The 65,316-nt window shown below is 32.5% G+C and overlaps 8 protein-coding genes across 11 annotated transcripts; 3 read left to right on the forward strand and 5 right to left on the reverse strand.

Moving 5' to 3' along the window:
• Positions 1 to 1,518: 1,518 nt before the first annotated feature.
• Positions 1,519 to 4,242, reverse strand: LOC7471172 (probable glucan endo-1,3-beta-glucosidase A6). Of its 2 annotated transcripts, none has more exons than XM_002303034.4 (3): positions 3,991 to 4,242; positions 2,586 to 3,887; positions 1,519 to 1,834 (listed from the first exon to the last, which is right to left on the reverse strand). In XM_002303034.4, exons 1-3 carry the CDS (start codon positions 4,046 to 4,048, stop codon positions 1,797 to 1,799), a joined length of 1,398 nt encoding a protein of 465 aa, XP_002303070.4. In that variant the 5' UTR covers positions 4,049 to 4,242; the 3' UTR covers positions 1,519 to 1,796. The 2 variants fall into 2 exon arrangements, with proteins under 2 accessions (XP_002303070.4, XP_024450335.2); XM_024594567.2 differs by having other exon boundaries at positions 3,986 to 4,242.
• A 2,455-nt stretch (positions 4,243 to 6,697) lies between these two features.
• On the reverse strand, positions 6,698 to 9,659 carry LOC18096554 (probable glucan endo-1,3-beta-glucosidase A6). The gene is made up of 3 exons (XM_006386823.3): positions 9,215 to 9,659; positions 7,821 to 9,122; positions 6,698 to 7,109 (listed from the first exon to the last, which is right to left on the reverse strand). The coding sequence occupies exons 1-3, from the start codon at positions 9,270 to 9,272 to the stop codon at positions 7,072 to 7,074; spliced, it is 1,398 nt and encodes a 465-aa protein (XP_006386885.1). The 5' UTR covers positions 9,273 to 9,659; the 3' UTR covers positions 6,698 to 7,071.
• Positions 9,660 to 18,937: 9,278 nt separating this feature from the next.
• LOC112326494 (uncharacterized) lies at positions 18,938 to 23,818 on the reverse strand. Of its 2 annotated transcripts, none has more exons than XM_024594503.2 (4): positions 23,650 to 23,818; positions 22,750 to 22,809; positions 22,356 to 22,492; positions 18,938 to 19,987 (listed from the first exon to the last, which is right to left on the reverse strand). In XM_024594503.2, the coding sequence occupies exons 2-4, from the start codon at positions 22,790 to 22,792 to the stop codon at positions 19,181 to 19,183; spliced, it is 987 nt and encodes a 328-aa protein (XP_024450271.2). In that variant the 5' UTR covers positions 22,793 to 22,809; positions 23,650 to 23,818; the 3' UTR covers positions 18,938 to 19,180. The 2 variants fall into 2 exon arrangements, with proteins under 2 accessions (XP_024450271.2, XP_024450272.2); XM_024594504.2 differs by having other exon boundaries at positions 23,701 to 23,768.
• A 709-nt stretch (positions 23,819 to 24,527) lies between these two features.
• On the forward strand, positions 24,528 to 26,409 carry LOC7471174 (pentatricopeptide repeat-containing protein At3g25210, mitochondrial). Its single transcript, XM_052450188.1, has 2 exons — positions 24,528 to 26,254; positions 26,353 to 26,409. The coding sequence occupies exon 1, from the start codon at positions 24,632 to 24,634 to the stop codon at positions 25,793 to 25,795; it is 1,164 nt and encodes a 387-aa protein (XP_052306148.1). The 5' UTR covers positions 24,528 to 24,631; the 3' UTR covers positions 25,796 to 26,254; positions 26,353 to 26,409.
• Positions 26,410 to 27,421: 1,012 nt separating this feature from the next.
• On the forward strand, positions 27,422 to 29,979 carry LOC7459501 (FK506-binding protein 2). Its single transcript, XM_002301772.4, has 6 exons — positions 27,422 to 27,581; positions 27,682 to 27,731; positions 27,925 to 27,987; positions 29,161 to 29,251; positions 29,362 to 29,466; positions 29,729 to 29,979. Exons 1-6 carry the CDS (start codon positions 27,518 to 27,520, stop codon positions 29,815 to 29,817), a joined length of 462 nt encoding a protein of 153 aa, XP_002301808.3. The 5' UTR covers positions 27,422 to 27,517; the 3' UTR covers positions 29,818 to 29,979.
• A 4,050-nt stretch (positions 29,980 to 34,029) lies between these two features.
• Positions 34,030 to 38,464, forward strand: LOC7459502 (peptidyl-prolyl cis-trans isomerase FKBP62). 2 transcript variants are annotated; one of them, XM_002301773.4, is made up of 12 exons: positions 34,030 to 34,441; positions 34,521 to 34,607; positions 35,767 to 36,027; positions 36,122 to 36,196; positions 36,285 to 36,365; positions 36,457 to 36,651; positions 36,744 to 36,833; positions 36,917 to 37,215; positions 37,318 to 37,464; positions 37,556 to 37,683; positions 37,792 to 37,912; positions 38,154 to 38,464. In XM_002301773.4, exons 1-12 carry the CDS (start codon positions 34,249 to 34,251, stop codon positions 38,202 to 38,204), a joined length of 1,728 nt encoding a protein of 575 aa, XP_002301809.1. In that variant the 5' UTR covers positions 34,030 to 34,248; the 3' UTR covers positions 38,205 to 38,464. The 2 variants fall into 2 exon arrangements, with proteins under 2 accessions (XP_002301809.1, XP_024451585.1); XM_024595817.2 differs by having other exon boundaries at positions 34,058 to 34,441; positions 37,792 to 37,891.
• Positions 38,465 to 39,142: 678 nt separating this feature from the next.
• Positions 39,143 to 42,784, reverse strand: LOC7459503 (probable xyloglucan glycosyltransferase 6). The gene is made up of 5 exons (XM_002303036.4): positions 41,875 to 42,784; positions 41,134 to 41,442; positions 40,605 to 40,895; positions 40,403 to 40,516; positions 39,143 to 40,297 (listed from the first exon to the last, which is right to left on the reverse strand). The coding sequence occupies exons 1-5, from the start codon at positions 42,556 to 42,558 to the stop codon at positions 39,659 to 39,661; spliced, it is 2,037 nt and encodes a 678-aa protein (XP_002303072.1). The 5' UTR covers positions 42,559 to 42,784; the 3' UTR covers positions 39,143 to 39,658.
• Positions 42,785 to 57,758: 14,974 nt separating this feature from the next.
• On the reverse strand, positions 57,759 to 60,857 carry LOC7471175 (transcription factor bHLH62). The gene is made up of 8 exons (XM_002303037.4): positions 59,566 to 60,857; positions 59,235 to 59,453; positions 59,070 to 59,135; positions 58,912 to 58,980; positions 58,739 to 58,810; positions 58,422 to 58,649; positions 58,205 to 58,301; positions 57,759 to 58,106 (listed from the first exon to the last, which is right to left on the reverse strand). The coding sequence occupies exons 1-8, from the start codon at positions 60,466 to 60,468 to the stop codon at positions 58,069 to 58,071; spliced, it is 1,692 nt and encodes a 563-aa protein (XP_002303073.3). The 5' UTR covers positions 60,469 to 60,857; the 3' UTR covers positions 57,759 to 58,068.
• Positions 60,858 to 65,316: the final 4,459 nt, after the last annotated feature.

Consider the following 65,316-nt stretch of genomic DNA (forward strand, 5'->3'; position numbering starts at 1 on the left):
TTAATGATTAATCTCTTTAAACTGAGTTGTTTTTGTCATTAAATATTTTCTTGATTTTGATAAATTGAAATATATACGAAATTCTAAAAACCAATTGTTGTTTTATTGTTAATTTATTTATTTTTTGTCATGATTTTTTATTTCCTTACTTTAACTGAAGCAGACAACCTCTATATATCGGACCCTATCTATGAACTTCAAATGACAAATCGCTACACCAAGGATTAATTTTTTTAAAAAAATTAAATCGACTATAATTATCTTAGTATCCCATTGAATTTATAAATTTAAATTCAATATAACTAACTATTGCTATTGATAATTATTATAATTATTAATTGAAAAAAATTCTATTGAAATTTAATTTGACTACAACTAACCATTTTCATTGATAATTATTATAATTATTAATTGAGCTACTTAATCCTATTGAAAATTTAAATCAACTACAACCAATAATTTTCATTTATAAATAACATGAAATTTATTTTTCTTTGAAAAGGACCGATATTATTTTAAATTTAAATTAAATTAAACTTTTTAATAGGTTATGTTTTTCAAGACAACATAACCTATTAACCTATTGAAACAACACAATTAAGAAAACCTATTGAAATTAAATTGAATAGAACCAATCTTCTAAAAACATATACTATAATTTAAATTGACTACAGAAATATATTTTAATAGGTGTTGAGAACAACATAACCTTTCGAAACAACATAGCTAACGAAACCTATTGAGATTTAAATTGACTACAATTAATCTTCTAATAAATCCTACTATAATTTAAATTGACTACAACAAGTTATTTTAATTAATTGACAACTGTCATGGTAATTATTAATTAAACTACTGAAATAAAAAAAATGTATTTAAATTTAAATTCACTTTTAAAGGCGCTGATGTTGAGTTATTGTGAAAGCTACGTTACAGAATAGGGCCAGCTCGCCCACATCAATAAAATATCCCAAGACCATCGAACCTGTGTTTTTTATACACACATTTTAGAATATTGATTTGCTAGAGTTATCTGCGAGCAAATTCACCCTTCCACTGCAGTTACTGGACCGACCCAATTGATGTGAGGAGGTTTACGGGTCAATTTACACATACCTCGACTAATTTCATAGATTCTAAAATTAATAACCGTGTAAGTCTCCAGTAGCCATGAGATTTGTGAAATTCAAACGGTAACCTCTTGCTTTGGATCAAGTGTTTTTTTAAAACCAACTTGAAATTTACTTGTTTGGATCTAATTGATTTATTTAGTGTGTTATTTTGTGATCTTTTTAATTTGGTTAATATTCAATTTGATTTAAAAAAAATTAAAATGATATTGTTGTCATCATTTTTTATTGACCTAGGTTATATCGTTTAACCTGTAATCAAATATTAGGCCAAGTCAGGTCTAATTATTTTGGTGGCATGACTTGTATTTATAAATCAAATAAAAAGGTTTAGGTTATCTATGCAATCATGCACCTTTTCAAATAAAAAAAATAAAAAAAATTAGAGTTGATCAAGTTCGAACTTACTTGTATAAAATGCTCTAATTACATAGCAAAACGACATCGAAATATAATAAAGGAAAGTGATTTAGGTGCCCACTCTAATCATGGTTGAATTGGGAATTGTCTCTAGATAAGAACAGGAAATACCTAGAAAAAATGATGATCTTATTTCAATAGTGAGAGCAATGAAATGCTTGGTTCTTTTAATTCCAACATATCCTGGGCAGGGAGTCAGTTCCTGCAAATTCCTCGTTACCTTTACAGAAGAGGGACAGACAACGCTCAAAGAGTTACACTTGGGAACTTGCACTGTCCAAAACCTGAAATGGAATTACAAATTCAGTACTCCCAAATATATTTTTCATTCATTCAAATTTCAATTTTAGTTGTGTTTTCCTCATTCATTCAAACCACGTCAGCAAACAGATCCTTAACACTTTTTTTTGTTCAAATAGTATATAAACCTTGACCCAATAACAATAATAATTATTAAGGCTTTGTTTAATGATTATTTTTTTTAAGTGTTTTTTATATAAAAATATATTAAAATAATATTTTATATTTTTAAAAAATATTTTTGATATCGATAAATTAAAATAAAAAATATTAAAAAATTATTAATTTAAAAATAAATTAAAAATATAAATATTTTTTAAATACACTTTTAAAATAAATAAAAAAACACAACCTAAAAAAGCGTGTTTGACAGTGTGGTAGTGGTTGCTTTTCAAATAGCTTTTCGTGCCGAAATATATGCTAATGATGTTTTTTTATTTTTTAAAAATTATTTTTGACATCAGCACATCAAAATAATCCAAAAAATACAAACTACACTCAATTTTAACAAAATAAATAAATTAAAATTTGATCAAACACAGGTTCAACAGCAGAGCCAAACATAAAAATGCAGAAGCGGTGGCTTAGATAACCGGTGGTGTATATCTACAAGGACACTGGGTCCCACGTACCTCAAATCTGACGATGGCAGTGAGGCATCGATAGCATCACATCTAATAAAAACAAGGGAAAAGCAAAACACAAAAAAGAACAACAGACAACTCGGTAACTTACTTGGGTCCTTAACCGTCGTTGTAGCCAGCCCGTTGAAAGAGCAGACCCCACCAATCTTCTTAAACTCGGCCCAATACGAACTAAACGCATAACTCGCGTGCCAAAACAATGAAACCGGTTTATAACACCCTTTCCCGGGTTGGATCTCGTCACAGGTTTTGTTCCCCTGTGAACAGGCCCATGCTAAGGCATCTTTCACTGCGCTCCTATTGGCTTCCTTAGCCACAATACACCATAGCTTCCCTTTATAAGGCTCATTGTTGGTTGGCAACGGCAACGGCTTTTTATACCCCGAAAGCGGTGTCTTCCCACTCAAATCAATCTCGAACACTTCTGTCCCATTCGGATAATACAACCCAAATTGTCGCTCCGTTCCCGGACCTGGTTTTTGGTTCTCGTTGTACAACGAAAAGATGAAAGCGGGTATGACCACACCGGGCTGGGCTGGGGTGCCGATTGCGGGTATTGTGGTTAGCTTTTTTACAACGTTGCGATTGTACGTGGCAGAGTTGTAAATATTGGCTCCTAATTGTTCAAAATCTCCACCATTTGGCCAGCCCGTTTCTGCTATAAAAACCCGAATACCCGGATACCCGAGGCGTTTCATTGCAAAAACGACAGCGTCAAACATTTGGTCAAAGAGGTTTGTGTAGGTCAAGTTTGTACCCGGGTCCGTATAGGTTACATTCTGGGCATTAAAAAGAGCGTAGTCTAAACTGATGTTATGTGCGTTTTCGGACCAAGCGAAAAAAGGGTAGAAGTCAATGAAAAAAAACGACTTCGTCCGGTTCAAGAATTGCAGCATCGGTTTAATGACCGTACCCGAAATGTCTGGACGAAACGTGCCGTTTGACGGTGGAAACGAAGATTCAAGAACGTTGATTGCTGATGGAGTGCCCACTTTGATTTTGCGGATGTTGTGTCTTGTTAAGGAAATCTTGATTCGACGCATGGCAGGTACGAGGTTGAACCATGTACCCGTGTCAGGATTGGTGAGGATTTCGTTTCCGACGAGGAGATATCGGATTTTGACATCGGAGTAGTAAGGGACAACATTGGTTTTAACCCACTGGTCTGAGAAATATTGGCTCTTGGAGATGTTGGGTATGAGTGCGTTAGGGACCATAATGGAGACCTGGATGTCGGTGTTTTTGAGAGATTTGAGAATGTCTGGATTGGCATCGTAGATTTTGACTCGCTTGGCTTTGAGAGATTTGATAAGCTCCACTGACCTTGAAGGAGAAGGGAGATTGTTTCCTAGCTGGCCGTAGTTTATGCCCACCTCGCTGGAAATCACTGCACCTGCAAGGGTGTCAACAATTTGGGTTAATTAGGAAGGGAGAGTCAAAAACACAAGGCTCCCCCATATTGTTGAGCTCTTTGTTTTCTAAGAGGCTAACCTTACCGGAAATGGAAATCAAGAGAGCGAAAATGAAGACATGAATGGCTGCTACCGGCCCCATTATTGCTCTGTCGCCTGAGGAGAAAACTTCTTCCGGTGGGGATGGAGCAGAGAAAGAAAGGGCGAGTCAGAGTCTATGGGCTTAGAAGGGATGGAAAGGAGGGCATTAAAGGCTGACCAATAGAGTAACTTGTTGGTAAAGCGTCATAGGTGGAGTGCTTTGAACGTAGTTATAAGATACGGTCGGGGCTAATCCAGTCCGAGTCGAGAGTTGTCCGAGTCCTCAGCGAATCAATCAGTTTTATTTTTTATTTTTTATTTTTTTGTGAAGACGATATTGTTTTGTTTTTGTTTTAATAAAACAATATCTTTTCACCTTTTTTTTCTTTATTTTGGCAAAAAAAATCCAATTCAAAATGTAAGCAAATTACTAAATTAACCATCCATGCCAAACCAGAATTTATAACTATCATTTTGGAATTCATGGTTTTTACTTTTTATTTATCTTTTTGCCATGATTTTTTAAAGCTTATTTTCAAGTTTCAAACTCATCCTTGAACGTTAAAAAATTATGCAGTCAAATCCTTAATTTATAATTACTAATTAGAACTTGAATAAAATTACTTATTTAGTTATCTTGACAATTCAATTCATGCCGGGCCGGGGACTTTGACCCTTGATTTCATTGGCATTCTCAATCATATCATCTCATAGGTGTTTCGATCGGTGATAAAAAAAATTTAAAGTGTTTTTTTATTTAAAATATATTAAAATAATTTTTTTATTTTTTAAAATTTATTTTTACCAATAACATATCAAAATAATCCAAAAACATGTGAAAAATTAATTTGTAACATATTAAATATAATTAATTTTTGTATCGAATTAAATAGAATTAAAAAAATATATACTTTTAGCTAAACGAACTGAAAATTAGAATTAAAAAAATTAAAATTTTAGCTAAAAATAAAACTGAAAAACTAAACCTTAATTTAGCTGAAATGTTCAAAACTAAAAAACCGAATTCTCACCCCTTATTTTACTAAACCAAGTAAAGAATAAAACTTTGTGCTTTAGCTCATCCCAATTAAATTAAATCATCGGTCACTTGAATTTCTGTTTGTTTTAATGTTTTAAAATAATATATTTTTTAATATTTTTATATCATTTTAATACAGTGATATTAAAAATAACTTTTAAAAATAAAAAAAAATATTATTTTAATATATTTCTAAAAACACACCTTTAAAAACATCCATCATAATTTCAGACACATTCTAAACCCCCCCTTTGAGTCTTCTTGACTTCATTAAAGAATGGTTTTTTCGAGTCAGTGGCGGAGCCAGAGTTTTTTAAATGAGAGGGCAAATTATTAACAAATACTATATTATATAGACATGCATTATAAATCAATTCAAAACATATATATTAATTCATATCAAGTAAAATTAATTTAAAAATATTTTTAAAATAAAAAAACTTACATTATAATTGTTCTCTTTGAGTTTTCATATTTTGAAACCGCTTCATAATAACTTCATTATCAATCTTATCGAAAATATCTTTAATATGAATACTTGTCTGGTGATATGTTAATTTAATATGATTGACTCTTCATCCTCAAGGGATTTACGCTTGAAATATTTGTCTAGTGACATGTTAATTTAATATGAACCTGCTGAATTTTTTTTATCATCATTAGTGTCTACGTAATAATTAACACAATTACACAATAGTTCACTGTTAAACAAAATTCAGTTGAGTTACACAATAATTCTAAATCTTCCATGTGAAATTAATAGCAAAATACACGTCAATTCATCAAAATCAAAACCTATTTCAATTCATATCTATATGCATATAATAAGTATATTGATTAAATTATACTTAATCATTTCTAGACATTTAATTAAAGAACAGTGCCTAGTGTATGTGTAAGAGGAACAATACTTGAAAAACATACTTTCTACTTGATAGTTTACTTACAAACAAATCATGTGAAAATATTAAATTTCAATAAATTACTCTGTCAATGCAAAAGATGTCAAGAATAATAGTTTTGCATGAATATTAATTTATTTCTCTATAACAAGAAAAGAAACATTTAATTGATTAAATTAATATATTTAAATATTTATTTTGAATATATTCATAACAAAACCCTTAAAGTATCATAAACTCTAATATTTTAAATAACTAATTATAAAAAAATAAAACTAAAATTAGATAATGAAACAAATAGAAAAGATAAAGAAAATTTACCTAAAAGCATAAAGCAAAAGGTAAAAAAAATTAATAAATGAGAAATTTGCATATAGGAGACCTTCTTGTTTTGTTAGACAAGGGAAGATAAAAATACAAAAGTGAAAGGGAGAAAAATTGAGTTGTAATTATATATATATATGAGTCAAGTTAGTCAACAATAATAAAAGATTAAAACTTTCGGAGCAACAATTCACGTTTCACACCCACTAATATATTAATATTTTAATAAAAAAAAATAAGGGGGCAATTGCTCCCTTTTTTGACCCATTGTGGCTCCGCCACTGCTTCGAGTGCTAAACACATGAAAAGAATCTAGCACGAGGGAACGAGGCTGCCTGTGCAACATACCACCCACCACTGGAGGAAAATGCGAAGACAAAAGGTGCTGCTGACATGCATGACGTGTCAGATTCCAGGGCCAGAATAGACCCTCTCAAGAGAGCCGTTGCCTTCTTAAAGAGAATATTATTATTATTAAAAAACAATGACTAACTAAACAACAAACTAAAATAAAGTATGGACCATCAACATTTTTGGAAACCATCTTAAGAATCTGCCCTAATTAGCACAAATTAATCGACTCTTTAATGAAAAAAAACATAGACCAAGGTGATTTAGGTGCCGCTACATAGAATCATGAAGTGTCCTTAGAGATATGGACAGTAAAGGCCTCAAAAGATTGACGATATTATTTCAATAAATAAAGTAATAATTAAACGGGGCACCAAAATCACAAGCTCTGCAAGATGAGAACACCAAAATCGTCAGTTCATGGCTTCCTGCATCCTTTTGCCCTTTGCCCAGATGGACAGCTCCGCCTCAAAGAGTTGTACCTGGGAACTTGCAATGTCCAAAACCTACAACAAAATCCCAGAGGAAAATAAATTATTCTCTCAATCTAAGCGCATGCGTTGAGCCTGAAAAAATATTGTTTTTTTATGTTCTTCATGCCAAACACAGGTTAAACAACATTGCCTCGTAATATAGAAGAGAGGTAAATATAAAAAGAATCACACATGAATCCGACTAAAAAAAATGATAATAATTCTTTCAAGTATCAGAAATTTATTTCTTAATTCTGTTTTTCTTTTTATTGTTTGTTTTTTGTAATTAAAATGTGTTTTTTTAAATAAAAAAACTAATTTTTTTTCAAATTAATTTTTTTGATATTTTTAAATCTTTTTATAGATTTGATATCAAAAATAAAATTTTAAAAACGACAGATCCCACCATCAAACTAGCCCTAGATATCTACTTGATAGTACCATAAAATTTCTTCTGCAAACACATGATTTTTTTATAATTTCAAAACAAATGCTGCCTGCCAAATTTGAATAACTGATGAAATTCTCCATGTCGAAAATTAAGGGCTATTGCTGACCAAATAGTTTATAATTGAAGTGATCATCATGCCCTAAATTTGAGCAGAGGGGGTGGTCGCTCAAATTGGGCCCACCATCCCACAACTGGTCATATCAACGGTAACGAATCACCAAGCAACAATGATCAATCATAAACGGAACGACCAAAGATAAAATCAACGGATATAAATTAATCAAACTACTTACTTGGATCCTTAGGCGTCATCGTAGCTAACCCGTTGAAGGAGCAGGTCCCACCACTTTTCTTAAACTGGGCCCAATACGAACTAAACGCATAACTCGCATGCCAAAACAACGAATCCGGCTTATAACACTCCTTTCCGGTCTGGATCGCGTCACAAGTTTTATTCCCCTGCGAGCAAGCATATGATAACGCATCTCCCACTGCAGTCTCGTTGACTCCTTTAGCAACCATGCACCATATCTTCCCTTTATATGGCTCGTTATTGGTCGGAGCCGGCAAGGGCTTTGTGTACTCTGATAACGGCGTGTCTCCACTGAGATCAATCTCGTAGATTTTGGTCCCATTTGGGTACAATAATCCGAAATGTCGCTCCGTACCCGGACCCGGTTTCTGGTTCTCGTTATACAGGGCGAAGATGATACTGGGTATGACCCAACCGGGTCGGGCTGGGGTTCCAATTGCGGGTTTTGTTGTGAGTTTTTTTATCACATTGCGATTGAAAGTGGCTGAGTTGTAAATATTTGCTCCGATTTGGTCAATATCTCCATCGTTAGGCCAACCCGTTTCTGCAATAAAAATACGAACGTCCGGATACCCGAGCCGTTTCATCGCAAAAGCGACAGCGTCTAACATCTGGTCTAAGAGGTTGGTGTAGGTTAAGTTTGTACCCGGGTCGGTGTATGTTACGTTCTTGGCTTTGAAAAGAGCGTAGTCTAAATTGATGTTTTGGTGGTTATCGGCCCAGGCGAAATAAGGGTAGACATCGATGAAAAAGAACGATTTGGTCCGGTCCAAGAATCGCAACATCGGTTTAATTATCGGGCCGGAGATATCGGACCGGAACGTGCCATTCGATGGTGGGAATGAAGACTCGAGAACGTTTAAGGCAGACGGGGTGCCGACTTTGATTTTTGTGATCTTGTGGGTTTTTAAGGAAGCTTTGATTCGGCGCATGGCAGGTACAAGGTTGAACCATGTGCCCGTGTCAGGATTTGTGAGGATTTCGTTCCCGACGAGGAGATATCGGATTTTGACATCGGAGTAGTAAGGGACGACATTGGTTTTAACCCAGTGGTCCGAGAGAGATTGGCTTTTGGAGATGTTTTGTATGAGTTCGTTAGGGATCATAATGGAAACTTGGATGTCGGTGTCTTTGAGGGATTTAAGGATGTCTGGATTGGCATCATAGATCTTGACTCGTTTGGCTTTGAGAGATTTGAGTAGCTCCACTGACTCTGAAGGAGATGGGAGATTGTTTCCTAGCTGACCGTAGTTTATGCCCACCTTGTTAGAGATCTCTGCACCTGCAAGTGTGAAGACCAATGGGGTTAGTGTTAGACTTAAAACAACACAAAACCCAGTTCGTCAATCTTGAAGAGAGAAAAGATACACTTACTTGAAATGGAAACTAAGAGAGCGAGACTGAAGATGGGGACAAAACCTAACCCCATCATTGCTCTTTCGCTTCAAGTTATTTTAGCGGTTATGGAGAATGAGCAGAGGAAGGACCTGTAGAGAATGGAGATAACAGAGTGGATCTGAATGGTTCCAAGGAATTGAAGAGAGAAGGGGTTTTAGACTTTTAGGGAGGCGTGCGGGTTAAAAACATGATACGGGAGCTCAACAAGAGCACTGACCAAGGCAATAACTTGTTGTGTTCAAAGCTATAGTGATGTCGGCTTCTTTTGTTGCTGTTGGGAATAATGTGCCAGGTGTGATATCATGGAATATGTCGCTTTTTCTTTTTTTTTTTTTTCTGTCTTTAGCTTTTGTGATAAGGATAGAGAAAGGAAGAAGAGGTCGAGGGAGACGCAGAAAGAATAGAGTGAAATGAGAGAGTGAAAGAAAGGCTAGCATATGTGACAAGACAAGGGAAATAAAGGAGAGATGAGCGGGGCTTCCTGCGACGTCAGGCTTTTGCTTGGTTTCTAGGAAAGAGGGTAGAAACAAGGCTCGTGAGACATGGAACATGATGACTTGGAAAAAGAAATGCCCATGTCAAAAGGTGCAAATTAGCCGTTTGATGCTGTGGCCCAGTGGCTGTCTGGTGGCTCGTATACAGTCTGTGTTTAGTGTTCATCACAAGCTTAGGCGAGAAGCAGCGAAGCAATTGGTTGCATAATGGTTTCTTGGCTTTTAACGTAGTTGTACGATCCGTCTTGACATAGATTTAGAAAAATGTTTGGGCTAAAATGATGTGGTTCTTCTTTCTTTCAATTTTTATTTTGATTTTATTGAGTTCGGATTGTATTTGATAATATTATTTGTCAATTAAATTTTATAGATGAATCAATGTTTTTTTAGACCTTGGATTTAGATAACAATTGTTTTTCAAAATATTTTTTTTATTAAAAATATATAAAAATAATATTTCTTTTTATTTTTAAAATTTATATTTTATATTAGCACATCAAATTATATAAAAAAACTTAAAATTTTTAATATTTTTTTAAAAAATATTTTTCAAACCCAAAAACAAATCAACTAAATTAAAAATCAACTCAAACTAAATTTTGAATCAAGAATTCATTGATTAGCCTATAAAACAAACCTGGTTTTTTCATGATTATCCTCCGTGTCCAAATCCTTGAGAATTTAATGTTTTTTACAGCTTTAGTTTTATAGGGTGTTTAAAAATATAATAATTATTATTTTTTAAAGTGTTTTATACTATCAAAATAATGTATTTTTATATATTTTTAAATTATTTTTTATATTAACATATTAAAATAATCTAAAAATATATATATAAATTTTAATTTTAATTTTTTGAAAAACATAATTTCAGCAATGTTTGGATCCAAACGATACCTTATAATTATACAGCCCTTCTCAGTTATGATGGATGGAGTACCATTATGAGCCTTTACCTACTTCGTCCTTCTTGCGGAAGGGCCTGGTGGCTGTGGCTATTAGATAGAGTAAAACACCTTACTCGTTGGGAAAATTAAATGACTCTGCTGAAGAAATAAATTAAGGGCCAAAATAGACAACAAGCACTTCAAAAAAACAAATAGACAGGGCAGCATCATGCAACGCATGATAATTTTTAAATAGTATATTAAAAATTATTTTTTAAAGTATTTTTTTATTTAAAATTATATTAAAATAATATATTTTTTATCTTTTAAAATTTCTTTTTCATATCAGTATATTAAAATAATTAAAAATTAAAAATATATATATAATTAAATCACAATACCAAATACCATGCAAATATTGTGTGATTTGAAGAAGTATTTGTGAGGAAAAAAAAACATTTTATATGGGAAAATACATCATCATTGAATTGCCCGCACGTTAAAGTTGCTATATTCAACGAAGAGCTGCTGTGATCCATGAAGGGGTCAACTTTTGTCAAGTGTGTTTGTTTTTATAGGTTAATATGTTTTTAAAAGTGTATTTTAAATTGTATTTTAATAAAATATTTTTTAATATATTTTTAATTAAAAAATATTTTTATAAAAATACTTTACACAACATGACCAAATATATTTATTCTATGCTAATTTTGGCTGCACCTACGACCAAAACAATAGAAAGTTGAAAAGCACTTGAGACGTGGTCGGTGTGCCTTTCTTTTGCTTTTCTTAATGAACTCTTTCCTTGGACAAGTAGATAACGATGTAACCCTTGATATGTGGTTTGTGTGCCTGCCTGGCGATTGAATATAGTTATTATTTGTATAATCAGATGAGTATAATTATTATTTGGATAATCTCTCTTCTATATATATATATATATATATATATATATTAAACTTGGTCTAATATTACAGACAATGGTAAATGATAAAAGATTTATTATAATTTAAAATCTTTAAAGATTAAAAATATTATAAATATAGAAAGACTTTCAAAATATTTAATTTTATTTCTTGATTTATTCACTTACTAAAAAGTTATTACAACCATTTATATAGAAAAAATTATAAAAACTTAACAATATTGTACAGGAAAAAATATTCTATTAAACTAGAAAAACTTCATAATAAATAATAGAAAATTAAAAATTAAAATAAATAAAATTAACTAGAAAAAATATCTATTTAAAACAAAAAAACTCTTGCATCAATCTCTCTGATTGGAAGGAACTCGTTCTCGAGTTCAATCTTCAATTATAAATTACTCTCTATCAAAAATATTTTTCTATATGTGAGCCGCCATGTAAATCCCTAAATAAATTCTATAAAACTAATAAAGAAAATATTATGTTCTACGAGTATAATTATTGTTTGGATAATCTCTCTTCTATAATATTTATTTTTCTAAAAAAAATCTTGCATCAATCTCTTTGATTGGAAGGAACTTGTTCTCGAGTTCAATCTCTTAATCTTGCATTTTTTTATGCGTGAGCCACCTTGTAAACCCCTGAATAAATTCCATATAATTAATAAGGGAAATATAATGTTAAGTGAGTAAAGTGGATATTTGAGTTATGAGGATGATGATAGACTTGGGAATTTAGAATAAAATGTTTGTGTGTTAGTTTTTAAAAAATAAGACGTGGAAAATGTTGGAAAATAAAAAAGTTAGAAAAGCAAATAAAAACTAGATGAAAGAAAGAAATAAGGAATGAAATGTCTTGGACTATAGTTTAATGAAATTTGATATGGTATGGTTTAAATTTGACGCTAATATGTGTTAGAACTTGAAAAAAATATACTCAAAAAATAAAAAATATATATGAAGGAGGGTATAAGGGGAGTTGACTAAATTGTCACACACACACATATATGCTTTGACTAACCAAAGGGGGGGGGGGAGCTCTTGAGTAATCTTGTGAAAAAACTTAGGAAAAATCAAATATTTGGGAGAAAAATTGTGAGATTTTGTGTGATTAAACATGTAGACACTTGGATTAAGAGAAATTAATGTGGAAAAATGAGTGTTGTAGAGAGGGAAACCAAGAAGTATGAGGAGGTGCTCGTGATTTGAACTGGGAGATGTTAGAGAATTTGTAATAGGCATAAATTTAACAAGTAAAGTGTGTTCTACAATCACCTGGTTAACTTTGAATTCGTTTTAACCAAGTTTGAGCAAAATCTTTAACTTATCGAGTTAGGGTTCATGGATGCAATTTGAGGGAAATTAAGATTAGTAGTAAATTGTTGAAATAGAGATGAAAATGGTCATAGAAAGTGAGAATTTGATGAAAGAAAGTAAAAAAAATTATGTTAGAAGGTGGTGAGTGGCCGGCCAAAAGAGGAGGGAAATTAGAAGTGTGGCATTGTGTTTAGATGTTGTAAATTTATATTACTAATGTGTGTAATTGTGGTGGTGATGTTTGATTATGAGTTAAATGATTTATTTAAGTGGAATTGATATATAGTAAATAATGCATGGAAATAAAATGAATTGATGATAATATGGTTAAGTATGTACTATTTGGGATTGGAAAGATATTGGTGTGGTATCTCTTTTTTGAAAACCATGAGGAGCACCAAGAGTTGGGGCGACTGCAGTTAGAGGAGATGGACTTGCTGGATGTGCAAGTAGGTATTCATCACCTCGTTTGAATTTAAAAGTTATTAACTGGTATTACTACAACTACTTTGTTTGATTTATGTGTATTGATTGTTGGAAATGTAAAGAAAATAGAAAAATAATGTTATAAATTTAAGGATTGATCATAACTGGAATATAGGGAATCAAGTGAGTTTACCGGATTGATTGACATCCATGTGGGGATAATTGATTGGCGATCAAATAGGTTTGTCAAACTGATTAACATTTGTGAAAGGATAGCCGATTTATTAGCGATCAAATAGATTCATCGGATTAATTGACATTCGTGAGAGGATAACTAGATTATTAACGAACAAATAAAATCACTGGATTGATTGCCACCAATGTGAGGATAGCCAAAATATAAGCCACCACATAGGTTTAATGGAATTATGGTGTCCGTGAGGGAAGCTGGGATTATTGTTGCAGCAATGTAGAATAACAAGAAATATTGAATGTTAGATTAAGAGATATGGGTTAAAAATGATAATTTGATCAAAATATTAAGGAAAATAATGTGGATATACAGTGGCAAATTTATTGTTTATAATAATAATTAAATCTTTATATTATTATTTATGCACTTACATGTTCTTCATAAGCCATACGAGAGCATTAGTACATATTAAAACTATCAAAAACTAAAAACATTATAAAATATAAAAAAACTCTTGAAATATTTAATTTTATTTATCAATGTCTTCACTTGTCAAAAGATCATTACAATCATTTATATAGAAAAATAAACTAGAAAAAAATATTGCATTGAAACAAGAAAAAAACTAGAAAAACATAACAATAAAAATATATAAAATAAAATATAAAGAAATGAAATTAATCAAGAAAAATGCTCCTACATCACATGGTTTATTGACTTAATGACCATAATTGGTCTAGACCATGTTTGTCTTCGGATCATTTAAGAAGGTGGCCTAATAAAATTTAGGTTGTCTTGTTGAATATCTAATAACATCAATTTTATTATTTTTATTTTTTATATAAATAATATTATTTTAAAATAAATTCGAGTTCATCACCTTCACCAGTCAATCCGAATTCCAAATCTTAAATCGAGACTAATCCCAACGGGATTTGATACCTAAACCTCTATATATAAGTATACATTAGTAGCACCTTGCCAAAAACAAACCTTTAATTATCATTTTATTTGTTACAGATGCAACGTTCGGAAACTTCTATTGAGAATCGGACAAAAGTTCCCATTATATAATTGGATGAAGTTGCCAGCCTCCTACGAAGTCAGTCCATTACACAGCTCTCGATGCATAGAGACGAAAGTCCCAAGAACCTCTTGTATAGACGAATGATAGGCGTTTGTGTGTACGATAATTATGGGTTTAATTTTTTTTTTTTAAATATGTTAAAATAATTTTAAAATATAAAAAAATTAAATTTTTAAAAAACACAATTTACGCTTTCAAACACTGCTTATGTGATGGGGGCTAGGATATAAAATTATCGTATGGACCGCTCTGCACCCCAGGTAGCACCCAGACCGATTGTCTCGTGGGATCGCATTCACTGGGTCAACAACCCTTTTTTTCTATTTTTTATGAATTTTATATTTACACAATCTTTTTTTTTTAAATGCTCGGCACTTGCAATATTTCTTGTGTTGTGATGTATTATGTTGTGTTGGTGATCAAAAACTTAGAGGCTGAACAAAATGATTTGTAGCAATCCACAGTGTTTTGAGAGGAAAGATACAGTGCTTTCGCCACATGATTTAACTTTTCTGCTAATAAAAAACAAAAAAAACTACAAAGCTAAATTTTTTACCAACTTAATATTAAAAAAAAACCAACAAAGATAATTTTGGAAGGAAAAAAACCCATGAGAAAAAACGTTGAAGCAATTGACAATGTTTTGTGAGGAAAACTACAGTGTTTTCCCCAATAAAATAAAATAAAAAACCATTTAGAGAAATACTGTAGCAATTCATAGTGTTTTGTGAGAAAAACTACAACGCTTTCCCCATATGATTTAGCTTTATTGTAATTATAATTCTTAACCAACTCAATATAAAAAAAAATCGACAAAGATAATTTTGGAAAAAATCATAAAAAAAATCATATGGGAAAACACTGCAACAATTCACAGTGTTTTAAAGAAAAAAAATTACAAAGTTAAATTCTTAATCAACTCAACATTAAAAAAAACAAATCGAGAGATAATTTTAGAAATAATAATAATAATAATAATAAACACAAAAAAAGAAAAAAAAATCATGTTGGAAACACTATAACAATTCACAGTGTTTTGTAATGAAAGCTATGGTGTTTCCTCACATGATTTAGCCTTATTTGTAATGACCTGTAATTGTAATTCTCAACAATGTTTTGTGAGGAAAGCTAAAGTACTTTCCCCACATGATTAAGCTTTATTCAAAAGTTAAATTCTAACCAACTCAATATTAAAAAAAAATCGACGAAGATAATTTTGAAAAAAAAATATTACAAAAAAAGAAAACACAAAAGAAATTGAAAAAAAACCATGTGAGGAAAAACTGTATCAATCCATAGTGTTTTGTGAGGAAAAACTTGTATTTACTTGTAATTGCAATTCTTAACCAGCTTAATATTAAAAAAAATAAAATTTACAAAGATAATTTTAGGAAAAAACATAACAAAACAGAAAAAAAACCACGAGGAAAAAAATACTGTAGCAATCCACAGTAATTTGCGAGGAAAGTTACAGTGTCTTCCTCACATATTGTAACTGTAATTTTTAATCAACTCAATATTAAAAAATAAAATAAAAAAAGATAATTTCGAAGAAAATAAAAATAAAAAAACAAAAAAAACAATGCGGAGAAACATTGTAGCAATCAACAATGTTTTAAATAAAAAAAATTACAAAACTAAATTCTCAATCGGCTCAATATAAAAAATAAAAAAATCGACAAATATAATTTTGAAAAATAAAAAAACAATAGAAAAACTATGTGGAAAACACTGTAGCAATCTACAATATTTCAAAGGAAAAAAATTACAAAGTACAATTTTTAACCAGCTCAATATTTAAAAAGAAAAATAAACAAAAAAAATTTTGAAAAAAAAAATAAATGAAAAAAAAGGAAAAAGAGGAAAGTTGAAAAAAAAAAGGGAAAGTAATTTTGGAAAAAAAATAAAAAAAAAGAAATAAAAAAAAAGATAAAGAGGGAAAGTTGGAACAAAAAAAATATGAAAAAGTGCAAAAAAAATGTGAAAAAGAAAGAAAGAGGAATGCACTGTGGTGCATTGGGTGTGAGGGAATAATGATTTCCCCACACCCTTTATTTTTATTTGAAAAATAAAAAAATAAAAAATAAAAATTATGTGGAAAAACACCGTAGCAATCCACGGTATTTTAAAGAAAAAAATTACAAAGTGAGATTTTTAACCAGCTCAATATTTAAATAGTAAAATAAACAAAGATAATTTTGATAAAAAAAGAAAAAAAAGAAAAAGTTGGAAAGTTGGAAAAAAAATGAAAAAGTACAAAAAAAAAATATACACTGTTCATAGTGCATTTGGGTGTGGGAAAACAGTAATTTCTCCACCCCCTTTAGTTTTATGTATAATATTTTTCTTAAATGAATTATTTACTTGAAAAGAATACACAAAATATCATAACACGTAAAAAAAAATAAAGAATGAATACATTGCATGGTTTTTTTTCCAGTAAATAGAACTAATAAATAATTAAATTAAGATTCATACAAGCTCAACACAGCTTCTGTGTATATTAGGAATCCCAAGGGATTGGTCTAGCCGTATTTACATGTTTAGCAAGGGGCTTGGAGGTTTGCTCCTTCATCTCCAGTTTGAATCCCTTGAAGATTGTGTTCGGAAACACACAAATTACATTTCTTTCAATTTTAAAATTTTAAAATTATTTTAATATGGTAATATAAAAAAAAATTAAAAAATATATTATTTTAATACATTGTTAAACAAAAAAACACTTTAAATCATAACTACTGTAACACCAAATAGATCTAAATCTCCTCATACCATAGACCACATGGTTCTGGGATATAAGAACTTGGTCTCATGTGCGAAAACTAGCCTAAGATACCTGCATTTCCAATAAAGAGTGTATATTAGGGTAAATTGCATTGTAAATATTTGTATAGTTTTGAGATATTTAAAGTTATTTATATTTTTTAAATGAAATAAATAGAGTTTCATCTTAAAAACCATCAATTCTCGTGTTTTTTTTTTAATGAAACTAATATATCTTTAACTTTTTAAAAAATCCACTTCCAGAAATTAAACAACTAATTTTTAAAATCTTTAAAGAATCATTTTTTATACTTTTAATTGTTTTATTTTGAGGTAAAGCAACAAAGAAAAGCAGACGGCCAACACAATCTTAGCGTTTGAAAGGATGGGACGTGGAAGGAAGAAAAGTAAGGAGAGGACAAGGCAAATCTCAAGGCATTTTACGAACAGGGGAACATGAAACGAAACTAGAAGGAAAGTAAAAATGTAGAGAATATTTTCTCATGTCCCACATAAAATAAACTATTCTCTCCAATTCTAAGAGAAAGTGGGGGGAAAACTTAATAAAATACCAATTTTATATTTTTATAATTATTTTTCTCCCACCTTTTCCAATTTAGATTTTATTAAAACATATTGTTTTAACTTGATAATTGAAAGAATAATATTAAAACCAACTTTAATTGAATTGTGGATTTTTATTTTGTTACGAAGTCATCAATCATGTATAGTTTGCAAGGACAACATTTTATCTAAAAAATTATATATTTTTTACCCATCAACCAGTATTTTAAATAAATTTATTTTATTAAAAAACAAACTTATATTTACATGTACATAAATTTTACCAAAGCTGATATGTATTTTAATTAAGAAAATACATATAAAATAAGATTAAAAGGGTCTCTGAGAGTATAATAATTATTGTTTTTTAAAGTATTTTTACTTGGAAATGTATCAAAATATTTTTTTTAAAAAAATTATTTTTAACATTAACACGTCAAAACAATAAAAAAATATATATAAAAATAATTTTAAACAAAACAAATTTTAAGTATTTAAAAAATATCATTTCAAACACGCTCCATACAGCTCTAAGTAGATAGCTATCAATCCAAATGCATAATAACATTTTAGTCAAAAATAATATTTTTTTTTTGCAAGCTAATTAATATTTTTATATTTTTATATTATTCTGATGTGCTGATTTTAAAAATATATTTGTTAAAAATATATTTATTTTAAATTAATTTTTTTTTACTGTTGTATTTTTATATGCTAATGTTAAAAATAATTTTTATAAAATAAAAAATATATTATTTTAATATATTTTTAAATAAAAATTATTTTGAAAAACAATCCTTACCGCATTCTATTTTATCACGTGATTCTCCCAGCAAGACTGCTATTCCTCCTTTCGAAGAAACAAGCAGGACCCCATTTTATCCTGTGATTCTGCCAGCAAGACTGCTATTCCTCCTTTCGAAGAAACAAGCAGACATTCATTTCGCAAGCGGGGCAACACTCACATATTGAACATTTGTTTGTCGAAAGCATTCACTTATGTTTCTGCATGAAGAACATGCACAAGTACTACAGAGATGCTTTAGCTTTAATTATCTGCCATCTCACTAGAACTATTGCCTGTTGAGAATTCTTTTTGCCAACTATCAAATACACAATTCGTTTACTCATTGGTTGGCAGGAGTAAAGATTTAAGGCGCCAAATCTGATACACATGTGACATGAACCATTTTCAGGAAAAGCAAGCAACTCTACAAATGGTTAGCTATTACCCCCAAAGGAAAAAGGGCATGCAAAATGCTACACCATTAGAAGGATTCACTACTATGGAAAAGCTTTGTCTTGGAGAAGTTGGTTAATTTTCTCCAGAACTCGATCAAGTCTTCTCTCTTCTTCTTCCTTGCATTCCAGCATCTTCTTGTGGCGTTCTAGAATTACTTGAACAAACTCTTGCTCTAAAGCAGTAGAAGGAAGCTTATTCAACTCTCCCAGCCTGTTATCTTGATCCAGTTCTGGCTTCGACGATGTTTCAATCTCTGGGGTCATTCCTTCTATCTGATTTCCTCTCTTATCCAATTCTGCTTCCCTGTCCTTCCTTCTTGCTGCAGCTTGCAATTCTCTCTCCAGACTTGTTGTCCTTGTTGAGATCACACTTTTCTCTGCCAACGTAATTTCTAACTGTTTTTTCATCTTGTACCCTACCACTACCAATTCTGACCTTAAGAATCTACAGTCAAAACCTTGCTTCTCCAAATTTTTTATCACCTTTACTAATGACTCCACATGTTCGGGTGCGACGCTTTTGTCTATTGAAACTATGTCCCTCACCTCAAAGAGGAAAAGCCAATACTGACAATATAAGAATTCATTTTGCTCTGATTTGTTAGGAAATTCAAGAATCACCTTCGGATCTTGAGGAAACACTCTAAAAATGTGGGGATAACACTTCTCCATCAACTCCTTCACTGACATTTTTTCACTCCTTTGCATTGGTCCAGGTTCCAATTTGTTATCTTCCTTCAGCTGCATTAGGTACGCATGCACTTCCATGGGGTTCTCTGGATCAATTTGGACATGTACTTTCTGTTTCTTTGCTGGTGGATTTGTTAAAGTGTCCTTTCCTTCCTTCACCTGCATCACAATTCCAAAATTCAAACTGCCGACACAAGCAAAACTTCATACTTAGCTAATCTATGTGTCTTCTTTGCACAGTAGCAATACTGAAGCAGGATTGTGAGTTCTTCTGTGTACTTGTCCTTTTAGATTTAAGGTTTCAACATAACTTTTCCCATTCTTGATTACAAATCAAGATATTCAGGTAGTGGTATTTATTTAACTATAACATTGTCTATTGTATAAATGATTTTCTCTTGATACTATTGAATTATTATTTTTTTTGAAAAAAACAAAATTCTAATCATATTCGGCCAAAACATGATGGAATTGACCGTGTTTGCATTGATGTCAAAACCAGCGTACTGATATTTCTCTTTTTTATGAATTATATATTCAAATAAATTTATTTACTGGAAATGTTAATTATATTTATTTCGACCACAAAAACCCTTCCATATCGTATCAATAATTAAATTTTACCAAAATTGTTCAAATCAGTGCTTGTCCAGTGTCCCATGGGGTAATATGGTTGATACTGCACGCACATGCATTTCACATGTTTTGAGTTAACATCTAGGTTTAGTAACTATATTCCTAATTATGTTTAGGACTAGTGGCATCATAATAATTTGTTCAAGGGTTTGACAATTTTCCCTATATCTTATGCTATAATTTTCCCCCAATTTTGTTTGGAATTATCAAATTTGTTTATTTTTAAATAATCATCACAAAGATTATAATTTTGCTAAATACTTAGAAACAGTTTCTACATGTTAAAATTTAGTGTTTAATTTTATTGCACATAATTATAGTTGGTTTTTTTAAAAAATGTTTGGTAAAAAAATTCATTAAGTGTTGATAAAATCCATCCTAGAACTAAGCTCAAATATTCATTTCTTTCTAGGTGCAATAACAATTCTTTGTTCATCTTTTACTCTACCTTAAAGTATATGTATTTATAAATGTATATTGCATCTTAATATTGGATTTTAGATTTTAATTAAATAATTAATGTTTAATTGTCTATAGTATAATATTCAACAAAGATTAACAATCGATTTTGAGATTACTATGGGTAATGTTTATAATAGCATAGGGTTAAAACTAAGGTGTAAGGTAGAATTGTGGCTTTTGTTGGTGGAAGCGACCAAATTTATTCATCAAGTCGTGTCAAAAGTGGGGAATGATCTATATTTCAAGCTAGACTATTAAGTAAAATTGAAGCTTGTATAAACTGAGTCCAAGAAATTGTAAGGATCTTTAGTGAGCTATTTTTCACTTTGTTGAAGGTTGGATAATTGTAAATTTGGATCTCTTTTGGTTTCATCTATAAATGTGTCGAATATATAGTGCAAGGTAGTTCCTCTAACAAAATTTTATGTGAAGTTAGGATTTGGGATGGACACTCTCCACATATATACGACCACATGTCATTCCTATATATGCATAACGAAAACAACACAAAGATACCTGTATCAATCTGCACAACATGCAGGTATGCAAGATCCTATAGTACATAACACAAACAAAACCCACCAGACCACCTCTTGCAAGCAGGAAACACAACTTTTTGATGAAAAGGGAGTTCTTTCTAGCATTATCTAGAAAATTAGATAGCCACATTTACCTACCTGTTCACTTTACCTCCAAATCATACTTTTTTATTTTATTTTGAATAATAATAGTAACTGTCAGTAGTGACCTATCAAAGTAGAATTATCGAGTATGATATTTTTATAATCGAAATAAGGTTGAGAAAATAGTAATTCTACACAACAGTTTTGCCATATAAGATATGCCCCAACAGCAATTTACCAGCTCATAGAATTCTATAAGACAACCCAATTTTCAGTTTTTTAAATAGTAGAAGAACAGTTTAATGCATCATCCATAAAAGCATGCCCGTTTAAGATGGTTGGTTTTTCCAGTGCCTTACAATATATCACAAATTAAGAGGGTAAGTTTTTGAAATGAAATAAATATACCAGATGTGATAATCTTGTGCTTTACAGAATTCTTGTTTCAAGAAAGGTTATGATCAGGGCATAACATTCAAGTGCATTTTCACTCCTAAGCGATTTCAGCATCTACAGATAACATCAATTTTAAGGATTCCATTTCTTTCTGTTCATTTCTCCCTGGAGTTATACAATCCACAAGGAAGCAGTAACTCGACAGATGAATTTAATATTATTGGGGTTTACCAATCATATGCTAAGGCATTCATTTTCTAAGACAGCAAAGGAATGTTCTTGAAGTAAAATCTATAAAAGTAATGCATCCCACCTGATAATATCATTAAGCTCACAAAGATAGTGCAGAAGAAGTAACTATCACAAAATAGTATATTCATGAGAAGGAAACTCTAAGACATCCAACTTACCTCAACAGGTTGGTTGAGAGTAACTAAGGGTATGTGACGCATGTTAGCAAGTTTGCCACCGCGCTCAGGATATTTAGGAACTTGGGCATCAGGAATACTAGGATGCATAGCTGAAGATGAACCTCTTCCTACAAACCCTGTTATATTTAATCGAGTACTTAATTAGTGGTGAAAATTTAGAAATCATGATGATAATAATGGTGGGAGGAACAATTCTATCATATCAAATAAATTATTTGATACCTTCGTCAAGCAATCAACATAAACAAATAAACAAAATCTAATACACGAAACCAATAGATATTTGCTTCACTAGCACAAAACCACCATTTTTCATTCAACTTAAAAGATAAATTCCCTTTTGGAAGTATGTAGAGGTTACGGTTGAGTATACCAGTCGGACGTCCTATAAGTTTGCGTCTTCGTATGCTCACCATCTCCACATCCACTCCTCCTATAACAAGGCATAAAGGTGCAGTTAATGGCTCCAAACAGTGAACGACTACCATCTTTATTCTTAATCAAAAAGGGCAAACCATTTATGATATAATTAATTTATAACTACCATAAGCAATATAACCACAACGAATGACAAATAAGAAACGATCGTTTACCACATAAAAAACTCTTAAATTGCAGAGAAAAAAAAAAGGGAAAAAGAAATGGAGCATTAAGCATTTGATTAATGACCAAGGAACACAGTATTCACAAAGAAATGGCAGCAGTCGCAAGCATATATCACTATTAATCATCTAAACGTAAGCCAAGCAGCCAATGCCATTCGAATAATCAAATACATGCAGTTCAGTCAGATAAGACTGCAAAAATTAAGCCATTAAGCAGTCATTAATAGAACTAACTTGCCTAACAAGCATTCACGAGGTTGAATATTCTTTCAGAATCCCAAGTTAGAAGAAATTATTAATAAATCAGGAAAAGGAGCAACAAAAGCTTAGACCGTAACATGAATCTAAACGAAAAAGAACGAAAAATAATGATAAAAGTGAGTCACCGGCAAGGATGCAATATTTCATAATGTAAGCAAGAAAACTACCATAACCAAGAAGGGTCAAGCAATAGTTGCATCCATGTTCAAGATTCGAGAAAATACAACATGGGGAAGCAAAAAAATAGAAAATTAAAAGAAACCCACATTAAAAAAAAAATCCCATTTTTTACAATAAAAGAAAAAAGATCAAAAAATAATCACCGCCCACAACTTTGCAAGACAAGCAAGGGGGAGAGCATGCAACCTTTCAACAGAAAAAGAGAAAGAAAAGGTGTTGGGTAAAACCTGAGACAAACAGAATGCGATTGTAGCAGCGTAGAAGCCGAGGAGCATTACCTCCGTCCGGTCTACAGTAGTGTAAAGCGAACTGACGCTTGGATTTTAATCACCTACTACATTGAACTCCCTGACGCTTTTCAATGGGAGCATTCCTGGGCTGGGTGGGGTGTTCTAGTTCTGGCCTCAGCTAGTAGTAATTTTAGAGTAAGCCCATATACATATATAGGCTTCAAATCTGTCCAGGGTAAGCTAAATTGTTAATTGTTTTGATAAAGGTTATTCATCTTTCAAAAATTTTAATCCAACTATTTAATTTAGTCCATTTATACAATTAATGTAGTTGTGTGAATGTTATTTTTGGAATATTTTTTGGATATCTAATTTTATATTTAAAAAATATCACAAAAAGATATAAAATAAACACAGATTTTTTTAAAATTATATTATTTCGATATAAATATTATTTGGATGTGTAAGTTAATATATGTGATGGAAAGGCTCGAGGAAATAGTGTTGACATAAAATGACCAGTGCTGTTTTTTTAAAAAAAAACCGCAGTTTCCACATGTAATTTGTGTAAATAATATAGTCTCTTACCACATTAAAAAAATCATTTGTTTTCATACTAGTTACTGTTTTTTGTCAGAGAAAAAAATATTTAATTAATAAAGTAACTTATAATTTTTATATTAAACCTTACATATAATTACATTTAAATATTAAATTTATAGAAGTTAAAATATTATTTTTATTTATTTTATATGTGAAAATTCATTTTGAAATAATTTTAATTAAATATATATTTTTTAAAATCCGAACTAAAATTATTTTCTCGAAACAAATTTTTTTTAGCCGCAGCAGTATAAGCTGCTGCGACGCCGAGCAAACACTAACCCGGCAACTTTCGCTCCACATAGAGGCAGGTTTGTTTGTTTTTTTCTACTTCTCCCTTCTCTCCCTTCTCTCCCCGTCTCACTCTCGTTGGAAAATGCCTCCTGTGAGCTTAAATCGCCTCCTCTACTCCACTCTCAAGAAACCCAGACTTGTCTTCTCTCCACTCTCACCTCCATCCACTCTTCAAATCACCGACCCTTCACTCTATCACCGGCACCGCCCATTCTCCGAAAACCCCCAATCCCAAACGCCCGAAATCCCATTTCTCAAAACTCCAACTCGAACCCCACTCGAAACCCAATTCGAAACATGGACCCAAAACCTCAAGCCGGGTTTCACCCCAACCGATGTCGATACAGCCATCCGGGCCCAGTCCGACCCGGATCTCGCTCTCGACATCTTCCGTTGGACGGCGCAGCAACGTAATTACAAGCACAATCACATCACCTACCTGACCGTGATCAAAATCCTGATCAGCGGCAGGCGATACCGCCAGGCAGAGACTCTAATCGAAGAGGTGATTGCTGGTGCTTGCGAGATTAGTGTTCCTCTCTATAATTCGATGATTCGCTTCTGCTGTGGCCGTAAGTTGTTGTTTAATCGCGCCTTTGATATCTATAAGAAAATGTTGAAATCGGAGGATTGTAAGCCCACATTGGATACCTACACGTTGTTGTTTAATTCATTGCTTAGGAGATTCAATAAGTTGAATGTTTGTTATGTGTATTTGCATGCGGTGAAATCGTTGACGAAGCAAATGAAGGCGTCAGGAGTGATACCGGATACTTTTGTTCTAAATATGATCATCAAAGCTTATGCTAAGTGTTTGGAAGTAGATGAGGCTGTGAGGGTTTTTCGCGAAATGGGGTTGTATGGTTGTGAGGCTAATGCTTATAGCTATAGTTATTTAGTAAAGGGACTGTGTGGAAAGGGGAGAAGTGGGCAGGGTTTAGGGTTTTACAAGGAAATGAAGGGTAAGGGGTTGGTGCCCAGCGGGAGTACTTATATGATTTTGATCTGTAGTCTTGGGATGGAGCGGAGGTTCGAGGAAGCAATTGGGGTTGTGTTTGACATGTTGGGGGATTCAATGTCGCCTGATCTGTTGACTTATAGGACGGTGTTGGAAGGGTTGTGTAGGGAGGGAATGGTTGATAAGGCTTTTGAGTTATTAGAGGAGTGGAGGAAGAAGGATGGATTCATGGGTGAGAAGAATTATAAGAGTTTGTTAAATGGATTGCATTTTGTAAGTCGGCAGTAGACTCAGTGCTCGCTTTTAGGATTTTATTCAATTGCCTGTGTTCGCAACTTTGTTGGATGTGAATTCCTCATTAAATCGGAGGCAGTTGTGTGCTTGAAGATGGAATTATAAGCTGCAGTCATCCATGCTTACAATATGATTGCTTGAAGCAGACTGGATACTGTATTCCGAGCATCTTGCTCAAAGTTACTGGATGTGCGTGGTGATAGTGCTGCAGCCAATGCAGGAGAAGAGGTTGCTGTGGCTTCTGCCTTTCAGAAATGGGATAATACTATCTTTCCCATGATGAATGTAGACTGTCTGACCACTTAGAAACCATGACAATAAAGTGGCTTAACATTCATAATGTCTTGGAATAGTTTGAAACATCAAGTGTGCATGTCAGAGCTGGCTTAGTGTCATGTGGAAAATCATATATTATGGACATGAACTTCTTTTGCCTCAGTAATGGAAGGCATTGTAAGTGAAACTCAAGTTCTTGCTTCAAAACTAACTAGATTATAGAATTTGTTAAACACATTCAGCACACATCCTTTGTTTTCTCTTTGTTGTATCAGTACAATTGGATTGATGGTTTCGGATTGAACAAAACTGGCATTGCATATCCGCTAAAATTCCTCCCATCTCCCATTTTGTGCATGGATTGATGTATTTGGATTGAAGTTGTAACTGGATTTGGTAGGGCAGTTCACGTTATGCCAATTCTCTAGTCCTGTAGCAGCTGACATCTTCTTCAGCATCGGCATGTAAATGCACAAAGTGTCTATTTGGAAAGTAGCCAAAAGGTTCAAATATAAGTTTATCTATATACCTTGCCCCATAGATGCCTTGATAGTAGGTTGTGCAATTGGGTGTAAATGTTAAATAAAAAAATCTCAAGTGATGACTCCAAGCAGAAATGTTGTGATGCTTCTCCATTAATTTTGTAAACTGGTAAAATACCCTCACGTTGTTACTGGTAGTTTTGATATATATATATATATATATATATAGAAGGATAGTTAAACATGTTTTCTTTCGTAATTTATATGTGCAATATTTTTTAAAATTTAAAATTAATGATACTTGTTTAATAACTAAATTTTTAGTTTCAATTATATTTGAATAAATGTTAGGGCTTTTTTTTTTTTCCTTTTAAGGTAGTTTTTGGTTGACAAGATATTAAGATTAAGGGACAAAGGCTTCGTTTGGTTTGTTTTCTGTTTTTGTGGTTTGAAAGTGTTTATATATATATATTAAAATTTTAAGAGTGTTTTTAAATTGTTTTGATATGTTAAAATTAAAAATAATTTTTTTTAAAAAAAATGTTATTTCAATACATTTCTAAATAAAAAATATTATAAAAAATAACTGCTGTTATTTTTACTAATCAAGCTAGAAGAAAACTATTTTTACTAACCAAGCTCAAAGAAAACATGTCTGTATTTTATTTTAAGATTACAACAATTCACTTTCCATGTACATTTATTTTATATTCCAATCTCCAACTTTTCAATCAATGTTTTTGGCTGGAGATTTTTTTAACATAAAAGGGTTAAAACACCCATAATCTAGGCCCAAGTCCAGGCTTAGGCCCGTGTCATACCAGGCTGGGTCCGGGTCTGATAAATATGGTTCGTGCACCTCTTCCATTTTATATAACGAGTCTCCGTCTCCTACTGGGTGTCAAACAGAAGACACACCAGTGACACCACAGAGAGAGAGAGACCGCAATTTGCAAAGATGGGCTTCAACTGCGCATCCAAGGCGACCGCGATATTCCTTTTGCTATCAGTAACAGCGCTGGGTAATTATCTGTGAGATTTATTTAGATCCAATCATTAGTAGCTTTCTTCCTTTTGATCTATAAATTGTCACTCTCGTCTCTTGTCTCTCGTCTCTCGCAGTTTCCGCTAAGAAGTCCGGCGATGTCAAGGAATTGCAGATCGGCGTGAAGGTAACCAATCATCCGTCTCTGACTAATTCTGTTGCTTCCACTGATTTTTCTTCTAGGGTTTTAAATATAAGAAGAAAAACCTTGAGGCTTACAGAGGTCCCACTAATATAGCATTTCAAGTGTATTATTTGAGTTTTTTTCTTGTCATATTTTCTTATATTTTGAATTTCTTTTTTTATATATATTATTTCAGTACAAGCCCGAAACTTGTGAAGTTCAGGCTCACAAGGGAGATAGCATCAAAGTACACTATCGAGTAAGTCGGATCGCAGTTTTTGTTTGATATTTGACCTATTTATTCATTAGACCTTGCATTATTGAGTGCGGCAATGAAGTTGTAAAATATTAACAATAAGTATATTGTCTACGTTGTGTTGTGATATTTGTTGAATTGGAATTCGTTCTAGCTTCGTTTAGGTTTGCATTTTTTCGGGAGGATTTGGTGATATACATCTTGCAGAGTGTAGATTAGTAATTTGAACATAATTTTTAAACCGATCGTCAGCCCGGACTGAAATTTTTCTAGCATGTACTACGAGACTTATTATGTAGAGGGATAGTTGCATGTGATCAGTTAAGGTCGTTTTAAGTCCAGTTTAGGTTCAAAAAATGTTGTTTTGGAATTTTTTTTTTTTTCTTGTTATTTTTGGATGTCTTTTTTTTCTAGTTATTTTCGGTTTAGTTTTGTTTTATAGACTAGGTCGGTTTAACCACTGTATAAACAGTTTGCGTGTTATTTTCAAAGCATTTTTAAGAATGATTGAATTTCAGAAAATATTACAACAAAGTTTTTTCTACAATTGAGGATTGTAACCTTAGGACTTGAGAAACCCTAGTTTTTTCTTTCGTTATACGTTGTGTTAATTGATATTAGACTATGTTGGCATTTGTGAAGGGATTGCTAATTTTAGAAATTTTAGATTTGGTGACTAGTCGTATACTTTTGTCGTGTCTTCTATCGATGATATATAATTGGCTTTGTCTATGGCTGTTTACGTATTTTTGGAGCTTAGGTCTCATTATGTATCTCCTAAGGGTTGCAAAGTATGTGCTTGGTATGCCCTTTTAAAATGTAGATTTTTCCAAGTATTTGTACTTCATTTCATCTGTATGTCATCCAACTCTAAAGTATACAACACAAGGAAGGACCCTAAAGTGCATAGGATAGGCACCTGTTAATTGGACATGTAGACAAGCATAGCCCCATCTTAGAGGATGATGGGCGCCACTTTGGAGAAACACTGGCGTGGAAAAAGAAGTCTAATGGCGCCTGTGACTTATGGTCCCCCAAAATGATTGAACAAGCCTAAATGCATAGGATAGATGATTGTTAGTTCTGTTTATTTTTTCTTTTCGATTTCTTTGAGTTCGGTTTCTTAATTCCACCTATCAATTCTTTTGCTGATATCATAGGTTTTTTTCTGCACAGGGAAAACTCACCGATGGAACTGTTTTCGACTCCAGCTTTGAAAGGGGTGATCCTATTGGATTTGAGCTTGGCAGTGGTCAAGTTATCAAAGGTCTGAGCTACATTAACAACCATTGCTTTAATCAATGTTTTGGTTTCTTCATATATATATGTGGTTTGCATGGAAATTATTTAGTCCAACATAAAATCCATCCACTGCAGGATGGGACCAAGGACTGCTGGGAGCGTGTGTAGGTGAGAAGCGAAAATTGAAAATACCTGCAAAACTTGGTTATGGGGAGCAGGGATCCCCTCCTACTATTCCAGGTAATATATTATTTCCCACTCTCTTATTGAAACCCTTCATACTGTTTTCATTAGTGAGATGCTGAGGTATCTTTGCCAAGTTGGTGTTTAGCTGACTTTTCAAGACTAGGATAATTTATGATATTGCTGAGAATCTTTTGTTTGGTTCTATTTGATAAAACTATCATGATACACACACCCCCATTGATTTAACTTTCCTGTTTCGTTACTTGGAATCGTGATCGGCATACAGTAATATGTGGTGGTTGTATGAAAATTTCAGGTGGAGCGACACTAATATTTGACACTGAGCTTGTCGAAGTGAATGGGAAAACATCAAGTGGAGGGGGAGCTAGCGATAGTGAGCTTTAGTCAGTATTCTGTGCGATGGCTTTTGCCATGGTTACTTGTCACAGTTTTTGGTAGCTCTTGCGGCCAAGCCAAAAAAAAAACGTTGGAATGGATACTAGTCAAACCGGAAAACATTGAGATAATTTGCTGGCTACATTTAATAAATGTGGTTTTATTTGCTTATTTTATCAACCTACCATTTTGTCTCTTAATTTTTAAAAGTTGGCCCATATCTTAATATTTGTTCAAGACACTGTTCGTAAAGTAAGTTCAAACTTTCATGTGAATGAAAATAGATGTGATATAATATGATGTGATGTAACCTATATATGAACAATAAAAAAATATTACAATCCCACCTTGAGGCTTTAGATGTTCATGCGCTAATTAACCATGGAATTGTTGTTACTGTTAGCTGTTAATTATTATTATTATAAAATAAAAAAAAAGAGTAGGGGAAATGCTATTCCCCTCTGCACACTTTATAGTTCATTGGAACAATTTTTTTTTTTTTTTAATAATGAGATTATTAAAAATTGAATTTTGTTATTTATTTTGGTTTTTTTTAAACAGTGTTATTATAATAATAAAAAAATATTCTAACAATAGATTGATGCTCAACTTTATAATTGTTTATTTTTTTTATCATGATATTAAATAAAAAAATAATTTGTCATGTTGTTAAATAAAAACTGATTCTGAAAAATAAAAATTGTGCTTTATGATTTACTTCAATTCATTTTCTATAAGTTGATAGTGATCTTAGAAAAATATACCGCTATTAAGTTGGTGTTTTTTTGTTTTTTTGGGTTTTTTTTATCAAATTATTAAATAAAAAATTATTATAGAAAAAACATAATTATTAAGAATTAAATTTTACGATTTATTTTTTATGAAATTATTATGATCTAAAAAAAAACATTCTAGTATTGAGTTAGTGCTCGGTTTTGTGAATGTCTATTTTTTTACCATATAACTAAATAAAAACATTTTTTTATAAAAAACAAAGTTATTAAATTCAACAAAGTTCATGATTCAGATTGCAGGTTTAGCGGGTTAACTTAGGTTGACCCGAGTTGATTCAATGTGTCGTCGTCTCAATATTTTTTTTTAAAAAGATTGTTTATAGACAAATAATGCAATTTAATTCAATACAAACACAATAATCAACAATATAATTATAGTGCTTAAAATAAATTGGCAGGGGAGAGAAATTGCAAACTCAATTTTAACGTGATTTGGCAAGCCTACTTCCATACTTTAAACACCAAATCGGTTTCGAGCATTGTATTCTTTCAATAGTCCAAATTCAAGATTACAGTTATCATTTTATGAATTCACACCAAAATTTTACATCATTTGAAGATGTTTTCTCTTCAAGATTTCTCATAACTTGATAAATCCACGCTATAATTTTTACATTTGAATATATGTTATTTTCAAGATTTTTTCTTGGTGAAGTTACCTTACTGAAACCAAAAGTTTATACCAGTCTATTAAAGGTTTACAAATGTAATTTTTGTTATCTTGAATAACTTTTTTAATAAAATGGGTGATGCAATTCAAAATTTTAATATCTTTATATCGCACAAAATAACACTTAAACATGTAATAATTTGATCGATTCCTGTAGAATTCCCAGTTGTTCATCACAGATAAACAAATAGTCTACCGGTTCATGCAGAATCCAGATTTTATTAATTTTAATACTAGGTGAATTCTTAGAATTATGTTATCAATTCTTTTAAATACATGCAAATAGAAGTGTGTGCATTCATTTTAATTTGTATTATCAAGATAAGATATAAAGGTTTATATTTAGCATATTAAATATAATGTTTAAACTAAGTGTGTGCAAACCAATGAATATAATAAACAGATGAATTCTCCTTCATTATCAAAGCTTTCAAGTCATTAAATTCACCTTACATGTTACATGTTACTAGCTTTATCCTAGCCTTGTCCACGTAGACATGATATACTAAGCCCATGTATGGCAAACAATGCCTCAATTTCATCCTTAAGTAATAAAGTAGTAGTGTTCTCAACATGCACAATACAAAAAAAAAACATTCAACAAACACATTCCTTGACATCTACATGGTGTAGAATAAGAATCATTTTCTCTTTAACTGATACATCGTAAGACTCATTAATGATAATAGTGAAGAGCTTGTGATCAAGATTATTCAATATATTGATATTGGTGATTCTTGTTGCAGCAACAAGTCTTGAACAAACATAGTACGATGACAAAAGACTTGAGATTTGTATAGCAGGTCTGGAGTTCGAGTCAGTGTGTGTATCTTTTGTGAGAGCCTGGAATAGCCGGAGTTTTACTCGCTCACCTGAGCTCACAAAGTGTGTTTTCCAGGGGTGAAGTTTCCTCGAATAAAAATAAAATAAAATTATTGCAGCAACACGTACAATATATTTTTGAATGTCATGAGCTATAATTCTTAGATTACAGGGAGATTTGTCTAAAACAACATTTTATATTACTTGATTATGATTAACAAGAAACTGTAGAAGCTCAAAAAAGTTTCCTCAATTCTTTGAATCTTTAGATTTATCATGACCACGAAAACCTAGTCTTTGACACAAAAGAAAATGCATAAAATCCTTTGATTTAGAACCTGTTGATACGGTAAAATATTCAGGTTAATTTCATATAAAAGCCAGCTTTGAATTCATTTATTTTTTTATTAAAAAGATTGATAAAAAAAAGATATTATTTTAATTATTTTTTTAAGAGAATCAGAGGCCAACTTTCTTAACCCGTGATCAAGTCTTTATTCTGAGTAGATATCGATTCAGGATTTACAACTACTCTTATAACTGGTCTACAAATAATTGAATAACCCTTAACTTCAAACCAAAAGAAATAAAAAAAAAATCCAATTACCTTTGGGGATCACCGCTGATTTCTCGATCTCCCCCCATCACTCCCAATACTCAAGGCAACTAGACCCCCGATACAATCCCAGCCGTCAACTAAACCAACCGGCAACCATTACGTGGTCCATTCACACGTCACAGGAAAAACACTTGTAACTGTTTTGTTGGTCCATCCACGTCACAAGAGAAACACTTGTAACTTTTTTGTTTGATGAATCCATGGGTTAAAAGCTGCATAATTTTCTTAATATGATCACTCATCAATTATTTTTCTTAATATAAGTACTTCGATCGAAATCTAGACATTAAATATTGACTTAGCCTTGTCACCATTATTTTTCAAAGATATTTTTTATTTAAAAAAATTAAAAATAATTTTTTTAAAGTTTTTATTTTTTTATAGGAGTATAATAAAATTATTAAAAAACATTAAAAAAATATTAATTTGATATTTTTGAAGATAAAAATATTTTTTTAAAATACTAAAAAATAAAAGATACAGGATTATACTCTCAAACAAATTATGAGTCTGATTCTCACTGCTCATTTTTTTTTAATCCAGGTTTAAGTTAATTTAGATTGTTTATCCACACCAGGTTTCAACTATAAAAATATAATGAATATTAATAATGTAGTTTTAATGATAAATTAGAGTCTATTCGGTATAACTTATGAAAAATAATTTTTAATTTTGAGTTATATTTTTTTTAAGAATAAAATATTACACAAAATAAATTAAAATTATTCTAAGTTATAATTATGTTTCGTCAAAATAGATTAAGGTAAGTTTTTTATTAAAAAAAGATACGATATTAGTAGAATCCACAAGTTAAAAGGTGTGAATTTTAACTTTAGATCAAACCAAAATTTTGACTTAATTTTTGTAATAAAATTTTAAAGTAAGTAAAATATTATTTCTAATCAAAATTATTTATAGTTTCTATACGAGTTAAAAGTTAAAAATAACTCACTCAGATCAATGGGTGTTTGGAAGTGCAACGATTGTTTTTTAAAATATTTTTTGTTTAGAAATATATCAAAATAAATTTTTTATTATTTTTAAAAATTTATTTTTAATATTAATATATCAAAATAATTTGATAATATAAAAAATAAAAATTTTATATTTTTAAAAAATATTTTTATAACACAAAAACAAATATAAGCTTGAAAGCTCAAAATACTTAATCCAGCTCCACGAATAAAATGAGAAAAATCAATTTGATAAGTAGCAGTACCATATCACAAAAACTAAATGATGAAGGATCGTATTGAGAAACGTACTTAAGTACAAGGACTCGTGAGCTTATAAAAGTAAACTCTGATTTATTTTATTTTACTTTGTTTTTCTGGAATCATCTGACCTTCACTAACAAGCTAGCTAAACCCTCGTAGAAGTCTCTAGAACCCATTTCTATCCTTCATATACAAAAGAGAGGCCTTCGGCAGTTCGGCTTCACTCCCTCACTAACTCCAATCACCAGCAAGCAGTTAGCTCTCTTTCTTTCTGCAAATTAAGATCAGAATCTCGTCGTTTAACGATTCGCGGCGGCAATGGAAGAAGACTTCGAGCTTCCTACCGGAGACGAGATGATGATGAACAACGGCGACCAGCTTGATCTCCCAGACGAAGGTCCGATGCTGAAGGTAGGTGAAGAGAAGGAGATCGGCAACCAAGGCTTGAAAAAGAAGCTTCTCAAGGAAGGTGAAGGTTGGGACACTCCTGATAACGGCGACGAAGTCGAAGGTATTAATCGAAAGAGATTATCATTTGATATTTCTTTCTTTTCTATGATATATAAATTTATTTTATTTATTCTTGACAGTTCATTACACGGGGACGCTTTTGGACGGAACTCAGTTTGATTCGAGTAGGGACAGAGGGACGCCGTTCAAGTTCACTCTTGGTCAAGGTTAGGGTTTCTTTTCTGTTCTTTTTATGAGAAACGCTATTTGAAATAATTCTTAATCTATTGTTAATGCTGTTTTTTAACTATTTCAATTTCAAATGTGACTTCCTAATTATTATCATGCTATGAACCATTTTTTTAGAGAATCGCAATTGTTTCTCGGAAATTTTTATAAAGAAGTGATTAATGAGTGGAAACTGGAATGTAGAAGAATGTTAAGTAAATGGTAACGGGGGGGGTTAAGAGTTGAGAAGAAAAAAATGGGCAAATAACTAGGAAGGAGTTAATCCCGAAGAGAATCGATAAGATGGATGCAAAGAGTGGTTGATGCATGAGTAGATTTGATTTGATGGTTATGAAAGACCAATTAGAATGGAAATGGAGTTTTAACATAGTCAGCTGGGAAAAGCGACAAGTCATGAAATCCTAAAGCATCATGGTGTAGCAAAAGGCATCGTGTCTGTGGGACGAGTACTTGGGTGAGGCTAGCGAGGAGGATTACCTTAGAGATCAACAGACTTATCAGTATAAAAATAGTGGCTCTGTTTCACAGTATGAAAGAATTCCAAGATGTTTACACACACACACACACTATTTACAAAATTAACTTCAGATCTCAGTGATGAGGAAATCTAGAGGACTAATATTTGGATCTGACAAGTTATGAAAAGATTAAAATCAGCTTGTAAGGCTTGCATAAGCACCCTAACATGAAAGTTTAATAAATTACCATCAGGAAGAAGCTACAAGATCAGTAGCATGTGATGCACTGGAAGCTTTTCTCAAGGAAAATTCACTCGTTGATAGTCATTTTTTCAGACTTCGTTCATGTTTATTTAACTAGTCATTTTTTATGGAGATTTTTTTATGTATACTCATGGGATTTTATTTTCCCAATGGCAGTTGCTAGAACATTTATATACTATATTAACACAGGCCTACAATTGACAAATTTTGCTGTGTTGCTTTGGTTCTTCAGGGTTTTGTAATCATTAAGTCTTGACTGTGTTTTCAGTTTCTTATATCTGTCTAATAGTTGATGCAGACACAGTTTTTAAATTTTTTACCTTTGGTGCTAAATGGAGAGAATGATGTCTGGTTTTTGTTTCGGATGAGGAACAAGGATGACTAATTCCATGCGTTTCTTCTTGTTATTCCATAGGCCAAGTGATTAAAGGATGGGACCTAGGTATCAAGACAATGAAGAAAGGTGAAAATGCCCTTTTCACCATTCCTGCTGACTTGGCTTATGGTTCTTCTGGCTCACCTCCAACTATTCCTCCCAATGCCACACTCCAGTTTGATGTTGAATTGTTGTCCTGGAGCAGCATCAAGGACATCTGTAAGGATGGTGGGATATTTAAGAAGATACTTGTTGAAGGAGAGAAATGGGAGAATCCGAAGGACCTTGACGAAGTGTTAGGTAATTTTAATTGTTCAGTACTGATAATTATTTTGTTTTTGTTATTGCAATGACTTTAGTGCATTAACTGTGTCCTAACTTCTTATTTATACAGTTCGGTATGAAGCTCAACTCGAGGATGGTTCAGTTATTGCTAGGTCTGACGGAGTAGAGTTCACTGTTAAGGATGGTTAGGATTGTAAATCCTTGCTTGGTGATGTTATCAACTGCTGTCTATCTCATTGGTGTTCTTAATGTATGGATGTATTATATGCCAGGTCATTTCTGTCCTGCACTGGCAAGAGCTGTGAAGACAATGAAGATGGGGGAGAAGGTTCTCTTAACAGTGAAGCCACAATGTAAGCTGTCTTCTTGAAGACCTGGTTGGATTTGAACAAATGTCTTGGTTTGCAAAATTCTCTTACCATTGTTGTTAAATTTTTAATTTAGATGGATTTGGGGAGAAGGGTAAGCCAGCATCTGGCGATGAAAGTGCTGTTCCACCTAATGCTAATATTCAGATTACTCTGGAGTTGGTTGCCTGGAAGACTGTGACGGAGGTAACTGATGACAAGAAGGTTATAAAGAAAATCTTGAAGGAAGGCGATGGATATGATCGCCCAAATGAGGGGGCTGTTGTAAAAGGTTGGTCTTGAATAACAGGAAAGAAAATGCTTAGCTGCCTTAAATTATAGTGTTCAGACCATGTAATGGCTGTGTGATTTTACTGCTTGCAGTGAAATTGATTGGGAAGTTGCAAGATGGCACAGTATTTTTTAAGAAGGGACAAGACGACAGTGAGTTGTTTGAGTTCAAGACAGATGAAGGTAAGTTCCATTGTGGTTCTTTCCCCTCTCACCTCATTCTATGTTTTTTCAAAACTTGTTTGTGACTATTGATGTTTTGACAGAGCAAGTAATTGATGGACTTGATAGAGCTGTGTCTACGATGAAGAAAGGTGAGCTAGCCCTTTTGACCATTGCACCGGAGTATGCATTTGGCTCATCTGAGTCGCAGCAGGAGCTGGCTGTTGTTCCTCCAAACTCTACTGTGTGCTATGAGATAGAGCTGGTTTCCTTCGATAAGGAGAAGGAATCATGGGACATGAATACTGATGAGAAGATTGAAGCTGCTGGCAAAAAGAAGGAAGAGGGCAATGTGTTGTTCAAGGCTGGAAAATATGCAAAGGCATCTAAAAGATATGAGAAGGTATCTTTTGCAAAAAATTCTTGGTGTTTACTGAATAATTGGATTTGTGAAATGCTCCTCCTGTGTAGTACGTATTTGAATATTTGTTGGGCTTTGTTTCAGGCTGTGAAGTATATAGAATATGATTCTTCTTTTAGCGAGGAGGAGAAAAAGCAGGCAAAGGCACTGAAGGTGGCCTGCAACCTAAACAACGCTGCCTGCAAACTGAAATTAAAGGATTACAAACAGGCAGAGAAGTTGTGCACCAAGGTAAGAGACGTGAAGTTATTTCTTAGCCCTGTATCTTGATTCAGTCTTGCATCAGTTATGTGGATGGAGTTCTGATATAGTAACTGTTCAGGTATTAGAGTTGGAGAGTAGAAATGTGAAGGCTCTCTACAGAAGAGCCCAGGCTTATATTCAGCTGGCAGATTTGGATCTGGCTGAGTTTGATATTAAGAAAGCTCTTGAGATTGATCCTGACAACAGGTAGGATTTGTATTCTGGTTGAACAGCAGTGGTTTTTGATTTGTTTCTTCGGCAGAGTCCCTTCTGTGTTAGTTAATCTTATACATCCCATTTATCATTTAAAACTAGGGATGTCAAGCTGGAGCACAAAACTTTGAAAGAAAAGATGAAGGAATACAATAAGAAGGAAGCCAAGTTTTATGGCAACATGTTTGCCAAGATGTCTAAGGTGGGATCTCTTGAATCTAATGTAAGTATGCAGCCTAAACTGATAACTTCTAATTGCTACAATGCCCAAGTTCTTTATACTAAGACTGCGTTTTGCCTCTATGACGTATAGATCAGTATGTTTATTAGAAGCAGAGCCATTTGAATCTGAAGCTGAGCCTATTGAAAAACGAATAATATTTAGTCCTTCAAAAATTTTAATGGTCAGTTGTGATTTTCTCCCCTTTTCAATTACTGATTTACTGTCTACTCCGTGCATGCAGAAAGCAGAAGCTAAGGAGGCAGAGCCCATGAGTGTAGACAGCGAGGCATGAGCAGAGAGTAAACAAGTTGGCACTGGACTGTTACAACAAGGCAGAGTAAAATTCTAATCATTTTCTTTTAATTAACAATTCAAGGTTTTGCCTTGGTACCTAAGACTGCTTCGGTCTGGTGTTTTTTTCCGTTTATGGTAATGGATTTTTATCTGCTACCAGTATAAGATTTCATTAACTATCATTGTAAACAGCTTTGCTCCGTTGAATTTTTCTCGATTTCTCTAGCTGTGCTATGAAGTTGTCTGGATTTTACATAAGCATGGGCTTACTGATGTCAGCCACGTTTCAGTTATATACACACACACACACGTAAGAGTAGGACGATGGTCAAAGTTAACGCTAAAGAAAAAAAAACAAAATACAAGAGAGGCCAGATGTAAATGTGATGTAACACAAAATTATTGGCCGTGCCTCCTCCTGTTGCTCGCTTGTCAATGCTATGCCAGCAACGGCATGCTCTTGCCGCGTTGTTTGAAACAGGTGGCAGTGGTTTATAGGGCAGGCAATCTTACATGACTAGTCCGGTGATCCGTGTAAGGTGGGTTGGACTTTAGTTTGATTTGATTAAAAAAAAAAGACTTTTGATAAAATTAGATCAAGGTAGAGCAGAGCCAGATGTGGAGACGATGGATCTTTTAGATTTTTCTAGATTCGTGTCAAATATTAAGGTGGGTAAAGGATTTGTCGGATTCATCACCCAGGAAAATTTTATTTATGATGGTTACATCTTATTAGTTTATATTTTCAAAAAAATATACATACATGGAAAAAAGAGATCAAGCCTCACTCCAATCCCTAGGCGTATCATGGTGGGCATTCAACCAAAGAAGCACACCGTAGTGGAGAAGCTGTTCTAGCAAGTCGGAAAAGCTCCACTCAGCTGATATCGTACATTCACTCAGGCCCTCTCAAAGCAGGCATTCTATTCCAGAAGCTTTAACATAAAATAAATTTCACTAAATGATAATATCTTTCGAGTTTACATTTGTGGGTAAACAATCTATGAAATAGCAATCTTCAAAAAGAATGAGAATGACATATAATGTGACAATCCAATGACGCCCGCTTCATCCATCTTGGCACGCAAGTGCACATTTCCGTTACACCACGACACAAAAAGCCACTGAAACGATGCAGCAGGGCGGAGAATCGATGCCCTGCACTAATTTTAGAGTGTCCCCGTCACATCCACCACCCTGGGATTACTTTCAATAACCTCCAGCGTTGAGATGACAGCCACAATAATACAGCGGTCCTTTACTCAAAAAAGAAAAAAATATTTAAATAAATAAATGAACAGAACACAAATCTTTGCCGAGAACAGACGAATAGGTTGCTTCAATCAACTGTGAAACAACGTCTGCGGTTCTGAACAGTGTAGTATCTAATTTGCTTCAGTCACGGGCTATCATGGGAGAGAGTCATCAATCTTGGATGCCATGACATGACGGTCAACTCACCTGTTCTCCAATCAAGTCAAGACCAACAACCAGAAAACTGATCCCTTGAAATAACAGGAAGTAGAAGTGAATTCCTTGGGCAGATAGCAAGCTTCTCACCGAGGCAGTCAACAGTATCAACGCCAGAGCAAGTTCCTTCCTATACAAACTATTTCTCTTCTTTTTCCCAGTTTTCTTGGTTGTTTCTATCTTGTTCAGCACATCCAGCCCTGATTCCGAGCAAGACCTGTGGAGATTTGTAGTTTCCACTAAGGGATCCGATTCCCTTTCAGCAAATGCAACCAGGTCTGCCTCTGACGATCTTCCTAATTTCTTTGTGACTACCCACTCATAAGAACTTCCTAGTCGAAACAATCCGGAGATCATGGCATTGAATTTGGTCACGGACATGGTGTTCTCAAACAGAAGGTATGGGACGATGAATGGGAATGATCGTGGTGCCGGGAGAATATTCAAGATAGACATCAATCCAGGGATATAGCAAACAACCCAGGCTGGTAGCTCTGCTTCTGGTAGGAACATGGAAAGTGGGAGAATGATGCAGAAGAGAGTGAAGGAGTAAAAAGGCAGGATAAGCTTCCTTAGCAAGAAGAAAAGAAATATCAAGTTTGCTTTCTTGCCCAAAGACACCTGTAATTTGGAAGGGAAATATTTTAGGTTGTTGACACTAAATATAGTCGAAAAGATTCACTGCATTGGAAAACTTCTTAGGCAGATAAATCCTGCTTTCAGTACCTTTGCACGAAGTGTGTCGACAAAGCACAAGCGGAACAGCTGCATTGGACCTGAATGCCAGCGATGTTGCTGTTTCTTGTAAGCCTCATAGGACTCTGGAAGTTCACAAAGGCACTGCAGAAAGAAGGAATAACACAATTACATTGATTATCCAGCTCAAAATGTACAAGGTGATACGGCGAGTTTTAATATCATGACAAACCTTAACGTCATTCAAATATATGAACTTCCATCCACAGAGATGAGCTCGAACAGCGATATCCATGTCTTCAACGGTTGTCCGTTCCAACCAACCACCACACTCTTCAAGGGCTTTAATCCTCCATACACCAGCAGTTCCATTAAAACCAAAGAAGTTGATGAAAACACCATTCACCTGTTGCTCAACCTCAAAGTGGAACGATAAGTTTATGTTCTGCAGTCTTGTGAGCAAGTTCTCATCCTTGTTTACAAACGCCCACCTTGTCTGGACCAATGCCAGGTCATCCTTCCCCTACAAATTCAGAAACAATTCACTGATTATTCTCTAACAAAAAACACAGTGGCCAAATCTAGAGAGGCATCAGCTTCACAAGGTTACCACATTCAACCAGCTGGAAGCTCCAGTGTGCCGACATCGAAACTAATCATGTAACTATGTGCTAAGTGAAATAATAGCAGATATACCAAATCAACGGTGCAAGAGAACTTCAACTGTTATACAGGTTCCAGCAAATTGATCATAACTTTACCTTGAAGTGAGGGATAGTCTTCTTCAAGAAATCAGGTCCTGGCTGAAAATCTGCATCAAATATTGCCACAAACTCGTAATCTTTTACATAATCACAACTCATTGCAGATTTCAGGTTTCCTGCCTTGTAGCCTGTGCGTATGAGACGATGCCTATACAATATATGCACACCCCTTTGCTGCCATTTCTGTACTTCTGCCTTGATGAGGAGTTGAGCATCTAATTCATCAGAATCATCCAAAACCTGTATAAGCATTCTCTCCTTTGGCCAGTCCTGGACACAGCATGCTGCAATAGATTGTTGGTAAACCTGTGTGCCAACCAATGATTTTTAGAAATTAATCCACTAAGTACGTAAATTCTACGAATAATTACATGGCTAACTAATCCACTAAGGTTCATTTGATAGTGCAGCGAAGTAAGGTTAAAACTGCGTTTTGTTTTAGCTACATTTTTTAAAATATTTGATTAATAAACACATAATATATTTTTATACGAGTACTAGTGAAATTCTTAGCAATGAAAAAGCTACAATTGATAGTTTTTCTTGTACTTTAATAAATCGTAATCCCAAAAATTATAACAATATCAAACACGTAATAGTATAATTAGCTAGTATGCTTCCTTTTTAAAATGATTTTTAAACTATTATAATGCAATAATATCATAAAAATAACAAATTCAGTAATATTTTTTAAAAAAAAAATAGTTGAGGATTAGAAACCTACATCCGCTTGCTTACCTCCCTTTCATTGCACATTGGAATCTGCACCAAGACCATCGGATAATCCTCCACACTCTCACTACCATCATACTCCACTGCCGCCACCGGCCGTAGTTTCCAAAACTTGATCCAAAAACACCCTAACATCAACACAACACGATCCACCGACTGTATCAAAAACAAGACAATACACACATTTGTCAAGCTCTGCAGCGGCGGCGCCAAGTAACTAGCTCTTATTTCCAACCACTTGGCATAGACTCTCTCCACGGCAGCCTCCGCCGACTCCACCGACGGGGGACTGAAATGCCATCCCTTGAAATAAGCAACTAACTCGAAACACAACAACAAAATCACCAGAAATAAAAACAATTTTATGATCCTGTAAAGCCGCCGTGACGAGGCGGAGGAATCGGATGGCGAGTCTGTTGTGTTCGTAGCGATCCTGCGATTGGCTGTTCGGAGGAGGGAAACTGAGCCATGGGTTAGCCACGCGAGGGAGGTTGCGAGTTGTTGGAATTTGAGGAGCCAAAGCCAGGACAGCTGGCGAGCACTACGAGTGTGTCCTTTATCGACGGTTGGATCTGAGGTAGGGTTGCGGATCTCGACGGTTAAGAAGGCGGTGCTATCAGGTTTGTCGAGAAAGCCGCGTTGCTTGTTCCACCATTCTTGAAACTCGTGGTTTTGTGCTTGACTACTCATGGATAAAGAGGTTAAAATTTAGCAAACGCAAGTGACTCTACTGGCTACTCCTATATTATAGAAGCTAAGGGAAGGGAAGAGGAAAAGGAGGAAGGCAGAGGAGAAGACAGGCCATGTGATGTGATGTATCTGTGTAGTTTCCTATCCAGATTTTGATCCGCACGCACTAATCACGGAGATGCTCCGGGGGCGGCCTCGACTCATGTTTTCAGACGAAAATTTTTATGGTACTGGCTATTTAATTATTGGATAAAAAATAATTAAAGTGTTTCCAAGTAATTATATAAAAAATAATTATAATATAAACACCATAAAATTTTCAAGTAATTAACGTGTTTTTTTAAATAATTTTTTTTTATTTATGTTTTTAACTTGGTCATTAGTTCTTTATTAGGTTAACTCAATAATTTATATATATAATCTTGATTTTATTAAGAATACAAATTTAATATTATTAATTGTTTTTTATTTATGATGCGATGTGATATTTTATATTTGTAAAATCTTATATTAGTAAAAGAATTGGTTTTTGAAAAATAAATTAATAATTCTATAAAAAACCATCTCATAAAGTAAATTATTCAATTGTCATGTAATTAACCTGGATAATGAACATTAAGAATTTAATCAATTTATAGAAATTAAGTATTGATTTAATTGAATGTATTCAGAGAATATGAGAGTTAATTGAACGAATTCAATGGATGTAAAAACTAATTAATTAAATTAAAAATATAGGGATAGAGTTTAATAATTTACAGACTAGTAAAATTTCGGATTTTGCCACTTGCCTATTCATTTTGCGCGTGATGAGATTCGTTATGACATGATGATGATTGATGGTGTGTGTGTGTGTGTGTGTGTGTGTGTGTGTGTAGAAGGCGATCAAAACTTAAAAACTTAACGGTGTCTATTTGGATAGCTTCTCCTGTCTTCGTGTCTTGTCTTGTCGTGTGCGTTTGACTGAGGAGATCGAATTGGAGAGGTATTTCTAGTTTTAGCATGTTTAGGCCTTTAACCAGTGTTCAGTTGCTGAAAAGGTTAAAAAGATGAGACAAAAAACGTGCTTTAGGATTAGTGTTATTAAAAAGGGTTAAATTCGCTCGAGTTTTAAATAAAATAAAATAAAATTAATTTTATATAATTTTATTGATTTAACAAATCAAGAACTAAGACTTAGTTTAACTTGGTTATGTTGAATTATTATCATGTCGAACTTGAATTTACATTAGATAAAAGTTGATTTAATATAACTTGATCAACCTAGTAAATTAACTCATAGGTTGATAACCTGGTAAAAACTCGATTTAATTTTTTTTAAAATGTCAATTTAATTTTTTTATAAAATAAAAACAACACTACTTCAAATTAATTTGTGTTAATCCAAGTCTTAAACAAGAATATAAGCTAGGTTAGGTTTAATAACTATGATTATGACCATAGTTGTAAACCTCTATCTAGAAATCGATCCGAGACAACACTCGAATCACATATCTAAAGAGTCAATCTAAATAAATAAATAAAATAAAAACAACATCATTTTTATAACAAAAATTCAAAAAAAAGTTGTTAAACTTAGAGTTATAGGTTTTGATTAAATCTAGATAATTCAATTTTTTTTTTTTTTTATTTTTTTAACCTAAATAAGTCCGGAGTCTCCGGACATTAGATTCCAAGTCAAACTGCCAAGTTGGTTCGGAATTTATAATAGTGGTTAGAATAGTAAGGCAGATGGATTCGAGTAGGAGCGTGTAAGGGTGATCATTTCCGGTTCGGTTCGGTTTTCATAAAAAAAAAATAATCAAACCAAAATTTTTTTTATAAAAAAACAGAAACCGAACCGAAACCGGGTCAAACTGACCGGTTTCGGTTTGGTTTTTTAGTGCAAAAACCGGTTCAAACCGGTTTGGCTCGGTTTTGGCTTGGTTTTTTTCGGTTTTGGCTCGGTTTTTTTGGTTTGGCTTGGTTTTTTTCTGTTTCGGTTCGGTTCGGTTTTTTCATTTTTTTTCTTATAAAACCGAACCGGCCGGTTTTTTCAAAATTTTAATCGGTTTTTTTTTATTCAATTTTTTAAGTTATTTTTTTTCTAATTTACTTGGTTTAATTAATTTTTTAATGTTTTTACTCACTCCTGTAAGCGTGGGATATAGCTTGTGAAAGCCACCTTTTGAACTTCGGCAAAAGAAGGTTAAAATAAAAGGCTTTTGTAATTAGTGTGTAGGTGAGTGTTAAAGTTACTCAACCTAATCTCATTAACACGTTTTTAAAATAAAAATATTTTTTTATATTATACTTCACGTTTAACTAAACAAGTGATATTAGTTTTTTTTTTTTTATCAAACCAATAAATAAATAAATAATGCACCCTTTTTAATAACAAATATGGAATAAAATCTTTTATCTTATAGTAAATTCATTCTTACCATAAATAATTAGACTTTCCTTATTTCCAAAACATTTTCTTGTTACTTTATTCATGTCTTTTTTTCTATGTTTAGGTTTTCTCTAATTTTTCTTTTCTTTTCTTTTCTTTTCTTATATATATATATATAAAAGATGGCTATCCTTTAGAAAAATTAAAGAACATAAGAATACTGATTTTCTTGTTGATAAAAAAAACCCCCCTAAAACATCTACAAAAGGAAAGTAATTAAATTGAATTTATGGAAACCCTAAAAAAACAGTTAGTACGCTGTAGCTTTTGTTTTTTAGGGTATTTGAGAGTGTGGTAGCGGTTGTTTTTCAAAGTATTTTTCATTTCAAAACACATTAAAATAATATTTTTTTTATTTTTTAAAAATTATTTTTGACATCAGCACATCAAAATGATAAGAAAACATCAAAAACATATTAATTTGAAGTAAAAAAAATTTAAATTTTTTTCAAAAACGCTTCCGAAACGCAATGTCAAACGCTGTAAATACATTTTAAGAGTGCATTTCACATACAAAACAACAAATTAATATTTTTTTTAGTATTTTTAATGGTTTTGATGTGCTAACATAAAAAATATTAATATATTCTTAAATAAAAAAAAACTTTTAAAAAATATCAATAATGCTAATCACACATTAATCATGGATTGTTATATGAGAAAGAAAGATCGTGAACATGTGGACTCACATGTAATGATAGATGAATAGTATGGTGACAATTTTATTTTATTTTTGTCAGGAAAGCCCAAAACCCAGAAAGAAGCTCCATTTACACATCCTAAACTCCCTCACACCTTGTAAATCTGTGGACAAACACTCCACGATGCAAGCTGGAGATTCAGAATGATGCCTGATCAATACTAACACTAGCCTATTTCTCTGCACATGAATTTGCTTCACGATAGGTATATAGTGTATTTCAATATTCCTGACATAGCTGACTACCATCGAATAAAATCCTGCGTCTACTTCATGCTCCAGCAATCACTTTGTAATCTGCTTCCGAATGAAGATGCCTCACACCCATATTCGACACTTAAGGGCTAGCCTTGCTGTGTCAAGTCTGTTGAAGGCGAGCCTTGCTGTGCAGTGCGACCAAACAGGCTCCAGGCTCTTAACTCAAGACCTAGCCTTGCTGTTCCAGATTAAGCACCAGTAGCACTACCATACCCCACGCCAACGGCTAATCAAGGTTAGACAAACACCCTCTATAATTTCTTAGAACACCAGCAGCATCAAGCATGTCAATATTCAATTTAATCCACTAACTAGGTGGATTATATTGATTGTGAACAAGACATGAGTTACAAGTAAAAAAGATTGATCCAAATTTTTTAAAAAAAAAATCAAAAAAATGTTTTTTTGATATTTTTTCAAAAAGTCAATGTGTTATTTGTCGGGTCGACCAAATCACCGAGTCAACCTAAGTTTTCTATTGGGCTGGTTGAGTTTTTTTTTTTAATATTTTTTCAATTCAGACTGACTCAAGTCCCGAGTCGATCCAGTCCTAGCTCGACCCGCTAGGACATTTTTTAAGAGAAAAGAAAAAAAAAATTTCTCTAAATTTTACATTAATGACAGATTTATTGATAAAATATTCAAATTTTTTTTTGAGGTGCAATGGAGTTGTGATGGGTTCATAGCTTGTGAATTTATAGTGGTGGGCAAGGTTGTTAAAATTGCGATTTAACTTGTAAAATCGTACGATTTTATAAGTCAATATATACTAAATGTGCATAATCATTCTAAAAACTCGAAAATTGATAAAATCGTGTTAAAATCGAGTGAAATCAGATAAAATCGCAAAAAATTTTGATTTTGATACTGATTTTACGATTTGAACAAAAAACATATACTGCACTGTAATAGTGCAATTTATGTTTCCTCCAGGTCAATAGCCACATGCCAGTTGTCCAAACTTTACAGTCCACAACTCCACAATCCACATCACTCATCCATGTTTTACCCTAAATTCATAATCTTCTGAAGAGAAAATCTTTGAGATCGACGGCTCACAGCTTCCTCTTCATCAACAGCGGCAAAGAAAATCTTTAAACTCTCTCTCTCTCTCTCCCCCCCTCTCTTTCCATCATCAACGGCATCCTCTTCAGTCTTCACTCTTCATCAACAACGGCAGGCGGCAACAATCTCCTTTTTCCCCCAGCATCAACAGTTTTCTACTCAGACTTCAGAGTTTAGTCTTCGACTCTTCATCACAGCTCTCTGCCTCTCTCTCTTTTTTTTCATCATCAACGACATCCTCTTCAGTCTTCACTCTTCATCAACAGCTTCCTCTTCAATCTTCATCAACAACAGTCTCTTTTTTTTATCATAATCAACGGCTCGTCGGCTTCCTCTTCAGTCTTTATCGTAAGTTGTTCTATTTATAATGTGATATTCTCCACTCCCCTGTATTTTTCCGGTTCTAATTGCCCATGATTTTGAATAAAAATTATTCCCTTTATAATGTTTTGCTTGATGGAATGATTAGTATGATGATTTTGAAGTGATTTGGTAATGAATTTTTATTCAAAAATGCATGCTCTCGTTTTATGCTCTCTGCCTCTCTCTCGTTTGTTTTATTGATGACAAATTCAGTAAAGAGAATATGTTCAATTGTTCATAATATTTTGTTAATGGTGGAGACTAGAGAGAATAAAAAATAATCGAGATTTTTATCATTGCAGATTTAGTATATTTTAGGGACTGCCATGCATGGATTTTAATTGTTTACTTGATGAATGAGAATATTATAGTGAGTTTTGTTATCATTGCATATTTTAACACATGTATTATGGTACTTCTTTTTTAACAAAAATTTAATTAGAATCATATTATGTTTGGATCGATTACAGGGCTGATTTGAGTTGATTCTTGAATTGTAGAACTTATGGTATCTAGAAAAAAATTCTTTTGGTAATATACTTGATGTGGGATGGGAACATGGTATAGATATTGATAAGAATTCTAGAAAAGTTCAGTGCAAAAAACAAAGGTTATCAGCAGATTGTTTGTTTTAAGTTTGTTAATTATTAGTTAATGAAAAATTACTTAAATTATGTATGAATTTTTATATGAAACATGTATTTTAAGGTGCTTGAACTATGTATGAAAAACAATTCCTTATGATTTTACAAGAAGCAAAGGATACCTGCAAATTGTTTGTTTTAAGTTTGTTAATTATCAGTTAATGAAAAGTTACTTAAATTATGTATGAATTTTTATTTGAATCATGTATTTTAAGATGCTTAAACTATGTATGAATTTTTATTTGAAGCATGTATTTTAAGATGCTTGAACTATGTATGAAAAACAATTCCTTACGATTTTACAAGAAGCAAAAGGTACCAGCAGATTGTTTGTTTTAAGTTTGTTAATTATTAGTTAATGAAAAGTTACTTAAATTATGTATGAATTTTTATTTGAACCATGTATTTTAAGATGCTTAAACTATGTATGAATTTTTTTTTGAAGCATGTATTTTAAGGTGCTTGAACTATATATGAAAAAAATTCCTTATGATTTCACGATCCGAGTTTATTTTGCATTTTCAGTGTCGTGTCAAAAATATATTTTTGACAACCTTGGTGGTGGGTTTATAACTTTTGGGGAAAAAGTAAATTAGTAACGAATTAATAGGATATGTAATGAGTATTTTTGTTTTTTGTGGTGTGTTTGTTTCCCGGAAAGTGGTTTCCAGGAAACCACTTTCCAAATTTTTCTGTGTTTGTTTGCTATTAGAAAAGTTGGTCAACGGAAAACACTTTCAAGTCAAAGAAAAATTTGGCTTAGTTTCCAGAAAAGTGTTTTCCTTTTTATTTTGGGTGGAAAACACTTTCCGGAAGTTGTGAAAAATTTAGAAATGTCATATTATTTGCTGATTATATCAATTTTGGTCCTCAAACCTTTGATTGCTATGTATATTTTGGTTTGAATATTTGTTTTTCAATTTCATCCCTTAGAATTTAATTTTTATATTAACTTTGGTTCTTATTTTTATTTGCTTTTCCCTTATCATTTTTTAATTGAAATTTTTTATCTATCAAATTTGGTCCTTATTCTTTTTATTGTTACTTATTTTATTTGAAATAATTTATGAAATGTTAATTATTATTATTTTAATTTCTTCATCTTTTAATTTTTTTAATTTTTTAGATTTGATCTCTATTATTTTGATTATTATTTATTTTATTTGAGATAATTTATGAAATTATATTTTTTTTCAATTTCATTTTCATTCAACCTTTTAATTTGTAAGATTTGTTTCTCATTATTTTAATAAATTTTTAAAAAATAAAACATTAATAAGTTATTTTCCAGCTCATTTTCCATGACATAACCAAACACTGGAAAATGTTTTCTAACTTATTTTTCATTATACTACCAAATATCGGAAAATAATTCACTTTCCTGAAATTCACTTTCCAAAAGAAAACTACTTTCCAACAAACAAACGGGTCTTGATTGCATTCTAATGAATTTTTTTTTTTTTTTAAATGATGGTGGGGAGAATTTATCATTAAATCATGGATCATACCATTAATTAGTTCTAATATCTTTTTAAATTTTTTTCTTATATTTATACAAACACCAAACAGTTATTTCTAAGTGATTTACATCAATAACACAAAATTAACATGTTCGTTAAAAACAAATTATTTTATATGAAACGAATAAAATATGAAACTTTACAGTTAGCTTATCCTCACCCTTCCCTAATCAAGCACGTACGACATGCATGATTAGATATAATGGATCATGTAATGCAATTATCCATTATATATCTGGTTGCTTAATTCTTAAAATCATAATTATAACTTAAAGACTCGTTACATTATAAGCACTACATTAAAAAAAACAAACTATGTAATGAGCCATTCATGATTAAAAGTAATCATGCAAGGATCTAATTGCAAATAATTTTATTATAAAGACTAAATTGTATCTTTATAACATACAAGGATAAAAATTCCAAATAAGGACCAATTTGTGAGTGAATTATAAATTAGGGATTGAATGGGTTTTTTAAAAAATACAAGAACTATTTGCGATGTATTCCGTTTTAGTTTTGCAAAAAAAACAAAACAAAAAAAGTAATTATTCTATTACACACTTAATTACGTAATAATACATTTCATCGTACAAAGATGATTTCTATCGGTTTTCGGCTCTATATTTTGACATCAGTTAAGTGGCCAGGCCCATGATTATAGTTTTATATGGGGCTCTAAGGAAAGGCCCAATTACAGCACTAAATATTATTGTTGGGCCAGAACTAAATATTTTTTTTGGGCCAGAAACTGAACTAAAAGTTATCATTGGTGCTCTGCAGTAAAAAGGGGAAAAGACAAATGGGCCTTGCCAGAGCCTCTTTGTGTTAGGCAACGATGGGGATGGGCAAGGCTCCGACTTCAGTCCTTTGCATCTCTATTCTCACGATAACAAATAGGGCCTTTGAGTTACATTCTGGAGGCCCATTATCTCTATTTCCCATTCCTACGGGCTTCCAAGAAGAAACCTGTCGAAATAAACCGGTGGTGTTTTTGCTTGACTTTTCCCCTTCCCCTTCTATACCGACCAATCTTTAATGATACGGTTTTCAAACTCGGTTCGGGGTCTGGTTTGGTTTTAAATTTACAGCTTGAATTTTTAAATTCAACCATTGATTAGTGGGTGAGTCCCAGGTCAGCCCAAATATTTTCTAAAACAACATCATTTAGGATAAAAAGAACTTTTAGAGTTGATATGGTCAGGTCTCACCTAAATTAAATTTCAGGTTATTAGTTGAACTATTAAGTTATTCAAGTTTAATTAAATTAATTTTTAAAATAATTTGAAATAAAACCCTACTCAAATTAGACTCCGAGTTAACGAATAACCTGATTAACCTCTTGTGCAACACGAGTTGAATAACTTTACTCCCTAATGCCATACAACCATGACAGCGTTTCCAACAGCTAGCTTAAGAAATTGTACTCCGGACACGCAGAAGAAATTTCTCAGATGTAAGACCAGACATGGTAGCGTCATAGACGTTCTCACCGAAATCCAAGCTCACAATAATTCCACAACACCCTGTCACCCAATAGAAAAAAGAAAAGAAAAGAAAATTCACAACGCCTTGAACCAGAAAAAAAAAAAAAAAAAACAACAACAACAATCGATCTCGGTGTGTTTGATATCTATGACCTATCAATCGTTAGGGCAACATACTGTTATTGTCATAGGTTTTTCTTTTTTCCTTTTTAATGATGACTAACCCTAGGTATGGTATAGGTTAGAAAAAACCTATATATCACCAAAATTATATATATATTGGTGTGTGATCTTTTTTCCTTCTTCGAGTTTTTTTTTTTGTTGATAATTTGACCCTTGATTTAGTTCCTTGTGTCGGTGTTCAGCATGGTTATTTCATTACACAAGACAAAGATAAAAGCTTGGAAAAAGATTGTGGAAGAAAAAAAGAAAGAAGAGAGAGAGAGAGAGGATAGGAGAGAAAACGCCCAAAAAAGTATTCAACTCGGTAGAAATTAAGCTCATCGAAGAAGAGAAGGTGAATCCATGACTGAGTTAGAAAACCCATAATTTTATTTTGATTTCGAACTCATTTTCTTCTCTTTATTTTTCTTGCATGGTGAGAAAACTATAAATGTTGTCTATGATTTGGGATAATTAGACTCACAAATTCAATAACCTAACAAAGAGTTCATGGTCCATATTACAAAAAAAGAAAATAATAATAATAACAATTTAAAAGGATAAGATTAAAGGTAAGACACTTGCATGGTTTTATTTTCACTAATAGTAAGATAACTAAAGAATGAAGTACAAAATATGCATTTTTCTACACAGCACCGTCTCAGAGACCACAGGCAGACATCTAGAGGAGAGCAAACATTTGAGCTGCTAGCACCGTCTCGTAGACCACGGAAATATTCATGCATCACGAGGATGTTTGAACATTCCTAGTAGCTACAGGATATCAAAAATTTGAGTCGCTTGCACATGAAATCGCATACTTTATTTGATTTTTGATAAGCTACTAGAGGATCTCAACTATTTGATGATTTCTTGGCTCTAAGGTCAACCTAGCTATTTTCTTCTTAGTGGAATGTAAAGTGGGAGTGGAAGGCAGCCCATGTTAGTGGGTAGGGTTACCCTAGATCACATTGTGTAAAATGTGGGAGTACGGAGCCTAAGTTTTGAAACATGTTAATTAAACAAATATTTGTTGTTATGCCCATTGTTTTAAAACATGTTTTTGCTTTATTTGGTTGGTTGATTTGAGTTTGAATTAAATTTTAAAAAATTAAAATATATAAGTGGTTTATTGATTTAATTTAAATTTAATCTGGATAAAATTAAATTATCAACTTGTTAAATTTTTTAAAAAATAATATTTAAAAATTAACTCTAGATCAAGTTTTAAAACTGTATACATGTTTTATTTTAGCAAAGTTTAATTTAACCTTTAAGGTGTACGAGTCTATCAATTTTTATTTTCTTTATTTTCTTTTTTGCTATCAATCATCCCTCTTATATTCTATTCATTTTATAATAAGGTACTTCAATCATCATTCATTAACAAAAGTAGTAATAAATATAATTTAATTTATAAGCTTCAATTTTCCTACAAAAGTACAATCAGTTGACGATTAACTTTATAAAACTTGAACTACGGAGGTTGTTTAATTATCTTTTAAAAACAAAATCATTAAATTAAGTATGATGAACGCTAATAAAGGTTGTTTAATTATTTTTTTATACTACAAGGATTAATTAATTTATATTAATACATCACAAGGACTGAACATAATTAGCTCATAATAAACACTTGAAGTATTTGAACCACTCAAGTCCTTCAATTTAATGGCCATTTATCTGCTGCATAAAAAACCTTTGGCATTGTTAACTATTCATAATTTTCTAAAATTCCGTTTGCTCACGAATGAAAGGTTTTTTTCTTTTAGTGTTTGGATATAATATAATCACATGCTTGCACTAATGTTTTCTTCCATAAGAAGTCAAGAAGTTGATGATTGATGATAGAAGACTCAACACTTGCAAAACAGTCTATTTTGGTGGGATTTAGAGACTATCTGATGATAAAGTCAGTGACTTTTAATAAGATATTGCAATAAATAAAAGAATGAGTTTTAAATTCTCAATAACAAGAATGTTTGTTTTTAGTTTGTGTATAATAAATACTCTGTAAAATAAGAGTATAAATACTTTAGAGAATATGAAAAGTGTGGACCCTTTACCTGGGTAATTCAGAGGGGGTATTTAGTCTCAGAATTTTATCATGTTACTTGAATGGGGAGGTTCGAGCTTCACTTCTTTCTAATAGTATTAATGGGGGATATATATTCCTTACACAACATTAATGATGGGATATACATACCTTACACAAAACTAATGTTAATGGAAATATGACAAACTATTTAGAGACTTTTATGTACATAAGGATGTAGGGAGATGATCATTCTTTTGATTTTTAATATTTTATATTAAAAGACATGAGAATAAACAAACAAATTCACGTGACCTAACATAAAGCTTAACAAAATTATCAACTCTATATGTATTTAGTTTGGAATGATTCCAAACGTAAAGGTCATGAGTTTGATGCCTTCTCGGACTCATATGCATTTGGCCTCAATACATAGCTGAACTCAAGAATATTTGGACCTGATACATTCTCAGACCCACATGTACGTGGGCCCAGTAAGTAGTTGAACTCAAGGATGTTCGGGTTTGACACCTTCTTGAACTCATATGCACTTGGGTTTAGCGCATAGCTGAACAAAAAAATATCAGGTCTGGAACCTTGACAAACCCATATGTATTTGAGCTCGAAGTATAGCCGAACCCAAGAAAATTAGGTGTGGCACCTCGCCAGACCCACATGTACCCAGAGATGTTGAGCTTGAAAGTAAGCGAGGCCCATATTCTTTAGCCTTGATGTTTTAGTATAGATATATTATAACCTTTTTAATTATGAGCTTTTAAGTAAATATATCAAGGGACAATCATCCTCTTTTTCAAGGGATTTTTTGGAATAAGCAGAATTAACTCTTTCGGCATTAAAAAGAATAACAAATAAACAAATTTCACCAACCAAACCAAATTTCCCCGAAATTCTTTTTGACACTGACATTTTCCTTCTTCAAGAAATGTGGGCAGTTTAAAAGAACTTTTTTTTGTACACCTTTTTTTCCCCGGTAAAGTTATTAAATTATGCCTAACTTAAAATTGATTTAAATCTATCTAAAACAATATTATTTTAATATTAAAAAATAAATATTATTATTTTAAATTTTTTAAATCAAATTAGATTTTAATTGAATCAATTAGATCTTGGATTGACCTATCAAATTAATAAGGATATATCAAATTAACTCTAATTTAATTTAATTTAAAACTTAACTCAAGCTACAAATTTAACAACTGAATCACAAAATTGACAGCAAGACCTAATTTAATAATTTTGCTCTGCAGTTTTGCACCATCTACGTGAATTTTAAAGCGTGGAGCTCCAGTCCTCCATCATTGAGAAGAGCAATGCACTCAAATGAATCAAATGAATGGTGTAAGAAGCTACTACTAATTAAATAATTGTTAGGTGGAGAGGCATAAAGCTTCACGAGTTGAAAAAAGCTCACACTCGAAAAGTACATTGCAAATTGAAAACTGAGTAAATTTGTCCATCTCAAGTCACTAGAAGGGGAAAAAAAGGAAGAAATCAGGTAGGATTGTGACACAAAAAATTATAATTTCCTTGCAAATTACACATCTTGCATTGAAAAGAAACGGGATTTGATGGTGAGATCCTTTGAAATGCAGAAAAACAAAATATTCTTACAGTTGGAGAGCATGAAATAACGCCATGGTTGGTGAAGCAAATGATGGGTTTTCTTCACAGCCCGTGTTTTCTTTTCTCCCCTGCAAAGAAAACACCCTTGGAGGTTAAAGAGACCTAAAAATTAAAGGTTCATGGAGGTGAAACTTGAAAGAGATTACAGGGGTCCAATTGGAAAGGGGGTGATAGAACAGCAACATCCTCTTATAAGTAAATAGGTCACCTACCCTAATGATCACTAAATACCCTACAAAACAACAATATATATAATTATTTGCCCATTGGTAGGGTAGGGCCTCGTCTTGGTGAGATAAATCTCACACTAATTCGCGGAAGCTCGAAGCTTTTCCTTCCATCAGGGACATGGATTTCAGGATTTTGATTAAGACAATTGACCTACAAAATTCCATTACACTAGTGGGCTAACTGCTAACTGAAGTTCTTGGTGGGATTCCGGGTATTCGGTAGTTTGATAGCGGTTGTTTATTAAAATATTTTTTTATTAAAAAATATATTAAAATAATATTTTTATTTGTTTTTTAAAAATTATTTTGACACCAGCATATCAAAATGATGGAGAAACACTAAAAAAATATTAATATGAAGTAAAGAAAAAATAAACAAAAATTAATCTTTTTTAAAAACACTTTTGAAATATAAAAACAAATAAATTCATATTATTATTGTTTTAATATTTCTTATGAGAGAAATTCCGTAAATGAAAAAACAAAGAGGAAAATGCTCATCTAATATTTTTACGTACTGTGAGGTGTAGGACTAGTGATTAAAAAAACATTTTTTTCTTAAATTTTTTAGATCCAGATTTAATTTAAAACCAGTATTGAGAAGATTTATTAAAATATTTTAATATATTAAATTGATGTGAAAAATATACCTTTAAAATTGTAAAAAAAGAAATTAAGCTATTTTGAAAGTCTCATTATCAAATTAAAAATATATTCTTGCAACGATAATTTATAAACTGTGTGGGGATGGTTGACTATGCACAACACATTTGCTATCAAATAGAGAGGTCGTGTTTAGGTAGCATTTAATTATTACTTAAGAGATAAAAATAAAAAAGACGAGACTTTATATTGTTTATTTTAAAATAATAAAAATTCATTTCAAAACTATTTTAAATATTCTTATTTTATGTTTCTTTTAATTAAATAGATTTTTATAGAGCGAGTTTGCCCAATGTTAAATACCAATAAAACAAACCAATTAACCATCTAGGTGGTGGCCCAGTGGTAAGAGCTTGGGACCAAGAAGTTTGTTCCCTCTGTAGTCTCAGGTTCGAGCCCTGTGGTTGCTCATATGATGGCCACTGGAGGCTTACATGGTCGTTAACTTCAGGGCCCGTGGGATTAGTCGAGGTACGCGCAAGCTGACCCAGACACCCACGTTAAACTAAAAAAAAACCAAACCAATTAGAGTGAGATGACAACCAACAACAACAACAACAAAATAATAATAATAATAATAATAATAAAGTTTGTCCTTTGCATAATTGCATCAATAAGGTTCCTTTTTCCCCTTGGAGAATTTTGCCAGATTGTCAAAGGTCAAATGGAATTTCTCAACGAATTTTAGTATTGGCAAATAGTTGTCAAGTTATGTATTCCCAACAAGTTACCACCACTTCTTTCATCATAATTTTTTAATAGTGGAAGAAAACCAGCCCTCCCTTTAGTGTGTTTGGTATTTTAATACTTTTTAAGAGTTTTTTTTACTAGAAATATATAAAAACAATTTTTTTCTATTATCCGAAGCATTAAAACTAAAAAAAAAAACATTAAAAAATCAATTTAATAATTTTTAAAATAAACAATGTGAATGGACGAAACAGACAAGGAAATTAACAGTTGGAAAGATATCAAACAGTAATCCCTATGCACATTTGATTATGATTAGAGCCTTTGAAACTTTATGGGGACAAGACTTGTCACGTAAACATTTTCTAATCATCAGTAATATTATAATACTATAGAATAAGCATGTTCTGTACAAATTTTCTAATCCCTAGGGGCACAGCGCATTCATGGCATCTTTCTGATGACTAAATAAATAATAAGACTACAAATTTTGCAGAGCAATTATAGACCCTTGAATAAATAAATAAATAAAAACAGCTTGGCTGCAAGGCAGAAATCCTTTGTTAAACCCTAGAAAATGGAGTTTTACTAACAACCTCACAGGAAAAGATTAGTCTATTTCCAAAGAGTATCTTTCCATACTTGAATTCCACCAAACCAAACCCTTTCCTTCCTTTTTCCTATTCACTAATACTTTTAAAAGTAGAGGGGATGATAAAGCCCTTCGATTCATTGAGTCTAGTCAGAATCTCACCACTGCCAACATGGGATTCTTTTGATGTTCATAAAATAATTATTTTTCTTTTCTTTTCTTCAATGGTTAGTTGTAGGATATGCGGTGCGATTGTAAATGATTTTCAATTAAAAGGGTAGTAGCAGTTTTAAAAGGTTAATACTGTGCAGCGATGAACAGTTGTTTAAAGTTTTTATTGCTTCATCGGCCTTTTTAAACCGCGACGTAAAATCTACTAACTTCTAACTTCCAATCTCTGGCTGATTGATGAGCACTTTGACATTAAAAAAGGAAACAGAAACTTCTGTTTGTGGTTAATCGATGAAAATTACAGGAGGCCAGTAGTGTGTGCCAGAAATCATGCAATTGTTGACCCCAGCTCAAGATAAACCAATGTCATAATCACTCAAATCAGACTTTTACAGAAAGTCCTCAGCATAGACAGCTGGTTACAACATAAGAAAGAATCAAATCCTAAAGATTACACAATCTAGCATCGCTTAATTATGATGATGCTTCTATTTCCATGGTCTTTATCTGTACATCAATGTACAGACAGATAGAAAAAGACAGGTAGTGAAATTCTTCATTTACTAATTAGAATCGTATCTTACATCAAATCTGGTGCTGCAAGACTTGGCACCAAGATACATAAGAGCTAGGCTAGGATTTTACAGTGGATACTTCCAAGAAACTTGAAAAAAAGGATCTTGAGGGGGGGAAAAAAATCAGGAATATGTAAAATCATGGGGAAAAAAAAAAATTCTTCCTCATCAACCTAATGATAAAATTGCTTAGTGATTCCTGGGTTGGTCCATATAAGATTTCTTGTATGTACAGCGCCCTTTCTCTCCTTCTTAATTTTGGACTGAAGAATGGTGATTAGAGCTCGATTTTCATGTGGGATACTTGATTTGAACCTGCATTAAATGAATGCTTGTCATGAACAAGAACTTTATTTTCATAGTTTTGGAGACTAGTTCAAAGCTTTGATGATTCCTGCCTCGCTTTTTCTTACCATGGAAATTTTGTGGCAGAAATGTTTCCAGGTTTGGATTCTGGCCATAACCCATCTGAACAATGGTCTGCAGGTCATCTTCACAGAATGTTGGATACTGGACATAATTAGAGAAGCAGGTTCAGAAATGTGCTAGGGAAATTACCACAAAAAGAAAAAAATAATAAAATCTCTGCATTCACGTCATGGACTTCATGGTTAAGAACTCAATATATACCTGATGAGCATTTTGGGTAAATCCATCAAGCGGGGGTAACTGAGCATTGAGGGTTTGGCACAGTCCAGTGGTATCTAATGGGTCCACAGAGCAGTGGGTCACTGCCCCATTAGAAATATTGCTATGCAGTGGTGGATTTTGCTGCTGTTGGTGGCTAAATATTGCTGCCGGTGCCGAGGAATCTAATGGAAATATTGGATGGGGCAATGGTTGGCTTGATTGGAAAATCTAAACACAAAAATGCAGCAGCAAATTCAGACTTAGAAGAATTGAAATTCATGTACAAAAAGGTTCAGGGCATTGACTAAAAGACTCACATCTTTTGAAATGAGAGTGTCCATGTTAAAATCCAGCCTGGTATTCACAGAAGCCAACTTCATAGAGAGGAACTGCCCACAGAAATAGTAAAGGGACAATCATTAGGCATGGAGCTTCACTTTTCAAACAAGATGAGGATTGTTGATTTCCACAAATATATATATTAATTTACCTCAACTTGCCGTTGCAATGACTGCACGTAATTTATGATTTCATCAAGCATAAGGGCTTTTCCTGTGACCTAACATGGACACACAAACCTTATTTTAGCAAATTAAAAATTCATGTTCTTGAAGCTAATGTATTCGAAATCTGAAAGTTTCAACACACCTTATTGCAACCAGGCACAAGATCTTGGAGAAGCTTCATTCGTTCACTGATTTTCTCTCTTCGAACCTAACAACATGTTAATTAACCAGTGTTAATGCTAATCTGGAAATTACTCCAATTGATTGAATAAAATTGTATGGTATACAGTTGACTTGTAATTCTCACTCTTTCAGCAAGGCTATGGCTATCAGTTGCTTGACCCCTCCTTGCTCTAACATGAATGTAGTCCTTAGGAGGCTCAGGAGGCCTTGAATTGGCCTTGTTTTGGATATCATCTCCGCTGCCCTTTGGCTCTTCCTCTGCTTTAACAGGACTATTTTCATTCTCTTCTCCTTCATTTGGCTTGATTCTTTTCGTGTTTGAATTATCATCAGTTTCTGCATCCTGAACGAGAGAATTTTCCCGTTTGATCAGAATTGTATTCCCAATTGATAAATAAGAAGAGAAGAGATAAGAAAAGAAATTTGACTTGTTAGTAATCTGTATAATTATGTACCTTCGTAGCACTGGCTGGTGGGTTTGATGCTGATTGTTTTGCTTTTCCCTTGGAAAGTGCTTTTCTTTTCCTGGAATTTAACTCATTGGAGGCCTTTAAACCTGCCTCCCCACTTGGAATTTGTTCAGATACAGAGGACTCCTGAGAATTTGTCAATTCGGATCGATCCTGCAATGGAGTACTCTTGTTACCCTTTTGAGATCCCACTGCCTTGAGTAAAGGACTACTCGCAACACGCGCCAACTTGCCATTTCCCATCAATGGATTACATCCATTAGCCATTTCAGCATTGTTTAGCCCCAACTGGCTGATTCTGCCATTGAAACTCCTGCTGCCAAAGCAAGAGAACTTTGCAGCTCTCTCGGCAAATCCCGGATCAGCTGTGAATTCTGCCACACTGGAATTCAAACCCATTGGTTTTCCCAAACTGGGGATATTCAAATGCTCTTTCGAAAATTGATCCATGACAGGCATATTCAGCTTGGGTGGTGAATTCAAAGGAGTAGTATAGCATGAGGTGTTGGCACTGTTATTGGCAGCTGTAATATAGGAAGCTGCCAACATTGGCTGAGAATGCGGTGAGATCTCACCAGGGTTGTTGCTGTTGTCAATGTTTCCTAGATTTCCTATCAGTTCTCTGACCATAAAGCTCTCACTGGACACGTTACAGTTTGATACTCCTGGAGAGGACACCATTGAGCTCAGGGAAGACTCAAAGTGAGGACTGTGATCCGTTGACTTTTCCCAGTTGGAATTGAACAAGCGGCGGGCTGAGCAATTATCTTGCATTTCCATGGGAGATGAGAGGGATTGCCAAACTGGCATCGATGAAGAGGTTGAGGTTGGTTCAAAGAGCAATGCTTGTGGAGGGACTCCTGCATTGAAAAAGTACTCACTCTCCATCAACAACCGTCACAGCTTTTCTTACTCGAGTTACAAGCACCAACAGCTAAGAGCCGAAGCAAATTAGCAAACAGACACGAATTTGATCAGCAAGTAAGGTGTTTCCTAGCAATTACTACGTAAGAGAAAGAGAACAGACCAGTGGTTAGGTAAGGAAAAGCTTAAGAGGAGGAAGAGAGAGGGGGAAGGGGGAAGGGTATAGCTGGGCTGAGATGGAGTTATATAGAGGAAAGAAGAGAGAAAAAAAGGTTAATAGTTCGTTTGACCTTAAGTTTTGTTACACAAGTTGTCCTTTCTATTTCTTTCTCCGTAAAAGGTGGAGGAGAGGGTGGTTGCCGGGCCTTGGACGTCATCCATCCCTCTCTTGAAACACTACAATCTTCTTCTTAATTTGGCCGTTCAACTAAACGAGGGACTTGGCTTCTTAAAACTATACATTTTTCACCCAACAAAGGGTGAAATAACTTTACTTATTATTATTGATTTGGTATTGCTTTTCGATAATAAAAGTAATTTCAAACCACTTTAAATTGAATTAATTTAAACGTTAATTAAGATTAATCTTCAAAAAAAAAATTATTTTAAAACCGCACCTCTACATCCACATGGTGCAAATAACTTTATTTATTATTGGTTTGATATTTTCTTCTGATAATAAAAGCCACTTTAAATTATATTATATTATATATTAATTAATATTATTTTAAAAATATATATAATTTAAGACCGTACCTCTACATTGACATGGTGCATCTACAAAAAATATAATTATTTATCAAGATATTTGAACTGAAAAATAAATAAAAAAACATGTATTTTTTAATACCCAGAACAACTCTTTGAAGTTATATATTTCGTCTTTAAAAAAGTACGTTCTCATTTATAAAACCCTGTTTTAAAATTCTGATTGCACTTGCTTGCACCTCTAGAACGAGCTCCAAAAAAAAAAAAAAATTGGATACACACACCTCATGAAATTTGGCAAAAACAATTATATAAAACTATAGGATTACAGGGAAATTTTAATTGCAGGGCTTTCATTTAAGTTTATTATAATAGGGTTTTAATTGATATTATGGTGATCAACCAATTAATTATTTTAATTATTTTTTTGTCCAGGTATCCCTAGGTTATTACTCAGAATTAATTTTTCCAAAGATATAAAATAATGAAATATCGCTGTGATATTTCCTTCATTATCATAAATTTAAAGCAATCTTTATTTTGGATTTTTCATAGCCTAGGCCCAATTCACGGAAAAGGGAAGCTTTTATTACTGAGTTAGTTGCAAGTTACTAACAACTATTCTTGTCTACTTCAGGGAAAAAAAAAGTTTAACAAAAAGTCAACAGCTCATGGTTTTACTCATCCTTGTTGGTGCATATTTGGTATGGTAATACAATATATTTTTAAAAATATATATTATTTTTTATTTTTAATATTATCACATTAAACTAATTAAAAAAATTAAATTAATATATTTTCAAGTTAAACGTAATTTTAAAATGTAATTCCAAATATAAAAACAAATCTTATTTTAGACTTGGCAATTAAGGAACATATTAAAAATAAACTTAGGTTATTAAGTAAACCTGCATGTCATTTGTTTTAATTAAAAATTAAGTATGTGTTCCATCTTTTTAAAAAAATATTGGATTTGATCTTAGGTTTGGATATAATTTAACCAGGTTAATTATATCAGTACTTGACCAGTTCAATACTTTTTTTATTTAATTTAAAACCCAACTTAGCTCAAACTTCAAGCTATAATTATGTTTTATATAATTTAAAACCTAACTTAAATCAGACTTCCAGCTGCAAATTTCTTCATATATATATCTATATATATCAGGCAAGATGGAGTATCCAAGCGTGGTTTCTCCCTTTATCGTGGAAATGCCCTTAGACAAAATTAGGATCACGTACGTACCAGAAGCAGGTTCGAATCAGGATACTGCGTGCATCTCCGAAGTCTGAAAGGGCAGAATGTCATTGTTCAACGTACCAAGATTTGTTCCTGCTAAGCAGTTGTGGGCTTTCAAGTGTTGAATCTCTGGTCTTTAATGTTTATCTTGTTTCACCTTTCACAGTTTTAGATGGTTTTTTTACCCTATTGTTGTCCACTGGGAAAACTCCATGGAATCCCAATCTGAGTTCAGAGATTGTAAATGGTAGGGTTCATGGTTAAATTATAATTATATCTTTTTATGGACTATATATGATTTACTGTTTACTAATATATCTTAATTATGCATTCTAGTTTGTAGTATATAGATCATTTAATTTAATTTAATTATTCTAGCAGTTTTATTTATTAAATTTTATTTAAAGTATATATTATCATAAGACAACGCTATTTATATCACTAGCTAGCATGATTCTCTATTACTTTAACAATTTTTTATTTTATTTACAGTATTTTCTTCATAGTTATGATTGTAAGGAAAATATCTTAAAGATTATTGAAGTTTTTAATTGACGATACTGATTTTGCAAAATGCTAAAGCAGATTGTACGTAAGAGGGTTTTGAGTTCAAGAAATATTTTTATATTTAAATTATTAGTCAAGTCCAATGAAAGATAAGAAAGAGAATAAAATAAACAACAGAATTAACACCCGAGGGGGTAATTAATTAGAGAGGGAAAATATAGATTAAACAAACAACAAATAAAATAAAAATAACATCAAAGTTGCTGAAATTACACAGCACTATCCTAATAATCCGTGTCATGAAATTTATTTTATCAATATTCTTAAGTATAAGGGAGAAATCGAGAAAATTTTCATACACCATTTGAAAAAACGGTATAAACCGTATTTCTAAAAAATTTAAATTTTTATTTTGGTTAAAATTTTATATAGTTTGTATATTTTATATCGTTTTGATGTGCTGATATCAAAAATAATTTTAAAAAATAAAAAATATTATTTACATGTATTTCAGCACAAAAAATTATTTAAAAAGCAACCATTACCACACTGACAAATATACAAGTTGTTATTATTATTATTATTATTATTATTATTATTTTTTCCCTTCCCCTCTATCCAATCGGAAATGACTGAAGTCAGCACGAGGAATTTGCAGGAGAAAAGTCAAAGTTAAATCACATAGGTTCCTGTAAAGAATTTTAATCTGGAGTCGTGGTCCCCAGAGTAAAATTAAAAAAAAAGAGGTAAAATAATATTCTTTTTCTCGGTTACTACAAAATGAAATAAGAAAAAAAAAACAAATCCCTCTAGTAAAATCAAAATTCAATTTTTTTATTAAACAATAAAAGACATCTTCAATACAATTTATATATTAATTAAAATTAAATTGGATTTTTTTAAAATAATATTAAGAATATACTTCCACATCAATCTAATAAACCGACGGGTTTGGTCAATCATTGCATTAAAAGCCCCCACCCCCCCCTAACCCGTGTTTGGTCGGGTTCACATAGTAAACCGACAGGTCTGTATTAACTCAGCTAGCGTTCTAAGAAATACAACTACGTAGAGAGATTGGAGTCGGGCCATCAGCCTGATCCTGTAAGAAGAATTATTTTAATAATTAATTTATATAAGCGTTTCCTAGACTCAATGCATTGAAGTTCTCCTAGAAATTTATTGGCCCCGGATTTGGTTGGGCAAATTGCGATCTTCATGATGAAAAATCGGTTCCACGTCTCTCTTTTTTGCTTAATGTGAGCTCAGGAATGTTGTTGATGGGAAAATTATTGGCCGAAACAAGAAATTTCAAGTGATATATAATTATATTATAATCCTTTATGATTAAATTAGGCAAAAAGCATGATTCAATTAATTGATAAGTGCCTAAAAAGGGTGAAAAAGAGAAAATGTTTTCATGAAGTGGATTAATAAGTCGAGAAAGCCAACGACCCATTAATTATATGTGGGTTTGATTAATTATTTTCTTCATTACGTACGGTTGCAATTAGAACCTTAATTATTGTTACTTTTGTTCGTCAAAAGTGAATCTCGTGGACAATGATTTATTGAGAAAGTGGATTATCTTATGATGTTTAGATATTAATTATAATACTTAGATATAATTAATAAATACATAAATCAAATATAATATTATTTATTTTATAATTAATACAGTACTAATCAATCATACTCTGTCTTACATAATATGCATGGTTCAAGGCATAGCAACTTTGTTATTATAGAAAACAATATATGCAATAATTAACACTTTGATTTGTATCATGTTAATTAATATTATATTGAGATTGATTTCTTATTAAGGAAATTACTCTTTTATGATATCATAGTGTATTTGCAAAATTCACTAAAAACCCCCCAGCAAATAAATGGAAAGATTTACGCTACTACGTACATTTAATTAGGTTTTATAAATATCTAGGGGTCATCATTTTTAATTCAGTTTGGTTTTTATAAAAAATAAAAATAACCAAACTGAAATAAAATAAAAAACCGAACCGAAACCGGTTTCGGTTTGGTTCGGTTTTTTAGGACAAAAACTGGTTCAAACCGCTTTGGCTTGGTTTTGACTCGGTTTGGCTCGGTTTTTTTCGGTTTGGATTCGGTTTTTTTTTTCAGACTTATAAAACCAAAACCGAATCGGTCAGTTTTTTCAAAATTTAAATCAGTTTAATCGGTTTTTTTCCATGGTTCGGTTTTTTCGGTTATTTTTTTCCGGTTTTCTCAGTTTAATCAGTTTTTTAATTTTTTTATTCACCTCTACAGACACATATAAACAAATCATTTGTTATGATTATTCGATATTTAAATTAGCACAGATATAGAATGAATAAAGTCGTGGAGATTGTATTGTGCATGTTTTTGGAGTTTTAAAGATGATGCAATAAAAAAAA

Source organism: Populus trichocarpa, chromosome 2 (genome assembly GCF_000002775.5).
Source record: "Populus trichocarpa isolate Nisqually-1 chromosome 2, P.trichocarpa_v4.1, whole genome shotgun sequence".
Taxonomy (NCBI): domain Eukaryota; kingdom Viridiplantae; phylum Streptophyta; class Magnoliopsida; order Malpighiales; family Salicaceae; genus Populus; species Populus trichocarpa.

Excerpts from the sequence above, each read along its gene's own strand:
- LOC7471172 (XM_002303034.4), bottom strand. The coding sequence starts at position 4,048 with ATGGGGCCGGTAGCAGCCATTCATGTCTTCATTTTCGCTCTCTTGATT. Across the intron at positions 3,888-3,990 it reads TCTCTTGATTTCCATTTCCG|GTGCAGTGATTTCCAGCGAG; the intron begins GTAAGGTTAGCC and ends ACACCCTTGCAG. Across the intron at positions 1,835-2,585 it reads AACGACGGTTAAGGACCCAA|GTTTTGGACAGTGCAAGTTC; the intron begins GTAAGTTACCGA and ends ATTCCATTTCAG.
- LOC18096554 (XM_006386823.3), bottom strand. The coding sequence starts at position 9,272 with ATGATGGGGTTAGGTTTTGTCCCCATCTTCAGTCTCGCTCTCTTAGTT. Across the intron at positions 9,123-9,214 it reads TCTCTTAGTTTCCATTTCAA|GTGCAGAGATCTCTAACAAG; the intron begins GTAAGTGTATCT and ends TCACACTTGCAG. Across the intron at positions 7,110-7,820 it reads GATGACGCCTAAGGATCCAA|GTTTTGGACATTGCAAGTTC; the intron begins GTAAGTAGTTTG and ends ATTTTGTTGTAG.
- LOC112326494 (XM_024594503.2), bottom strand. The coding sequence starts at position 22,792 with ATGGTGAGCATACGAAGACGCAAACTTATAGGACGTCCGACTG. Across the intron at positions 22,493-22,749 it reads ACTTATAGGACGTCCGACTG|GGTTTGTAGGAAGAGGTTCA; the intron begins GTATACTCAACC and ends TAAATATAACAG. Across the intron at positions 19,988-22,355 it reads CTCTCAACCAACCTGTTGAG|GTGAAGGAAGGAAAGGACAC; the intron begins GTAAGTTGGATG and ends ATTGTGATGCAG.
- LOC7471174 (XM_052450188.1), top strand. The coding sequence starts at position 24,632 with ATGCCTCCTGTGAGCTTAAATCGCCTCCTCTACTCCACTCTCAAGAAA.
- LOC7459501 (XM_002301772.4), top strand. The coding sequence starts at position 27,518 with ATGGGCTTCAACTGCGCATCCAAGGCGACCGCGATATTCCTTTTGCTA. Across the intron at positions 27,732-27,924 it reads AATTGCAGATCGGCGTGAAG|TACAAGCCCGAAACTTGTGA; the intron begins GTAACCAATCAT and ends ATATTATTTCAG. Across the intron at positions 29,467-29,728 it reads ATCCCCTCCTACTATTCCAG|GTGGAGCGACACTAATATTT; the intron begins GTAATATATTAT and ends TGAAAATTTCAG.
- LOC7459502 (XM_002301773.4), top strand. The coding sequence starts at position 34,249 with ATGGAAGAAGACTTCGAGCTTCCTACCGGAGACGAGATGATGATGAAC. Across the intron at positions 37,216-37,317 it reads CATCTAAAAGATATGAGAAG|GCTGTGAAGTATATAGAATA; the intron begins GTATCTTTTGCA and ends GCTTTGTTTCAG. Across the intron at positions 37,684-37,791 it reads GAGATTGATCCTGACAACAG|GGATGTCAAGCTGGAGCACA; the intron begins GTAGGATTTGTA and ends ATTTAAAACTAG.
- LOC7459503 (XM_002303036.4), bottom strand. The coding sequence starts at position 42,558 with ATGAGTAGTCAAGCACAAAACCACGAGTTTCAAGAATGGTGGAACAAG. Across the intron at positions 41,443-41,874 it reads CAATGTGCAATGAAAGGGAG|GTTTACCAACAATCTATTGC; the intron begins GTAAGCAAGCGG and ends GTTGGCACACAG. Across the intron at positions 40,517-40,604 it reads TATATTTGAATGACGTTAAG|TGCCTTTGTGAACTTCCAGA; the intron begins GTTTGTCATGAT and ends TTCTTTCTGCAG.
- LOC7471175 (XM_002303037.4), bottom strand. The coding sequence starts at position 60,468 with ATGGAGAGTGAGTACTTTTTCAATGCAGGAGTCCCTCCACAAGCATTG. Across the intron at positions 59,454-59,565 it reads CACCAGCCAGTGCTACGAAG|GATGCAGAAACTGATGATAA; the intron begins GTACATAATTAT and ends TCTCTCGTTCAG. Across the intron at positions 58,107-58,204 it reads TCTGCCACAAAATTTCCATG|GTTCAAATCAAGTATCCCAC; the intron begins GTAAGAAAAAGC and ends CATTTAATGCAG.